This window comes from Lotus japonicus, chromosome 1, assembly GCF_012489685.1.
Source record: "Lotus japonicus ecotype B-129 chromosome 1, LjGifu_v1.2".
Taxonomy (NCBI): domain Eukaryota; kingdom Viridiplantae; phylum Streptophyta; class Magnoliopsida; order Fabales; family Fabaceae; genus Lotus; species Lotus japonicus.
In genome coordinates this window covers 3,480,468-3,552,556 of record NC_080041.1, presented here as the reverse complement: position 1 = coordinate 3,552,556, position 72,089 = coordinate 3,480,468, and the positions used below count along the sequence as shown (strand labels likewise).

Here is a 72,089-nt window from a genome sequence, read left to right as displayed (position 1 = left end):
GACCATTATGGCGGCGACTACGACTCACTCCCTCGCCCTTTGGAGGCCTGCTTTGCAGAGCATTCTAGAGGTATATCCATGTTTGGATTCGTTTCTATTTTCTCATGATTAATTCTCATCGAAGGTACTCATGTAACATTCGATATCATAGAATTAATTTTGGTTTTAGAATCATATGCAAAAAGTTCCAAAGAAACGCTTAATTAGTTAGCTAGAGAACCTAAATTAGATTGTAATCTTCTGGTACTTTGTATCCTGCAAGGGAATTGAACAAGGGTACAGGGGGGTGCTTATTACAATTTTTGCTCTTTTCATTGTACCTACAAGAAAAAAAAATGGAGTGCCCTTTGCCCAAATGTACACATAATGAGGCTGCTTTATCATTTCTTGTACTTCTCCTTCTTCTTTAAATTTTTTTTTTTCATACTCCCTTCTCTCACCACCCGTTCAGATCTTTATTTCTATTATTGGTTTCTAAATTTTGAATGGAGGAGATAGGAGTTCTCTGAAGACCCTTTCTGTGGCCAGAAAAATGGAAATTAATTAACCACTTATCTCTAGGGTCCGTTTGGTGGTCAGGATAGGATATGATATGATATGTGAACAGGATATCAACAGGATAGGATAAGAGCAAGATAGACTCTTATCATATCCTGTGTTTGACGTGCACATGATAATGACAGGATATGATAAGGAAAAATGTATCAGATTTATATTTGAATAAAAAATACATTTAAAATTGATCATTCTATTAAATTTAATTTCTTTACATTTTCATGAATGAGTCTATATTTTAAAATGAATAAAATTAATTTAAATTTTATTAATTAGCCTATTTTATTGTTTTGAAGATAAAATGAATAAAATTAATTTAAATTTTATTAATTAGCCTATTTTATTGTTTTGAAGATACCCTATATTTTAAATAAAATTATGCAGTTAACCAATTGGTTTTCACTTAGTTGTGACACGTGATAATTAACAATAAAAGTTAACTAAATTAAGAATATTATTATTTCAAAAGTAATTTATATTTGAATTATAAATTATTATATAAGTAGATAAGTAGTTTTAAATAATAGGAGGAGGAAAATAAAAAATTAATCTATTACTATTAAAAAATCAATATTTGTAATCAATGTTTTTCACTTAGTTGTGACACGTGATAAACAATAAAAATTAACTAAATTAAAAATATTATTATTTCAAAAATACTTTATATTTAAATTATTATATAAGTAGATAAATAATTTTTAAATAATAGAAGATGAAAATATTAAATTAGTCTATTATTATTAATAAATCAATATTTGTACGTGAGTAGTCTATTTTTACTATTTATGAATAATAATTTTATTTATTTTTTACTTTAGTTAAATTAATATTTTTATATTTATTAATTAATATTATTATAAATTATAAATTATATAATATTAAAATAAATTAATTTGGAGTTAGGATACTGAAAGAAAATATATAACTGGTATATCCTGCTCTATCCTAGCTCCCCTCTAACTTTTACACATGATTGACAGGATAGGATAGAAGACAGGATAGTGTTATCATATCCTGCTGGTGCAACAAACAACAGATAACAACAGGATATGATTATTATCCTGTCCTATCCTATCCTATCCTATCCTATCCTGGTCACCAAACGGGCCCTAAATTGATTTGAGTGGATATTAACTATTTTGGGGTTGGGTTGTTTTGTTGACAACCACCACAATGACAAATTGTTTTATAGGAACAAATATTGATGAAGTCAAATTTCCATAATCAATATATACATAATTTTAATAACAATGTTCATTTCTGATATAATAATTAAATTAATACATAATTTTGATAACAATTTTCCATTTTTATAATGAAGCCAGTATTTGCTATTATACTAATCTTTCTAATGATGATGAGTAAACCTTTATATAATTTTATTCCTAATTTTTTTATGTCCATCAAATATTCAAATGTATATTATATGGTGTTTGACATGTTAGTCCCCAAAATGTGACTATTTTTTATCCTACCAAATTGACATGATCATAGGTTAAATCTAAATCTGTGATCTTTTAGATTATGAGGTCATTTGTCAGGCGTATAAATATTAGGAACACAATGAGGGTTTAACCTCTACTAGTAGCCTCCATTCAACAAACGATCTTCTAAATTATGAGCTAATTTAACAGGCATATAAAATATTAGGAACGCAATATTGGTTTTAACCTCTAATAGTAGCCTCAAAGTTTTTATGTTGTTATTTTTTTTTATCACATCACATATCATATCTCTTACTTTACTCTTATTTTCTTCCTTTATCTCTAAATGGAAGTATGATTTAAAAGTGTGATTTTTTTTTGCACATTACAAGTTTCTCGATGCACATTAGATGTTGTGTTACATATACCAAGATTGGATGTAGATTGGTAGATCTTGCAAAGCAAGTTCACGTACTCAAAAGTATGTATGTTTATTTGTTTGTTTTAGTTATTTTGTTTCATGATGAACTAAATTGGTATTGGTAATATATATATATATGGTTGATTTTTTTAAAATAATATTTTAAATTTAATTTTTATTGGTAGAAAAAATCTCCACCCAAAGAGCTAACCTCACCATATGGATTAACCTATTCAATAAAATTGTGTATTGTGGAGAATATATACCTAGCATTATATTAATAATAAAAAATTAGTAGTCGGTGAATCATGAATTACTTGAGAGCGTTGTGGATGGACATCACATCTCTTCGCATCTCGTATTCAATGACTTCATCACACACCACATAATTCTTCTCCAACCCACAACTATATTTCTCTTAATCTTAGGCAGTACTTCAGTTTCACCAAACTACTACAAACCTGCCTTACCAAATTTGTCCTGGAATGACAATGAGACTATGTATGTGGGGTTACGAAAAATGTATATAGATGTCTCTTTACCAAATTTGTCTTGGAATGGGGCTACGAAAAACAACCGAGCTATAAAGCCGATACAAAAAATGTATATAGTTATGTCTCTTCACTTTTGCTGCATTTGTGATATACGCGGTAGTTCATTTCATTGTATGATATCAATTCAGGAGGAGAAGAGCAAAACATATGAAGTCGGTTTATTATGTTAATTGGATTTTCTATATGTTAATTTTGAGCTACTGTTTCTGTTTGGTTGAATTCTCGGTTATGTTATTGATGGGAATTAAGTGGGCAGTGGAAAAAATTAGAAGCACAAAAATTTGTATTCACTTGTGAGAAGTGAACAACCTTTAAAGAAAATTCAAATAACAGCAGAGACAATAAAAATAAAATAGAGACACAAGAATTTTTAATGTGAAAAAATCTTTTAATGTGAGAAGTAAACAACTACGGACGAATCGCGAAAGAGGGGAGGAAGACAACAGTAGAGAGGTTCAGAAAAATATATTAGGTTTAAATGGCTCAGATTCACTCTTGTTAGAAACAATCATCTTGTTGATTTGAGGACGGGGCAGGTGAGAACCGTTGTATACGATGACGAAGGGTCTAGATTCCTCTCCCAAATGAACAATAAAATTAGAGTTTCTCATTGCTTCAGCTTTATTAAGTGATAGGAAGGTATGAAAAACGGTAGAAAGGGGGGTTTGAATAACGTTTTTAGTATAAAACTTCCACCTTAAAGATTTTGACAAATCTTCCGAGAACTTAAGTGCTAAGGATAGAGATAGAAAAGCACACAAGGATTTTATCCTGGTTCACTTGATAAATCACTCAAGCTACTCCAGTCCACCCGTTAAGGTGATTTCATCCTTCTTAGAATGAAGGCAATCCACTAATCAGGTAAGAGTTACAACTGCACTTGAAACCTACAAGTGACTAACAATTACATTGACTTAGCTCACACTAAGATTCACTCTCTTAGTCTTCTCTAGGATCCGATCAGCCTTGATCTCCTAAAGGAACTAAACAAACTGTTTATCAAAGAATTGTTTACAAGAGATTTGCTTCTAAAAAGCTAATAGTAACTCAATGAATTTCAGATGAAAGAAAACTTAGAAGAATTTAAGATTGTCTTGCGCGTATGTAAATGCTTCTAGTCGTTTCTTTCAGTCTTCAGCCTCTTTATATACTCTAAGGATTAGGGGTTGAGCGTTGCATGGGAAATGCTACCGTTGGAGAGCAGTTCTGGAAAATCCAGCTTCTGCTGTGTCTGAGACTGTTAGGTAGGTCGTCAGGATAGTACATATGCTTTTGTACTTGGATAGCGACGCGACCTTTAAACCTAGGAGACTTCTGATCAGGGGAATGCTTCATATTGGAACTTGTGAAGCCGGTTGATCAGAGTCAGAGGGAAAGCCCAGATCCTCTGACCATTGTTTCTTCTGATTCTGAACTCAGAGGGAAGAACATGGTCTTCAGAGTATCTTGCTTCTGGACATCAGAACTTCACTAATCAGCTTCTGGATCTTCAGAGTCTTCTACACCATCAGAACATCTGAGCCTTCAGTGTTTCTTGGTTATCAGACTTTCTGGATCTTCAGAACTTCTAGTGACTGAGTCCACATCAGAGTTTGTATAACTTCAGAACTTCTGAAGCTTTTCCACTGTTCATACTGAACATGGTGAATGCGAAAGCGTTGCTTGGGTTGCTCTTTATACACAGTGCTTCTGATTTGTGTGAGATTAAGTTGAGGTCAGAGCCTGCAAATAGCACACTCAGAAAAACACGTTAGAGTACCACAATTGTTCATATCAAAAGGTTAACTTGTAATCATCAAAACATAGAGTTGTACTACTAGATCAAACTTTGATCTTACAATCTCCCCCTTTTTGATGATGACAAAACTAAGATTTTTGATGAACAATTCTTAAACATTAAACTGAATTCACTCAGAGTTTAGAGATATAGAATAAGACTTATCCTGATGTGAATAGTTTATCTTGCTCATTCTGAATTCAAGTCACTGCTTGATTCTGAGCTTAGCTCCCCCTGAATCTAATACTTGATGAAAACGTTAGTAAAGTCTAGATTCTGAGCTAAATGATATAAGAGTTCAGAGTGAAAAACTTATGACATAGATGAAAATCGAGTAATCAGAGCGCATAAGTAATCAGAGTCACGGACAGGGTATCAGAGTCTTGGGTATCAGAGTCAACTTATAATCACTTCAGAAGAAGTGAAATGTATTCCTTGTATTTGCCCAGTGACACATCTATGGTCATGAAGGTGGAACTCTTAAATTCTCCAAAAGAAAAAATAAATCACACTAACACATCTACACATCAAAAACTGGGTTTACTCCCCCTTTTTGTCATAAACAAAAAGCTTGGGGTGTGAAAAAACTTAGCTTGAAGTACAAGGTACTCCCCTTAGAGAAGGTCTAAGTATAAAGGAAATGAAAACGATGCAAGAATCAGAGTTAGGCGAAATAAATAGAAGAGTTAATGCAAGAGAAGAACGTTTACCACCGGTCAAGTGAGTAAAGAGAAGGGTCAGTTACCAAGAACTTAACCTCGAGAAACCGTAGGAGCATTAACTTTCAGAGAGAAAGTGAAGCCTATATAAAGCGTTGGAGAGAAAGGTAAGCTTCACACCTCGAACAATTTTCAGTAAAAAAAAATGGCATCATACATCGTAGCACTAGAAGAGCTGAGGAAGAAGGCTTTTGAGGAGGACTTGTTCCTGAACATCAGGCATCCAGAGGGTACAACGACCATCGCGGAGCTGACACGGACACTGCTGGAAGAGGACCTGCGTCCAGAGGTGAAGAGAGACCTGAGGGAGTTTCTTGCCTTCGTGGAGGAGGTGCAAGAACTCAGCCGGCTTGAACTCAAGCTGCTGGAAGAAAGAGAGAGTTTGGAAGAGAAGCTCAAGACCGCAGAAGAGATTCTGGAGAGGGATGAGCTAAAGGACAGGCTCAACAACATCCAGCATGCACTGGAGCGTCTGGAGAAGGATAGGTCAGAGCAGCGCCAGGAGTACAGAAGAATGAGGAGGGATCCTCCATTCTAGACTTTAGGGAAAGAATGTATGATGTAAACATAAAGATACGATGAATAAAAAGATTTTGGCAAACATATGTGACACAAATATATATAGATATGCATAGATAATCACAAACGAACAAAGTAGACTAAGTAAATAAAAAGAAACAGAGTTTAACAAGAATAAAACAACGTTAAAGAAAAAGAAAAACGAAGAGATCCTAAAACTAAGGTTTATCAGTTCGTCGCAGAAGTTCCATCATCATGTGCTTCATTTCAATCAGCATGGATTCATGAATGTCAAGACGCTGTTCCATGATGTCGAGTCTGGATGAGCTTGACTGAGCAGAACCGGAAGGAACATTCTGAGCAGCTTGAGGATCTGGAATGGAAGCAGAAGCAGCAGGAGTAAACACTACTGGTGCAAGTGCTTGGCATCTAAGAGCTTCAGCCTCAAGTCGTTCTGCCTCTAATCGGGCTTGTTCAGCTTGAGCTGCTGCTTGACGTGCAGCTTCTTCTGCTTGAGCTTTCTTTCTCTTGGCTTCTTCAATAGCTTCAAGAAGCTTATGTCTCTGTTCTTGTTCATGAAGAGCCACCCTTCGAGCAAACCTTTGCTTTGCAGCCTCAATGCTCTGACTTCCCTCTGCATGCAGGAGCTGCATCATAATTGGAACTTGAGCCACTAGCCAAGTGCCCAGATTGTTCCACTCATCAGCCACACGTTCAGCATTCTCACTGAGGTCAGTCTGACCGTGCACATTGTGTAGCATCAAAGAAGCTTCATGATAGAAAGTATTGATGCACTCAGAGAGAGATGTGGGTCGGAGGTGAGTGTAAGGAATTATGGAGAGGTTGGGTTCAGGAGAGGCTGGGTGATTGCTGCTGTGAGCTTCAGAGGCACCTTGTGGAGAGCCAATGTTAAACGTTTGAGCATTGGGTTCAGAGGTTCCAAGGTGAGGTTCTGAAGTTTCAACCAGAGGATGGGGTGATCTAACCGAGGATTGGTTAGACACTGATTGTTCGGGTTCAGGTTCTGGTTGAATAGGCTCTTGTTGGTCTGGGGCAGGGTGAGCTTGTTGAGCCAAAGGGTCTGCCTCTTGTAAAGGATTGGCCAAGATAGGTTCATCTGGGTCAACTAGACGTTCAGGTCTAGGGCCAGGATATCTCCTAGGGCTTGGACAAGTGAGGTAATACTCTTCTAAGGTAGACACCTTTTCTTTTCTGACCTCCATGAATTTTCTAATGGATTCAGAGTTATTGGAGGGAGAAGAATCAGCAACATTGGTTGGGAAGGATACAGGTGTAAAGGATGTGGAAGAGTCTGTATCCGTGGGTTTGAGAGCCAGACGTTCTGATGCTCTTGGGACAGAGTGATCAGAGGTTCTGGGCTCAGGTTCTGTGTGGGTAGGCTCTGGTTGTGCATGAATGATGGGTTCAGAAGATAATGGGTTGTACTGAATGGTAATGGGAGAGGTAGGTTCTTCTGACCTAGAGGGTTGGTTCTGAAGCAAATTCCAGAGAGGTGCTTCAGTAGGGGAAGGTTGAAAGAATGAAGATCTTGGGGAATGTGGTGGAGAGGTGGTTTGTGCAGCTGGTTGGGATTCAGGAATAGGAGTGAGGGGATTTGAGGAGTGTTTGAGCATGGCAGATATAGGGAGTGCATCAAATAAATTCAAATCATCATCAGAAGCAAGTGCAGGCTTACTTGAATGTGCTGATGATCTAGTCACTCTGGCAGGAGGTTCAGTCCTTCTAACCACTTCAGCAGCTGGTTCCACCCGAGTAGGCTTCACCACGATTCTGACCTGCTTCTTCTTCTTCTTAGGAGGACCATCCTCATTATCACTATCATCACCATCATCAGGCTTTCTCTTCTTCTTTTTGACCAGAGGGACATCTGATTCCTCAGAAGATTCTTCTAGGATCATCTTCCTCTGAGCTTTCTTCTTGGGAGGAGAAGGAAACTCTGGAGCTGGCGGCAGTCGGCTGAAGAAATCATCGAGATCAATTTCGAATCCTTGAGCCCTTAGGTCTTCAACATAGCACCTAATGGCGTCAGGATTGTCTGCCTGAGTCCACAGAGGGTAGTCATTCAGAGGCATCCTTCTACTTCTGATTTCAGAAGATGTGTCTTCACGAGCAGGGGCGATTTTCTTCTGGACCAAACCCATCTTCTTCAGAGAATTTGCGGTGAAGACATCACTGACGATGGTGGTCAGATCCTCTACACATCCAGCATTGACCAGATCTTGTACCAGGTTGCTTTCAATGAAAAAGTCTGAGAGCAGTCTCCCAAAGGGGATATACTTGATTGCTGACTTGATGGAGGCAGTGGTACGAGACTTCCGGATACACTCCTTCAAGTAGGAGAACAGGAAGTAGGGAAGACAGATCTTCTTCTGGTCTTGGATGAAGAACAACATCACCTTCTGGTTGAAGTTGATGTAGTCTGGAGAACTGCCCTTTGGTCTCTGGTTTATGCAGTGGAGCAAAATTTTGTGCCAGATCCTGAGCTTGGGATGAAGGTCCATCACCTTGTAATTCGTCTTGCCCGGTTTGTAATTGGTGTACAGGGCCTCGTTGATTGTATTCTTGGTGCTGGGTTTCAGCTTCGATTCCGTGAGTTGGAAACGATACCCAAAAGCAGTGTCTGCACCCAGCAAATTCACGAAAGACTTCTCCGTGATGATGATCTTTCTTCCAAGAACGTGAGATACCACCTGAGTATCATCGCAGTCGGCGTGCTTCCAGAATTCCTTGACCAGTCTATCATACACCGGTCCTCGAAGTCTGTTGAAGTAATTTCCCCAACCTTGAACTTGGACTTCAGGACGAAGATCATACCCATTTGTAGCCAGGTTGTCGAGGTCGAATCTCCATTCTGCCAGGACTTGAAGTTCCTCAGGAGCAAATACGCAGTGAACGGCACAGCCCCGTTCTGCAATTGGAACAATCTGCTCTTGAGCTTGACCTTGATCTTGTGTTGGATTCTCAGGGCCCCTTTGACCCGTTGCTAGACCAACTACCATGTGAGGGAACTGGGGTGCATCTGCAGTAGATCTTCTGGTTTGACTCACCATTTTTGAAGCGGTTGAAGGTTTGAGGTAGAAGATGAAGGTTGAAAGATGAAGAGAGATCGAGAGAGAAATCGAGGATAAGCGGTTTTTGAAAAGCAGAGAGAGCGAGAGTAAAAACCGGAAGTGAAAGAGATCGTGTGTGTATAGTGGGTTTTGACAAATAACCGTTGTTGATTCAAAAAGCAATTTAAGATCAACGGTTGAAAATTAAAGATAGATAGTAACAGTAAATACACAAATCACACACAGGAGAGAAGCACATTTACACGCAATCATAACAGACTGTCACACGGGCACAAGGAACTATGCATCAGAGATACTGACACACGTGTTGCTGTCTCAGCTTCAGAGTCAGTACCAGTGGGTACACACACTCTGATTGAGTTACCTTCTGGACTAGACATCTTCTGATCAAGAAGTATCATAGTCAGAGGTTCTGATCCATCTTCACTCTGGACAAAAGTCCATGTTTAGATTTTTCAGAATAAAATTAAATCTATCCTCTGCTAAGGGCTTTGTAAAGATATCTGCCCATTGATGGTCAGTATCAACAAACTTCAGAAGAAGTACGCCCTTCTGTACATAATCTCTAATAAAGTGATACTTTACCTCAATGTGCTTTGCCCTTGAATGCAGGATAGGATTCTTACTCAATGAGATTGCAGCAGTGTTATCACAATAGATTGGGATATTGCTCTCAAGGATCTGATAATCCTCCAGCTGATGTTTCATCCAGAGCATCTGAGTGCTGCATATTGCTGCTGAGATATATTCTGCCTCTGCAGTTGATAGTGCAATGGTTGATTGCCTCTTGCTTGCCCATGAGACTAGATTGCTTCCCAGAAATTGACAATTTCCGGAAGTACTTTTTCTCTCTGTTCTATCTCCAGCATAATCAGCATCACAGTAACCTGAAAGCTTATACTCTGATGTTTTCTTATACATCAAGCCAAGGTTAGTGGTGCCTTTCAGATACCTTAGGATCCTCTTAACAGCAGTTAAGTGGGTTTCCCTTGGATCTGATTGGAAACGAGCACATAAATGAACACTAAATAGAATGTCTGGCCTAGATGCAGTTAAGTATAGAAGTGAACCTATCATGCCACGATAGAGCTTCTGACATACTTTACCACTTTTATCTTCTTTCTCCAGAATGCATGTAGGATGCATTGGAGTCTTGGCCACTGTAGATTCCAGCATATTGAACTTCTTCAGAAGTTCTTTAGTGTACTTGCTCTGATGGATATATGTTCCTTCTTGTGTTTGATCAACTTGTATTCCCAGAAAGTACTTTAGTTCTCCCATCATACTCATCTCAAATTCAGCCTGCATCATCTCAGAAAATTCTTTGCATAGAGATTGATTAGCAGAACCAAATATAATATCATCAACATAAATTTGCACAATTAAGATATCATCTTTATAAGTCTTGCAAAAAAGAGTTGTATCTACTTTACCCCTTACAAACTCATTCTCCAGAAGGAATGAGCTAAGTCTCTCATACCATGCTCTGGGAGCTTGCTTCAGACCGTAGAGTGATTTCTTCAATTTGAACACATGGTCTGGTTTCTTCTCATCTTCAAAACCTGGGGGTTGATGAACATAGACTTCCTCTGAGATATAACCATTTAGGAAGGCACTCTTTACGTCCATCTGATGTAGAACTATGTTGTGATTTACTGAGAAAGAGATCAACAGTCTGATTGCCTCCAGTCTTGCTACTGGAGCAAATGTTTCAGTGTAGTCTATTCCTTCCTGCTGGCTGTAGCCTTGAGCAACCAGCCTTGCCTTGTTTCTGACTACATCTCCTTTCTCATTCAGCTTGTTTCTGAATACCCATTTCGTTCCAATAACATGGACACTCTCAGGCTTCTTCACTAAGCTCCAAACATCGTTCTTGGAAAATTGATTCAATTCTTCTTCCATGGCCAGAATCCAATCCTTGTCCTGAAGAGCTTCATCTATGGACTTGGGTTCAATTAAGGACACCAATCCTTTCAGACTGAGCAAGGTCTCTTCAGAGGGTCTGAAGGCAGATCTGGTTCTGACTGGTTCGTCTTTGTTGCCCAGAATCAATTCCTTAGGGGGTGAGCTGCAGTGATTCTGCTCTTCTTCAGAGTTTGTGAGTTAGAGGGACCAGCTTCTTCCTCTGGTTCATCTTCCTCTGGCTCAACTTCCTCTGGAGCTTTGCCTTTGTCAGAAACATTAATGCTTAAATCTGCAAACTTTTCAACTAGCTTTGACTGGTCAGAGTCAAGCTTATCATCAAATCTAACATGAATAGATTCTTCAATAGTCTTAGCATCAGTATTATAAAATCTAAAACCTTTAGATCTCTCAGAGTAACCGAGTAATAGACACTTAGAAGACTTAGCATCAAATTTATGCAATCTATCCTTAGTATTGAGAACATAACAAACACAGTCAAAAGGATGAAAATAAGAAATGTTGGGCTTTATGTTCTTCCACAATTCATAAGGAGTCTTATTCAGAATTGGTCTCACAGAGATTCTGTTCTGAATGTAACATGCTGTATTTACTGCCTCTGCCCAAAAGTGCTTAGCCATGCCAGTTTCTTGGAGCATGGTTCTAGCCATCTCCTGAAGAGTTCTGTTCTTCCTCTCAACAACACCGTTTTGTTGAGGAGTTCTGGGACAAGAGAAATCATGTGCAATTCCATAGGAATCAAACAGACTCTCAAACTTGTCATTCTCAAACTCTCCACCATGGTCACTTCTGACACGCACAATCCTACAAGCCTTCTCGTTTTGCACTTGAGCAATGAAGGTAGAGAACACAGCATGAGACTCATCCTTGCGGGTTAGAAACTTTACCCATGTCCAGCGGCTATAGTCATCAACGATAACCATCCCATATCTCTTGCCACCTATAGACTCAGTTTTCACTGGTCCAAAAAGGTCGATATGCAGAAGTTCTAACGGCCTTGAGGTTGAGACAACATTCTTTGCCTTGAAAGGGACTTTTTTGAATTTGCCTTTCTGACATGCTTCACAAAGAGCGTCTGAAGCGAACTTCAGATTGGGTAAGCCCCTGACAAGGTTTAGCTTGCTCAGCTGAGAAATCTTTCTCATACTGGCATGCCCTAACCGTCTATGCCATACCCACTGCTCTTCATTAACAGACAGAAGGAACTTCACATTCTGAGCCTCCAACTCAGATAATCTGATCTTATAAATGTTGTTCTTCCTCTTGCTGTTAAACAGAATAGAGCCATCGATTTGACTTACAGCCCGGCAGGACTTTTGATTGAATATAACATCATAACCCTTGTCAGCTAATTGACTTATAGACAATAAGTTATGTGTTAAGCCGTCTACCAATAACACATTATCAATGCATGGACAACTATCTACACAAATAGTACCAGTACCAACAATTTTACCCTTTTCATTTCCTCCAAAGCCAACTTCGCCTCCAGGCTTAAGTTTCAGCTCTCGGAACATACGCCTTTCTCCCGTCATGTGACGCGAGCATCCACTGTCCAGATACCATGATTGGTGTTTCAGTGGAGCTATCAAGGATATCTGCAACATAGATAATCTTGTCCTTAGGTACCCACTTTCTGGGTCCTTTCTTGTTAGTTACCCCAGAGGTTCTGATCACCTTGGGTGTCTCAACATGATATTTAGTCATAGAGAAAGATCCCTTTTTAAGAGGGTTTTTTGCAACTTTAGCAGGTACAGGATCAGGCAATATGGTACCAGAGGGAACAAAGCATTCATACAAGGATTTAGCTTTAGACACAGAGGGCTCATTTCTAATTGGTTTAGAATAGCCGATGCCATGCATTCCATTTCTGCTTACGCCATAGATCATTGAAGCCATTAAGCTTCTATCCACGCTTTTAGCTAGGAATCTTTGAAAAGACTTTTCATACTTAGATTCATTTCTACAATCAGAGACATCACAGGCAACAATTTCTTCTAACTTAGCAATCTGGTTCTTAAGCACAGAGTTAGAATTGATCAAGGCATGATTATCATTTTTCAAATCAGAAATAATTTTCTCATGTTCAGAAGGAGTCTTGGAAACAGCAGATAAGTTCTTTTTCAGCTTCTTATGCTTAGACAATAAGGAGTTATACTTATCCATAATATCAGACAATGCATGTTTCAGTTCAGAGGTAGAGAAAGAAGCGAATACCTCATTTTCATCGTCTGAGTTAGGATTTCCTTCTGATTCTGAGTCAGAGTCAACAACTCTCTTTGACTCTGCTTCCTTGTCTTTGACAATAGCCATGAGTCATTGGACTTCACCATCAGAGTCAACATCCTCTGACTCTGATTCATCAAATGTCACCATCAGACTCTTCTTCGTCTTGAAGTGCTTCTTTGGCTTCTTGTCCTTCTTCAATCTTGGACAGTCACTTTTGTAGTGCCCTGATTCTTTGCACTCAAAGCATGTGACTTCCTTAAGTGAGGACTTCTTCTGACCTGAGGATTCAGACTTTCCTCTTGCCTTTCCAGAGCCTTTGTACTTGCTCTGCCTGTGCTTCCAGATGCGGTTGAGTCTCTTGGAGATCAGAGTCAGCTCATCTTTATCAGAATCTTCTGATGCTTCTTCAGATTCCTCTTCTTCAGCTTGAAGAGCTTTTGACTTCTCAACCTTAGCCTTTTCAGATTTGGATTTCAAGGCTATGGACTTTTTCCTCAGATCTTGCATCTCTGAGCGCTTCAGCTCATGGCATTTCAAAATGCTGATGAGTTCTTCTAAACTCATATTCTCAACGTCTCTCGTGAGCTCTATTGAAGTCACTAAGGGCATCCAACTTTCAGGAAGACACCTGATGACCCTTATGACATGATCTTTTGTTGTGTAGCTCTTGTTGAGAGGTCGTATGCCAGCTACAAGCAACTGAAATCTGGAGAACATTTCTTCAATGGACTCATTTGGCTCCATGATGAAGGATTCATACTTTTTGATCAAAGACAATGCCTTTGATTCTTTGACTTTCTTGTTTCCTTCATGAGACATCTTCAGAGATTCGAAAATGCCTTTCGCAAACTCACGATCTGTAATCTTCTGGTACTCTTCATAGGAAATAGCACTTAGAAGAATTGCTCTTGCTTTGTGATGTTGTGAGTACAGCTTCTTTTGATCTGCAGTCATCTCTGACCTTGGGATCTTCTTGCCATCTGCATCAACTGGACGCTCGTAGCCATCCACAATAATATCCCAGAGATCTGCATCGAAACCCAGAAAGAAACTTTCCAGTCTATCTTTCCAATATTCGAACCTTTGACCGTCGAACATAGGAGGCTTTGCATTGTAACCATCTCTTTGAGTTTCACTGGTGGTGGCAGCCATTGTTTTTCACACCGGCCCGGATCACTGAACACTGTTAGGTGTGGTAATCAGAACTTGCGCTCTGATACCAATTGAATGTATGAAAAACGGTAGAAAGGGGGGGTTTGAATAACGTTTTCAGTATAAAACTTCCACCTTAAAGATTTTGACAAATCTTTCGAGAACTTAAGTGCTTAGGATAAGAGATAGAAAAGCACACAAGGATTTTATCCTGGTTCACTTGATAAATCACTCAAGCTACTCCAGTCCACCCGTTAAGGTGATTTCTTCCTTCTTAGAATGAAGGCAATCCACTAATCAGGTAAGAGTTACAACTGCACTTGAAACTTACAAGTGACTAACAATTACACTGACTTAGCTCACACTAAGATTCACTCTCTTAGTCTTCTCTAGGATCCGATCAGCCTTGATCTCCTAAAGGAACTAAACAAACTGTTTATCAAAGAATTGTTTACAAGAGATTTGCTTCTAAAAAGCTAATAGTAAACTCAATGAATTTCAGATGAAAGAAAACTTAGAAGAATTTAAGATTGTCTTGCGCGTATGTAAATGCTTCTAGCCGTTTCTTTCAGTCTTCAGCCTCTTTATATACTCCAAGGATTAGGGTTGAGCGTTGCATGGGAAATGCTACCGTTGGAGGGCAGTTCTGGAAAATCCAGCTTCTGCTGTGTCTGAGACTGTTAGGTAGGTCGTCAGGATAGTACATATGCTTTTGTACTTGGATAGCGACGCGACCTTTAAACCTAGGAGACTTCTGATCAGGGGAATGCTTCATATTGGAACTTGTGAAGCCGGTTGATCAGAGTCAGAGGGAAAGCCCAGATCCTCTGACCATTGTTTCTTCTGATTCTGAACTCAGAGGGAAGAACATGGTCTTCAGAGTATCTTGCTTCTGGACATCAGAACTTCACTAATCAGCTTCTGGATCTTCAGAGTCTTCTACACCATCAGAACATCTGAGCCTTCAGTGTTTCTTGGTTATCAGACTTTCTGGATCTTCAGAACTTCTAGTGACTGAGTCCACATCAGAGTTTGTATAACTTCAGAACTTCTGAAGCTTTTCCACTGTTCATACTGAACATGGTGAATGCGAAAGCGTTGCTTGGGTTGCTCTTTATACACAGTGCTTCTGATTTGTGTGAGATTAAGTTGAGGTCAGAGCCTGCAAATAGCACACTCAGAAAAACACGTTAGAGTACCACAATTGTTCATATCAAAAGGTTAACTTGTAATCATCAAAACATAGAGTTGTACTACTAGATCAAAACTTTGATCTTACAATAGATGCCTTGGATATGACATTTTTATTAGATACTCTTCAAACATAGCTCAATAATTCAGTGCATGTTTGTATACATGTGGAAAACCATAATGAACTAAAATTACGGTGGACAAAAACAACTTCTATTAGTTTTTGGGGTTGTCCACTATGGTTTTTCACCGTGTATTCAAGCATGCACTTAGAAAGTGATTCTACAAGATGAGTGAAATTAATGTGCATTTTTGGAGTTGTGTAGTTAGATCATTAACCACGTTTGCAGGAAATAAAACAGCTTTATCATCTATCTATATACTTTAGAAAATATGAACGTTGTAAGCCACACCTACCTGATTTGACACTTCAAGAAAAACACTCACCCAACCTCCCTCTTTGCTTGACAAGTGTCACCCTCATATTGGTTTGGACCAAAATATTACAAGTTCATTTTCATTTGAGTTTTGTATGGAGACTCATTATTAAAAGACATTTGAATGCTGATTTTTTTTTAGCCCCTCATTAGTTGCTAACATTAAATTTGCACATTAATGATTGATTAACATTTTGACTATTTCAACTATTTAATTACAAATAACTGATGTTTTTAAAACCAGATCCATGTGTTTAAATAGAATTACCATTTACTAGTGTTTGTTACCCGCGCGTTGCACGGGGAATACATCTATTATATTTGATAGGTCAATTAACATCTTGATCATTAAAAATATAATAAACAACGGATGAAATAGAAGAGTGTGAAATGATGAGCAAAGTGGATAAAAAGTCTTAAATTAAAACCCTTGTTGCATAAATTGAACTTCGTACAATTGAATAACTAATAAAAAAATTGGTTAACCAAATCTCAAATTATGCAAAACATATTAGGGGATGTGGTTTAATGATGGCTAATAAACAATAGCTGATTTAATCTACAATGAAAAAAAGAGAAAAGATTCTTTATGTACGTGATCATGCGAGTTCATTTTTACACAATAAAATAAACTAAGTTTGACCCATATCAACATGAAGTCGTTTCACATTCTTCATGAGCCTAAAGACAATAACACAAATTATAGATATGAAGAATCACCAATAAAGCATTCAGAACACATTTTAATCTTAGAAAAAAAAAAGAATGTACCGCGAAATTTGTTATTGTATTTGATAAATTAATTAATACTTAATGAAGGTACTTTCTTGTTAAAATATATTTCTTCCCGTAGGAGAATTTAACTCCTATAATAATTTGTACAAAAAAATTAGAGTGAACTATATTATTATGTAGTAAAAAATTAACATCAAACTATATTATATTATGTTTTTCTTGTAACAAAAAAAATTCTGATGAAATCTTATTAACATTTATTTTTATGTAGAAGTATTTTCATGTAAAATATTCTTCCTATATATAAAAGCTTTTAGGCTCTTTCTAATACATTTAGATCCAGCTTCTCCTTACTCTCAGGATGCCTGAAAGTCTTTTCTCAAGTCTATCTGGTGGGTAATATCGATGAAGATGATGACACCCACCATACCTTGCTTGCTTCAAGGTCGATCTCTTGTATCCTCCTCCTGCCGAAGACTTTAAGAGTAAACCTTGCCATTCCAACTTTCATCGATCGAGTTTCAGTTGCTTTTTCTGTTGATCCAGGTGAAAAAGCTTACTAAGGCAACCTCTGCTTTTGTCTATCTCCCAATATAAGAAGCATGTTGCTTTGCTCTTATAGTAGTACTATTGGGCGTACTTTAGAACAAATTTCTAGCGAAGGTCTTGACAGTTTGGAACTGAAAGGTTTGGTTCATTAATAATATCTAGTAGTTTCATCATGCTATTTTGCTTTTGAGCTTGTTGTACTTACCGGAGCATTTCTGCGATAAAAAAATTCAGAATAGTAAAGCAGTCGTAGTATGCTCCCTTTACTTGCTCTAGTGCTCAAGTGATAGCTGAGTGCATACTGTTTACATCTGAATTATATATAAAAGACTATTAAAAACAACTACTTAATTCTCCATTACAAAGAATATACATTACATCAGAACCTAATTATTATTTGTCAGTGACATAAGTGTCGAAAATAATAGTATTAATAATGGAAATTTCGAATGGTGTGGATAAGGATTAAAAGTCCAATCTCATAAGAAAGAAAAATCTTCATTTACATCAAAATCTCTCTCAGATTTCTCTACCTCACTATCACCACCGCTTTTCTTATAAGTTATCCACAAACACACTCACAAATTTCACACAGTACCTAACATCATATGCAAATTTTGTTTTCACTGCAATTAGAGTCTGTTCTTTGGCATAAAAAAGCACTTCATAAAGTAAGAAGGTATCACATTTTGAATTTAAATCATTAAAATATTGATTTCTAATTAAAAAATCAAATGAAACTTGCTTCCAAATCAGCAGCAATCCTAGGTGCTATTCCTGATTGTTGTCCAACTTTAACATGAATTAATATGAACTCATGCTAATTCAAATGAAACTTGCTTCCAAATCAGCAGCTTCCAGTCGTATCTGCATTCTAGGTAACAGAAAATCAAGAACGCATGAAGTGAGATTGATAGACATGTTAGAGTAGGATAGACTAAAGACCACCAAACATAATAGCAATATGTGACACATCAATCTAGCTATGATAGTGCAAAGATAACAATCAAATTAGCAGATAGATATGAAAGCCAAAGAATGAATTGAAGCTACTTTTTGGCTATGGCCTTCCAGTGGTTTCCATAACCAATCAGATCTATTTGTAAGGGGAAACTAATCACATGCTACTAAAGAAGATGAATGGAAGAAACCCCCCTAGAAATTTTAGACCCATTACATTTGTTGAACGGCTAAAACAACTCTTTGCTTTATGTAGCACTGTTGTTGAAAGTACAATAGCCAAATCAAAAACATATGCTGATACTAAATCGTAATGTGATAATTACACACTCATGCAAGCAAGACTTCTAATCACACTAAAGTTTGATTAATTGAACCATAGTAGAACAATGATTAATTATAAAATCTAATATTGCCTTTTCGAAAAGTGACTTTTAATATATGTAATGATGATAGATAGATGTAGAATTGATGAACTAAGTCAGTAAAACTATATATGCATCACAGTAGCGCAACACCAAACACACATCTCTATCTCTTATCTGGTGAATATATACATATGCATTAAAGTAGTGCAACACCAAACACACATCTCTATCTCTTATCTGGTGAATATATACATATAATGGACTGAGAAAAACCTCCATGAGTACTGGTCTCACATGTTTCGTGGCTTACTTGAAATGAGAGCAAGATAAAATCTTGAGTCATCAATCATGTTTCATCGTCAGCTAGCTGAGAATCAGAGAGTGTAGTCAGAAACAGGTATGCACCTCATTGCCATTCTGTACCTACGGATAAATTCATGTCAAATGTTTCGAAGGAAGCCCAAGGAAATCAATTTATTGTTAGAACATTGGTTTAGGCGTTTAGCATATTAGAAAGGATAACACCGGTTTTAAAAGTCTAACCTCAATAGTATAGCTTGAGCGAACAAAGATAAGCAGTAAAATCTCATCCATGATATGTAGTTCTGTAGTTGTAACGGCAAGCACCAACAATAATAATTAATTTCCTCGGTGCAAGAAGCAGGCAAAAAGAAAAAATTACCAAATAAAAAAGTTGCAAGGAAAAAAATCTACAACTTCTCCTTTCTCTCCTCTCAATTCTTTCACTCCCTCAATCCACTACACTGACAATGATTAGGTTAATCAAAACATACACAGGTCAATGTTTCACCTCCTATAACATAGGACACAAATTTTAGATGCAAATTAAGAAAAACGAATAAAATAGAATCACATACAAAGGAGAATCAGAAAACATAAAAAACAAATCAAAATATTGCAAAATTTCATATAGAATATAAAATGGACTCACCATCCATGGCTTCCAAAGAATCTCTTTTGGTGAAATATCTATAAAAAAAAACCTGAAGAAAAGAATTTGAAAGTAGCATGGCAAGTGATGAACGAAATTGACCTTGAAGTCAAACATGAGTGAATGAAAGTTAAAGGTAAAGTAAAATAAAATAAAATTGAAAAAAACCATAACATATTATGCAAGCAAAGAAAGAAAATATTTTGAAACCTCCATCTGCAACCTTCCCAATCAGTCCAAGGCAACAAATCGGAGGGATGCGATTGCAAGTCGATGGCAAAGTGGTTCCGTGGAGAGATGAGACGATTTTGTGGGGGTGGTTCCGTTCAGTGGAGAGATGGGATGAGAATTGCATGGAGGAGATGAATTCCATGGAGGAGATGGTGGAGGTAGGCAGGGTTTTAAGAGGGTTTTTGGTGATGGGATGTATTATTGATTTAAATCACTTATCACATATTTTATATTAAGATAAAATCATGAAATAAACAGCATAAATCCTAATCAAATCTAAAATTTAAAATTTAAAAATGTACTAAATAAATATAGGTAAAAACTATCAAAATCTAGCAAATCACAATAAAAACTCATAAAATCCGGAATTAATTAAAAATCCGAAAAATCAATAAAAATACCATAAAAATTAATTAATACTCTAAAAATAAATAATAATATAAATTAAGATAAAATCCAGAAATAAACAACATAAATCATAATCAAATCTAAAATTTAAAAATGTACTAAATAAATATAGTAAAAACTATCAAAATCTAGCAAATCACAATAAAAACTCATAAAATCCGGAATTAATTAAAAATCCGAAAATTCAATAAAAATATCATAAAAATTAATTAATACTCTAAAAATAAATTAAGATAAAATCAAGAAATAAAAAACCTAAATCCTAATCAAATCTAAAATTTAAAAATGTATTTTTTTTTACTAAGGAGAAATAAGGTAAGGAAAAATCAGGGCACATGTGGCAAGTGGGGCCAAGAAGGAGAAAGAACTTACATGTAAAATATTAGGAGAGAATTAATCTGGGAGCGACACGTCACTAACTTGGCATGTGAGAGCGACACGTCATGCTAGAAGTTGTTCTTTTCTAATATATATATATTGATGAGTTGTAGTCAAAATAGAATTACCGACGAAATTAAACGACCATCAATTATCTCTCACAGCAAACCATAATATCCAGTTATCACGGTTTTTCATTACGGTTTTTCATTGCACCGGTGTGTTTATTGATTTGGTTTTTTAGGTACCAAATCTCATAAGAATTAAAGTCAATTATATTGAGAATGAATTGCAGGTACTGATTTTCATGCAAAGATACAGTTTAAAAATAAAAAGAGATATGGTAATATTTTATAGAATGAGATTTTAAAAACAATAAAATAATTAACAACATTTTTAATTTGAACCCATATCTATTCCTATCATGATGAGTTTTTTCTATATATATGGTTAACACGGTTTGGTTGAATTCCTATAATGATGAGTTTTTTCTATATATATGGTTAACACGGTTTTCTATAATTACGTAGCCTTTGTACTATAAAAAACGTAGCCTTTATTTTCTATAATTACGCGTTTCCATAAATAATAATAAGTCATTAATAACGCATTTCCACTGTTTTCCTTAACGTTTCTCTGATGGTCGTTTTTTTAATCAATTACGTAGCAATTGTTTCCTCCATAATTTAATCAATGATCTTGATTAGGATGATTAAAAATAATTAAATGTTGTTACAATAGTCAAATTCCTTCAATATTTTTTAAATGACTTAATTTAATGCCATAATTTAAGCCAAGAACTTTATTTGGAAAATTACAAAGAATTAAGTCTGATTGCAAGGTTTTTTATACGCGTGGGTGAAGTTGGGAAGGAGGAGCTCGGTATCATCTCTCTCTTATGGATCCATCTCTTTTGAAGCCTGAGCTAGACGTGGCTGAAGTTGGGAAGGAGGAGCTCAGCGTCGGAGACAGAACCAAACATGAAATGGGCGGAAGCACGAAACAAAGCTCCACAAACCAAAACCGGAGACGCCGCGGCGGCCGCGCCAGAGCTAGAGTTCGATCCGGTGCAGAATATTCTTGGAGTTGACACATTAGCTAATTGGTCCTTGGAATGATGAAGAATAGACGGATCTCGAGCAAACCATCCTACAATTCAATAATCCAATCAAGATATAAACATTCAAAGAGAAAAGATTAAAAATTGTCTCTGTATACCCAAAAAAGAGAGTAATAAAGGAGTCCCAATTCAATACCCCCAGCACTTAAGCAGTAATTTCTGAATGAGATAACGGGGTGGTAGACCAAGACATTAAACGTAGGTACCACGTCATATTTTATATTGTGGGACTCATTTGAAAAATTACTAACTTGTGCATCTAATTTCTCAATACCCTCCACATAAAACTACTCACAAGGAAAACATGATGCAGAATTCAATTGTTTGAAAATGATTAAAGACATGGAAGGATAGTTCTAAACTAATGAATAAAACATAACGACAAAATCACAATATTTTACCAAGTTCACATCCATATACTTGTGAGTTGAGACTGAAAATTCAGCAAATAGTTTTCATGAGCATAAGATGACTGCACTTTGGAAGTGTCCATTAAGCCTGTTATGGGATCAGAAAGATACAGACAATGCACAACAAGCCATACTGCAACAGTATATGAAAGAGATCACAAAAATAAGCTAGGAGCTGGAATCCTAAAATTTGTGCAACTATCTTAATGTGTAAATCACAACAACCATAGAAACTGATTGTCAGCAAAGTGGAACTCATTACACCCCAAATAAGATTTGCAATTAGGTATAACGAAGAAGACTGTGTATACATTTTTTTTGGTGAGAAATTAAAATACAGGTAAAGACAAATATGTAATATGGATCATATAAACCAGCTTCTAGAAGAATATGAATTCAAAATTTGAATCTTACAGCTGCTTTGGTTGAAGAGGTAGCCTTATGATTTCAAATTATCTTTGCATCGACCCTCCTTCCTCTCAGCAACCAAAAGAAGCAGTTGTGCAATTCATACTAACTAAATTAAAACTCAACATGAATGCCAACACAAACACTTGAGAATTGTCAAATACAACCTGATCTCCCGTGATTAAAATTGATACATATATATGACCATTACAAATGAAATACAGCAAGGGAAATACTATTTCTACGAAACAGCTGCAAATACGTTAAGGGTGTGTTTGGGTGATCAATTTAATTAAGCGTTTATGGCAATAAGAGCTTATGGGATAAGCACTTATTAATAAGTCAATTTGAGAAACTTACTGAAATAAACCGGAAATAAGTTATGGACAAGCAAAAGCTCTTATTCATAAGCTTATATATATGAACACCTTACGAAAATAAACTCAAAACAGCTTATAGGTCTATTACAAAAGTTCTCACAAACACTTGCATAAGCGCTTATGCTATAAGATAAGCTCCAATAAGCTATTCCGGGGCCTTACTTACAGTGAAAATTACTTAAACTGAGCACCAGACCCAAAAAAAAAGGCACAATCTTTCCACTTTCTAGGAATCACTTAGACATAAGAATAATCCTAACTCCCTAAACAAGAAAGAGGCGTCTGATAAATGACAAAAACATGTCAAGGCAATAAATAAATGGACAGATTAGCATTCTTTGAATGAGTGATGGAACATGCAAGTGGTAACCAAGTAAACTCACCAATAGCAAAATCAACAGAGGATACAAGACGGCAACAGAGGATTGGTTGGTGTCCCATAATGCTATTTCTCACCAGAAATCCTGCCATGTCACAGACAATGAGAAAAATGGAATCAGTTGTGAATCAACAATCTAATTGGTTATTCTGTAGAAAGCCTCATAATCACTTCTAAGAATCACTTTAAGAAGAAGCTACAACAATGTAAACTCTGCAACAAACAATCCAAATACATCAAAAACCCAGTAAACAAATCACAAATGGAATTGAAAATGTAAACGAAAACGAAACGAACAAGTCTTTGACGGCGAAGGTTAGAGTAGAGAGCATTTGGGCTTAGTTAAGTGACGGAGGTTGAGGGAAGGGGAGAAGCTCAAAACGCTCCTATTCCGATGAACATCGTTGTCGCGCGGCGGTTCACGACGGACAGAGAGACAGAGAGGGAGTGACGGTGTCGTGCGGCGCAACCAAATGATGTTCACTGGTTTTCTTTTTCTATAATTCATTTATTTTGACATAATTTTTCTTTTGCAAATACTGGCGTTGGGTTGCTACAGTATCTGGCGGTCAGGAACTGCCACAAACTATCAAACCGCCAGAAATTGTTTCCAAATACTGGCGTTTTTTGATACATTTTTTGGCGATAACCAACTGCCATGGTTTCTGTAACAGCTGGCGGTTTATTGTAAGGGTTTCAAACCCCCAAAATATTCGACAAGTACTGGCGGTTAAGTGATACATTTTCTCTGGCGGTAAAGAACCGCAACAAAGGTTAGGGAATTTACTGGCGGTGTAAATCAATAAAACAGTTTTTGGCGCTCTTAAACCGCTACAACCTGTTGCAAATAAAATGATACAAAATGTTCACTGGTAACAGTTTCAACCGCCAGAACATGCTTCTAATTACTGGCCTTGAAGCATTTGCGGCTGCTTAAACCGCCATAATATGGTGTGATGAATTTAGCGACGGAACATTTGAGAGGGATTTCGTCCGTCGCAAACTGTCGTCCATTCTTAAACTTCAGTATCTGTTTGTCAATCTGTGACGAAACTTGAGACAGAACTCCATTCCATCTTCCAGGATTTTGTGACGGATTATTTTCTGTCACAAACAACCCCATGCTTGTTTTTGACATCAGACACAACCCATGCCGGTAAATTCTTTTTAAACTAATATTAAATAAAATGTAGCACTCCCAATTTCTTTTGGACGTATTTAATATTATTTTTCTACCAATGTTGTGAGCCCCACCTAACTGATTTGACACTCCAAGGTAGCGTTTGGTAGACATGTGTGAAGGGGACGGAACGAGACATAAGTGTGAACGGGACAATTTGGTTCCTAAATGATTGCTACAAATGCAATCTTTCATTTTAATTTCATCTAGTTTAGTTTTGGCTTTCGTGTTTATTCAGTTCGAATTGATAATTTCAATGAACCCTAAAATTAATTTTGTGCGTTTTTGAAAACAATATAGGATATATTAGTAATTAACTTTATAGTCCTGTTCTTATGTGTTATGTTTACCAAACACATTGCACAGAACATTTATGTCATGTTACGTTCTGTTCAGTCATGTTCCATTCTGGTACCAAACGCTACCCAAGAATAACTCTCACCCAACCTTTTTGCCTGACAAGTGTCAGCCTCATATTGATTTGGACCAAAATATTACAACCTCATTTTCATTTGAGTTTTGTATGGAAGTCTATTATTTAAAGCCTTTTGAATGATGATTTTAATTTTTTTGAGCCCCTCATTAATTGCTAACATAAAATTTGTACATTAATGATTGATTAAAATTTTGACTATTTCAACTATTTAATTACAAATAACTGATGTTTTTAAAACCAGATTCATGTGTTTAAATAGAATTATCATTTATGAGTTGTAGTCGAAATAGAATTACCGACGGAATTAAACGACCATCAATTTTCTCTCGCAGCAGACCATAAATAAATATCCAGTTATCACGGTTTTTCATTGCACCAGTGTGCTTATTGATTCGGTTTTTTAGGTACCAAATCTCATAAGAATTAAAGTCAATTTTATGTTGAGAATGAATTGCAGGTACTGATTTCCATGCAAAGATACAGTTTAAAAATAAAAAGAGATATGGTAATATTTTATAGAATGAGATTTTAAAAATAATAAAATAATTAACAACATTTTTGATCGTCAAAGTATTGCCTGAACCTTAAATTTGTATCACTTGAGTTGTGAGGTAAAAGAACATGGTTAGTTTGTATTCGGAAATTCGATAAGCTTCCATTGAGAGAAGAAATGCTTCTGAAAACAGCTACTGAAAGTTGTTTTTGCAAAGGGAAAAGTGATTTTTCAGATTATTTTAACACAACCAAAGAGGCTTTTATAAGTACAATCACTATGGATTGAGACCCAGGAACTATGATTATTACAATTTTACAAGTTACAACACAACTTGCTACAACAATTCAACTTAAAAATTATTCAGTTAATCACTTTTTGAGCATGGGAAAGAACTTGATTGTCTTCAATGAGACAACTATCTTATATCAATGAAGCTCATAAAAATCAACTGGGTATACACGTACAAATTGGTGTCTCAGCAGGGTATCATCTGTATTCTTGGAAGTTAACATGACCAGTTGCTTGTGCATGCTCCACGGCCTCCTGAATATATTCACAGAAAAACCAGTACTCAGAATCATAACTAAAAGAAATTACAAGGTGGTAGATAAAGGATCAGGATCCTCTCGTGTTTTACATGATAGTGTCATGTTGAAATTTATTGTCTATCAAGTATGGATCCTCTCTAGTGACATGACCACTGGGGAGAGATATCCGGCATCCAAAATATTTTTTAATATCTAACATATTTTGGATGGTTGAGATATCTCTCTCATGGTTTTGTCACAGGAGAGAATTGAAACTGAGTGTGTATCTCTTTCTTGATCCAGTTAGGTGGGACCCTCTGAATATTTATAAAGACTGATAAACTCAAAGTTTGACATGATAATGTCATCACATGAGAGAGTCCTAATCCGGTGGGTAAGCACAAACACCAGGTACTTAGGAATGACCTTCTGACCAATTACTCCAATTTGGCACACCCCACAGCGCAATGTGAAGTTGGCAGTGTCAGTGAATCTTCGTTTCCTGAGAAAGTGCAGCCATGATGTTAGCATGGGCATATCACAGATTACAGGGATTACTGGAAGCAGAAATACTGGATTAGTAAGAATACTTAGACATTCAAACAGCTAGACACCCATCAGACACCTCATCTTTTCATCTGTCTTCTTATGTTAGGTACCCAGAGAAAGAAAGTGAAAGAAATGACAGTGTTTTATTAAAAAGAACTGAACAAGAAACTAGAGAATGAATTCTCCCCAAAGGATCTCTACTTTAGCTTTCAAACTAATAATTGTACAGAATGGTCCCCCGATCTGATCTCCCTCTATTTATATAGCTAATCCCCTCCAACTACTAATTAACTACTTTAACAACCTCTGAAGTCCCTAACTAAATTTCCCTTCTCTTACATCCTAACATCACATCACATCATATCATATATTATCACATTCATTATTTCTCTCTCTTCTCTTTCTTTCTTACTCTGGGTGTCCGCGGACTTCCACCAATTGTTTTCCATACTGGATAAAGCATGTTCAGTGCATCACTTTGGTTCTAAATTAAGGCATCTAAAACCTTAAATATACAACCCACAATAAAATGAAACCTTATATATGGAACTTCACAATAAAACTGTAATAAAGAGATAAAAGCTGGACGTTTCTGTAATTCACTCTACTAATGTGCTAATCTTCATCAATTTCCACATTTTCAAGCTTCCTTTTTAAGAAAAAGGTTTATAAGAATTGAAAACTACCTATGTTGGTCTTTAATAAAATTTACAGCTAGCCCCTCAACAGGTCCAATGCTTCTGTTATTCTCTACAGCAAATATGGTCTGATCAAACTCCTCAGGAGCTCCCTCAACAGGAGACATCTGAAGCATAAAAGGTGTAATTATCAGGTACCATAAAAAGATGGAAAATAATTATGAACCTTAACTTCTCATTAGTTTCAGGCACAGTGATAATTCACTTTTCAAGCCACAATAAAAACATGTGAAAGAGAATGAATGGATGGGATCAGGATCCTCTCATGTCACATGACATTGCGATATGAAACCTTGGGTTCATTTCTATCTTCATAAATATTCAGATGGTCTATTTAATACATATGGAGAGAGATAGACACAACATTTCAACCTGAAAATGTCATGTGACGTTTTCACATGATAGGATCCAGATCCAGATCCAAATGTATTAGTAATTTTTGGTATATGAAATTTACATACAGCTAATGCATCGTAGTGGAGACCATCATAAATAAGCATCACCCTTTCAGAATAGTTACTTTCCTGTCAAAAGTATTCAGGAAAAAAAGTGGAAAGAAGTTCAGTTATAAGAGGTTGACAAAACTTGAGAGCGTATAGAGTTGTATCATATTCAAAAGAGCTTACCTGACCATACAAATCACATCTTGTGGTCTGGATATCATATGCTGCAATTTCACGTCCATAATAATCTACTAATATTGAAAGTTCAATTGCACCTTCACAGAGGAATGTAGCCTCATTAGCACATCAAACTAATGAAAAACCAAAAGTGCTTTATTGTTAATTTTGCTACCACGACCACGGGATTGTGAACCTTTTGAAACTCCTTTTAAACTCATCAACCACAAAATCTGGACCCAGAAAACTATAAGTGATTTATTGCTAGGAACAAAACAACTGAAGTTTAAGGAACTTTCAATTTTTGCAGAGGATTGTTTGGGTATCCAGAATAGCTCTAAAGTTTCAGGAAAATAACTTATTTAACTTATATATACTTGGTATTATATTTATGTAAGAAAATTGTATTAAAATCCAAGACATCAAATTTGAGTACTTATTTTTAATCAACCTAAATTTGAGCAAGTTTAAACACCTTACAAGGGCCTAAAAAATGAGATATGCACACTTGACGTTGTACATTCATACATTGGCCACATGAGAACAGAAAAGGTAGCAGTTCCAACTTGCAAAGTGAAAAATGATAACTATTTCCCTTAAATGTTTTTTATGATTAAAACAGCCATGATCTGGAAGAGCTCAACTAACCTCCCCACTTCTCTGAATCCAGAATCCAGGTACAATACTCTGCATTTGGCTTTCCAAGGAATGCTTCATTATACTTCTCAGGATCACTTGCTACTGTGGCAGCTATAACCTTTTAGCATGTCAAACATAACAAAATGCCAAGTCAAAATATATGAATAACTATATTGATTGTTAGAAACAACAATCACATGTCTTCACCCAACAACTTAAGCTTTTGAGATAGTTAGTTCATGGATGATATCAAAGCATATCCTATATGTGTTCTGTTACTAGGCCATCCATGATAGGCCACTCATATCAAGTCAATCTGGTCCCGTGGATATTTTATGATTGGCATGAGACCATTCCCATTAAATATCAAGTCTACAACCTCCACGCTCCAGTTGTTGAGCTCTGGGTGTGAAGGATTGAGTTAAGGTCCCACATTGAAGGCAATATATATGCATATACATGGATAGAAAAGTTGCATGCCACTGATAATTTTTAAATGATAGACTATGTAGTTTCATATATGAATAAAAAAAGTACATGATTTCATGATGACACTCTTCTAATTGCAAGTAATTTTATGGACAACATCGAATATTATAGCATAAGGCTTGATGGACAATGTATAGAGATTGTGATGGATTCATTACTTAGTATTGTGATCTACCTTAGAAGGTGCTAAAGTCGTATATCAAGAGTTCATAACCAGAGAAGGTTATAAACATGAGGCAGAGTCTTAAATAATGCTTCAAAGTTCAAAGTATGAGGTTTAGCAAAAGAAAAATGTAATGCAAATGCAATTCATTATGATAAAATGCCTAGAAAGAATTTATGTCCAACAGATGACAGATAAAAGTTCCTATATGTTATTTTTGTTTGTCTCATAAAACTAATTCAAATTGAAAAAAGAAAAGTGCTATCAATCCAAAATACATTCAATTAAGTTGGACATAAGTCCATAATATTTAATACATAGCACAATACACTACATACAAAATACACAATTACTTGGTTTACAAAACAAATAGTCAGAAACAAAGTGGCGGCATGATGAGCACCCTGTTATCTGGTTTTCTATGTAAGAACCAAATTGACACAATATGCATGGAAACGAAACAATCACATAATGTAAGTACTACTATGAATATTCATAGCAAATAAAACACAATTCATAGCATGCTTGGATCAACTTCACTTTTCCAAGAATCAATTCTGAAACCCACTAGCTACTCACACAAGCTTCTTCCCAAAATTGATTCTGGTTCCAAAATCAAATGTAGAAGAATTTCCAAACAAGTATTCAAGAGGATTAGAGTAGACTACCTGTCTCAACTCAGCAGCTTTGTTTTGGTCACGATCCATAACATATCTGAATTGAGTAAACATAACAAAATGGAGAAACAACATTACAAGGGGAATGACTATAACGAGCATCACCAATATCAAATGAGAAAAAGGAGGGAGCTTTAAGCTTTACTTCATTGCTTAAGCCTTAATGCTTACCCAACTGCATTGAAGAGACAACTGTTATCAGAAGGAATAACTCTTCTCACAACAACACCTTCCATGATGCAGATTGAAGATAATACCAACTAGCCTGAAAATCAATCACAAACCTCTAAAACACAGAATTTGTAACAAATTTTCCATAAAAAATAAAAATCATATTTTTTTCTCAATTCTACACCCAACATGCAGTAACCCCATGACCCATTTGAAAAGAAGTTGTAAATCTGCACACAAAATTAACAACTGAAAAGGAAAAAACCCTAGAATTCCTCAATACAATCAATTCTTACTGGATAATTTCCAAGTTCAAAAATTGAAAAACAAAATGGAAACAGAATCCAGCTCCTCCAGCTTCACACAGAGAGAGAGGGATAGAATGAAATAGATAGAGATTAGATCTAATGGGATTGGAATGAAAACAAAGAGCATAAAGAATGTAAGAATACCAAGCAAGCAAGCAAAGCAATGAAGAGATGGATTGGTTGGCGTGAGACATAGATTTGGTATATATTTGATTTGAAGTGGAAATGACATGAGTCACGAAATTGATGACATCCATGAATGAAGAGGTTACCGTTTTGAGATGCTGCCACAATCGTTTTCCTCAAAATCAGACCCACTTTGGTTTTTGGACAATCCACATTGTTCCTAGAACCCGTGTTATCGTAGTCGGACCGGTGATCGACTCGGTCGAGACATTGGGTCAATGAGTCAATGGTTCAACCACTGGGTTATTGGTTTGATTGCTTGACTCGGTTTATATTAAAAAATTATAATAATTTAAAATATAACCTTAGTATATCATATATATAAAATAATATGCATTATTCTTAATAAGAAGCAAAGTGGTGTAGTGACAATTTGGATTAGCTTTCCTCCCTCTAGGTCCTGTGTTCAAGTCCTAGCTATGACAGTTTTTTTAAATAACTCTCAATTGAATATCATTTGACCAAATAATTAACATTGAATGTAAATTAATTACAGTTTGAACATTAAAAACAATTTTGACAAAAAAAAACAGACCGGTCCATTAAAACCGACCGAGTCGCCGGTTTATTCCCTGAATTGGCCGGTTCATACCGGTTGAATTGCATGGCCGATCCATTTAAGGGCTCAGACCGTTCAAGGGTCCGGTTCCCGGTTCAACCGGTCGAACCGGCCGGTCCGCTCCAAGTTTTATAACACTGCCTAGAACATAGGTCGCATATTTCGGCTTTTAATGTAGTATTTTAATCAATTCACATTTGGTTTTTTTAGCTTTGGATGTAGTATATATATTTTATATCGCAAAAGATAAATTTCATCCTCGAGGGATTGATTCTTGAATCTGGCTACCCCAACTCATATAATTTATAACTCTTACCACTTTAGCTATTATTCAGGATGTGAAAATCATATTTGATTACTTGTATTGTATGCATAAGATTTTAAAAAAATTATGAGCTGTAACTATAGGGGTTTTCTAAATAATATAAAAAATAAAATTATTTATAAAAAAAAGTAGTTTAAAAATAATTTTGAGTCTTTTCGGGCTTAGTCTCTCCTTGTAACAAAAAATAAACATTTGAGGGACTAATCCCGGAAAAGACTCAAATTATTTTTAAAATATTTTTTTTGGTAAATAGTTTTTTTTTATATTATTTAGTAAAACCGACAGAAGTTTAATCCGTCACAAATTCCTTGTCAATTACATTGCGACGGAACATAAATCTGTCTGAATATCTTGCGAGAGATTTAAAATACGTCACAATATATTGCGACAGGTTTAAAATCCGTCATTTGAAACTTTTATTTTTGAAAAGTAGCGTCATTTGAAACTTTAAGTCAAGTCAAGTGTTTATCATAAATTTTAATTTTTAAGAGCATAATAGCAACATGAAAGTATATATGGTTTATATACAAAGCTTTCGGGGTGCAAAAACGCACGAACTCGTCGTGATCATGGCGAATCCTTTGCCAGGATCTCGGAGAGGATGACATTTTGCTTAACAAGCGCTGGAGGGCACCACCGGAAAAATGGGTGAAAATCAATACAGATGGGAGCTTTCGTGAGGAAGACACTAGCATGGGTGGTGGAGGTCTCATGCGGGATTTTGCTTGGACCTGGTTAGGTGGCTTCATGTGGCACGGTGTAGGGGGAAGTCCTTTCCTGGCTGAGGCGTCGACGCTTTGGGAAGGCTTGCTGATGGCTTGGTCTATGGGCCATCGACAAGTGTTGTGTGAAGTGGATGCTCAGAACCTAGTCACGCTGCTCCAAGGGGATGATGCTTGGAAATTTAACGTTCATGCACCCTTGCTGGGCGAGATTAAGGAATTGCTCTCTTGTCACTGGAACATTCGGTTGCCCTAGATCTCTAGAGACGAAAATAACTCCGCAGATTGGATCGCTCGCCAAGTCTCGTCCTTACTGGTGTTGGGATTGGTGCTTTTGAATTCCCCAACCCCTGAGCTAGAAGGCTTGTTGTTGAAAGACTCTTTAACAGTTCCTTAGTTTTTGTTGTTCTTTTGCTAATTTTCCAATAAATAAAAAAAAAATATACAAAGCTTTGTCTTTCACATGAAACTAGGAAAATCTGATTGACAAATTAAATAGTCTTTCACAAATGAAAAACATAGTTGTCAAGTGGACTAAATTTTAACTAATTTTGCATATATCCACGCCATTTTTTTTCCACTTACTTTTTTCTATTCTTTTATCTCTCTTCTTTTTTATCACATCACTCATCATATTTTTTACTTTTTTTCTCTTCTATTCATTTATATCTCTCTCAAGGTGGAAGGTGAAACTAGTGGGAATAAATTTAGGACAAGCTTCAACAAAAGAATCTAAATCAGCTTCAAATTTCTTCAATTTCACCACACCCACAGTCATGCTAAACAAATCCCAATCATGCTGTCAATTACTTAAGTCTATACAATTAATTAGTGTATATACTAGAGACACTAACACCAAGAGACTGAACACGATCAGTGTTTATGAACCAAGAAATAATTAGCAAAGAATGATCCTGTCATTTCAGTGTTTACGCCAATTTATCAACCTAGAAGCTTGACTCTTTGGTCTTGGGCTCGCAAAGTTATAATTCTGTTTGAAAGCTGTCAAAAAGCATAGATAAAAAACAAAGGATCTGGTTTAATTGGTGCATCAGCTAGAATATCTCAAGCTGTAACTTATAAGATCCAATCCAAAAATTACCAAACATATATTTTTGGAATATATACATTGGTCATCATGTAAACAACTTCATTTTAATGGGTAGATATGAATGATATATCCTCTGTAAGTGTTTTTTATGAATTTTTCTTCAACTCCATAACTGCTTGTCCTTTGCCTTTGCACATTTCCAAACTTACTCTTCCTAGTTCCTACCACTTTTTTTTTTGATAACAAGAGCTTACAAAACAAAACAAAAGAAAAGAAGAAGAGAGAGTTAAACCCTCATGAACAAGGTCCCCATTTGGTCCTCCCTCAACAACTGCCCAACTCCCTGAATAGGAGCGTCCCAAATCAAAATCTCAGACGTAGATGATGCTCCATGCTTCGCTAAGTAATCTGCCACGGCGTTGCCTTCCCGAAGAATATGTTGACATCGAACCTGCCATTGCCGCGTAATTAAACCCTTAATTTGTCCAATAATAGACCCATACAAGTGGAAAAAGGGATGCTGCTCCTTGATCAACCCCAAAGCCAATAGAGAATCAGAGAACAAATCAATGAACCTGAATCCTCGCTCCCAGCACAAGGACAGCCCACGAAGGATAGCCAATAACTCAGCACACAAGCTATCAGAATCTCCAACATGCCCTGCAAAACCCAGAATCCAATTGCCATCTCCGCCGCGCACAACGCCACCAATACCCGAGGCTCCGGGATTCCCCAACGAGCTCCCATCCGTGTTCAGGGCAAAGAACCCTTCCCGAGGCGGCTGCCAACGGACCCAACGCGCTACTGACGAAGAAGAATCGCGACGATACACATCAGCGATGACTAGCCATAAGTTACGCGCTTCACGCACCACCTTGTGCACCACAAGCGGTTGTGCAGAAAACACATAACGGCAACGCTCCTTCCAAATTATCCATGTCGTGGCCAAGACAACAACCAAACTAAACCCGTCGAACATTCCTACCACTTAATAGCATATAAGTGTGCAAGACAAATGAATTGTTGCATTGCACGCGTATTTAATATAATATTATGTGATAGGAAAGCAATGGCGGAACATAGTTAAGGCAGGGGACCCAAAATAAAAGTTAGCTTATATATACCATATATAAATAATATACTACCATAATTTATACTTATATTCCCAAAAAAAAGATAAAAAAGTTAGCTTATATACCATATATAAATAATATACTACCATAATTTATACTTATATTAATATACTACCAACTCCCATTTAATGTTTCAAAAAAAAAACTCCATTTAACAGTTTCTAATTTTTGTAAACTTCTATCTACTCATCTCTCATGCTTTGCTTCACACGGCTTACTTCTCCTTTGTTACGGTAAGAGCCTAGTAAAAATTAAGACAAAAGATCCACAACATGTTCTTTGTCTGTTCAATATATCTCCTGTTGATTTCAACTTTATCCTATGAATTTTGATGAGCAGGAGAATAAGAGTTTAACATTTTAACTTCAAGATTTCATCATTGATACTCATTAAGAATAAAACTTGTAGAACTTGTCAACTATTCAAGAATTGTGTTCATATTTTCCAACAACGAAAAAAATCAGAAGTTTGTTACTTGATTAGGAGATTACTTTTTCTTATCATGACTCTTCTGGTTTCTATAGCTACACAACATCTGAAAGATCTTTTTCAACAATGAAAATAATCAAGATTAGGTTGAGAAACAAATTTTAAGCTAATTTTCTAGCCGACAACATGATAGTTTACATTCAAAGGAAGGCCACAATAAGTTTTATTTCTAACTCACTTATTGATGATTTCAAGTCACTAAAAAGCGCAAAGTGGAACTTTAATCGAATGTCACTTTCAATATTTACTTCAATATTATGATTAATTTTATGTTAAGATTAAACTTAAATTTTAAATATATAACATATTTAGCCGATGCATTAAAATCTTAATTTTGGCCCTTAATTCCAAATATGATTTTCTAGTTCCGCAACAATAGGAAAGATAAATTTGAAATAGTAAAAAAGAGGTAAAAGGTAAGTATTAAATAGGAGGCATATAAGGTGAAATGAATGTGCAATTGTGAGAGATGAGAGAATTTTTCCTTGGATTAAGATGAACGGTCAGGATTCTATCCTCGTTCATAGTGGACACACCACTCTCTTCCATTTGCGCGTGTTTGTTGATGTCGTTGACCTCTCCCCCACATCCCTATCTTTATGTCTTCTTCAATTCCGTCCTCAACATTCTTCCATGGTCCATGGTGCAGCAAATTTTGTTGGTTCAATGGCTTGCTGTAAAAAGGATTGAGTATCATCATTATCAGATGATTCACTTCAAAACAAAATACTTCTTCGACAAAATTTTGAACGAGCCGGAAACGAGAGGAAAAATGAGACATAGAAATAAATTCATTTCCATTTACTCTATGAGTAAGTCTCTAAAGCTACTCCCAATCTAAACCCTTTACTGTTTTAAAATCCAAAGGCTAATCTTCATCTCTAACTTACCTCAAGTGATTAACAATACAAGACAAGGAGGAGGAACTATACAGTGTCATGCAAACAACTTTGGTTCATTGCATGTAACATTCCGATCTGACGACTGACCTCATGCTAACAACACGAGTCTTTTCAGCGCGCTTTATCCTCACTCACTGTAAGGCCCAAGTTTTAACGCTTTGGATAAGTGAATAAAATAAAAGAGTTATTTGATTAAGATAAATTTGGAAAGGAAAGAGGTTCAGGAAAAGTCCAAGAATGTATCGAAAAACCGAAAGAGTTATAGCACGACTAACATACGCTTAATCCTAGGTCGAAGGTATTAGTGAATAGTTAATTTACGCTTTAGGACACGATGGAAACTAATTCCAAAAATCCTCAGAGAAATGTTAGAACTTCTCTTTTCCGTCCTTAAACAACCATTTCGATGCGAAATCCTGGAAAGTGCGAACGTCAAATTCCAATTCTCGGAAGTTTGCCGAAACGGAATCCCTGATAGTTCGAAAAACCTAAGATCGACAGACGATGAAGACTTTTTCTATCCGGAAACTCAAATGAAGATTCCATCCGCGTTCACCTACTTCTCTCATCATTCCTAATCTTTCTTCAGAAGGAAGTTTTCTCGTCCGACGATCACTGCAAAAAGTAGTTTTTCGGGATAAACCGACTTACACCGACTTATGCCGATTTTGGATCTTTTGGTTTAATTCCAAGAATTCTATTTTGAGTTCTGGAATTCTGTCGCCAGAACCTATCTTAGAATGCGCAGAGGAACGCGCAGGAAAAATCGGAATCGCAAAAAAATCATTTTTCCGTTTTTTCCAAAACCTATAAATAGCTTGAAAAATTAGATTTTTTTACAAAAACCCATTTTCCCCACCCCCCAAAACCGCGAGTTCCTAGAGAGAGAGAGAGATCCGGATCTTCGTCGTTTCTTGCCCGTTTGCTTCACCGTTCGTCACTAATCGAAGACCTCGAGGTAGGTAATCTATACTCTCCTTCGAATCGTCGTTTCTGTCCATTTCTCCTGCGACTTTCTGAGTTCAAAATTTTGAGGTTTTTGAAAAACTGTTCAAATCAGTTGATTTCAGCGTCTAAACTTCTTCCCTGCATGCTCCTGAGCGTGTTCTGCGGATTAGATTTTGTCAAATGTCGACGAAATGCCGCCGGGATCAATTTCTACCCTAAATACCCATTTTTCGGCAAAGTCGCAACCTTTACGCTCTAATCTATCGACTTGGCTTAGTGCTAGTAGGATTTGTCGTCATAAACGTCGTTGTGGACGTCCCCATCCAATTTGTTTTTCAAAAATCCAATTTTGAAATTCTGAGCTAAAAATAATGACCAAACTGCCCCTATATCAGTTTTCGATCCGAAAATTTTTCCGAGCCTAGAACCGTCTTAGTTACGGCTTATGTTAACCTAGGAACCAAGTTTGATCGAAGAAAAATCGACCCTCCCAATTAAGGAAAGTGGCCGAGAGCTATATCAAGGGGGGAGGAGAATCCGATTTTTCGAAAACTTGTCTTAACGCGTTAGATTGTCGTACCAAGGAGGTAGTAGTATACTGTGTAACCCTAGGACTCTTTGATTGCTGAGTTTCTGACTCTTGGTGTTGATTTCTGTGATTTTTGCTTAAGGTTCGTTTGAGGAGATTCCCAGGAATCAAGGAGAAGAGCTTGAAGAACATTTTGAGGAGGAAGCTGGAAGACCCACCGGTGAGGGCTACTCTCTGAATTACTAGATAATGCTTTAGGTGTCGATGAAATTCGACTTGATTTATGTGTTATGCACTTAATTGCTAAATGTCTGAAATGATTTCTGAGGCTTCGGCCGAACTTGTTGAGTACTTGATGCCATGATATTGTGTGCTAAATGATTCACATGCTATGTGCTACATGGTTAACTTAGGATGTGTTGGAATATGCTGTTTATGTCTTTTGGTTGAGCTGTTTCAATGATGCTATTCCACTCGTGCCTATGTTTCTGGAAAGTGAGGATTACGGGCAGGTCATGCCGAATTTTTATGAGATTTTGAGAGAGTTTTAAAAGGACGAACGGAGTTCGGACCTTGTCATGCTCCAATGGATCGAGACCTTCTCAGGGAATTACTTGGGTTTATGGGAACTTTGAAACTCATAGGGAATACGATAAGACTAAAAAGAGCTATTTTTATAAAGAAATTCATAAGATATTAAACAACCTCTAAACCTTTAAATAAAGATAACAATCTCGGATGCAAGCTTTGGATTGAAGTTTAGTTTTGGAAAACGAGAAGTGTCGTCGGATCCAAGTGTTGGGAAGATTTCGAGTTTTGGGTATGTTGATACTCATTCGCTCTGGGAGCAGTTTGTTTAGCCATCCAAGGGATGAGCCGAGAAGCTTCACGGAGGTGTGAGACCTTGTGAATGCGTGATACTCCACTGAGGCGTGAGACCTTGTGGGAAGCATGGATCTTCACTGAGGCGTGAGACCTCGTGAACAGCATGAAACTTCATTGAAGCGTGAGACTTCGTGCAAGTGTGTAAATTCACTGAGGCGTGAGACCTTGTGAAAGCATAAAACTTCACTGAAGCGTGAGACTTTGTGAATGTGTGAGACTCCACAGAAGCGTGAGACTTCGTGAGAGCATTGATGACTCGAAGAGTTGTCGTGAGTGGTTGCACTCTTTTGTTTATGATTAATTGTATTTTGTCGCAGAATCGACATTTACCTTAGGGTATTCTTTTAGAGACTTTAAGTTATCTAGAACACGTGGCGACGTGTCGGGTGAGGTCGGAGACGTTGTTTGGCTAATCACTTGCATTCATGCACTCATTTTGAGGTTAATACACGGCGTGATACCGGACCTCGGTGGATTCCAAAATGGTCATAAGACCCGGATTTCCATATTTAGGACACTACGGTGGTCCTCAGTAGCAGACGGAATGGCAGACCTACGGGTTCACTGCTGATCTGACTACTTTTGTGTGGTGTAAGAGACACGCGAGCAGGAAGGTACCCACCGTGGCTGGTGTTAGGGCCGTCTCGTTGATGTCCATCCTTCTTCCGGAATGCATTTTGTTACCCAGCATTGCATTTCATGCAACATACATGCTAACTTAGTTGCTGAGTGTGATTGGTAACTGTTTATCCTATTTTTGAGGCATGCTACTTGTTTTTATGGCTCTTTATATTTATTGTGATACATGCAACCCTAGGAAGCTATCCCAAAACTTATAAGCCTGAGAGGCGAGTATTTATTATCCTATAATTATATCTGGTTTTATTAATTATATAATTCTTTGGAGTTGACCCTCGCGTCTGCTGTGTGTGTTTGGGCGGACTACGCCATTTGTCAGATGAGTATGGGGGATTGGTTTACCATGGTCAGCCCATCAGGGGGGACCAGGTACGAGATGCTTGACCAAGACGACCCAGGTGCATGGGTGGTCGATCCCGAGGGCCACCGTGCGACCTACACCGGTCGGATCATGGAGGACCGTGTCGATCGATTTGGACGCTTGACGAAGGGAGTAATGAGGAGGCACATAGTGAGCTTCAACCTGCCACCAGGAGTACACTGTGGACCCGGCTTGGGAGTACCTCCACCGCCACCATCTCCTTCAGATGATGAGGACCCTTCTGAGGAGTTGCCAGTAGGTGGGGCTTCGACGGAGTCTAGTCCGTCTACTGCTGCTGCTGTCGTCGCGGATCTCGTTCCGGGCCCCGAGCCCGAGAGTCCAGTGCGGGAGCGCATTAGGGTGGACAGAGAGGGCAGTGTTGAGTACGTCGACCTAGTCGTCCTGGATGCAGATTCGGATGACGACCGCGCTAGCGTGTAGGATCGAGTGCTAGTGTGGGCTCCTCGGGTAGGGATAGTGTAGGAGTAGTGTCGATGCTCTGACCGTCATGCTTCCGTTTTTGGGGACAGGGTAGTTTTCCTACCGGTAGCTTTTGTGTGGTTTCCTATGGAGATCACAGAGAGCTGGTTGGAATTAGGGGGTCTTTTCTTAGGCCGCTGGGCCAACTTGCTCTCAGATTTTGTAGGTTAGTGTTGCGGACACAGTATCTTTATCTTGGACTGTACATATTGCCTTCGGGCTTTACTCTTTTCTGTCACCCGTCACTGGAGGTTACTCGTGACGTGGTAGTATGTAGCGAGGCATGTGTATATAGTTGTATAGTAGTTCCTTTTATCTTTTGTTGGGGAGTTTATTTGCTTTCTGTCTTTAGTTATATTGTCGAAAAAAAATAATTCACGTTTTTCCGCTTAAAGTATTTTCTTTTGGTTACTAAAGTGACGCCACCGAAATCGGGGTGTTACACTCACGCACTTCTCGGGAGAACTACACAGGAGGTCATCCATCTCAATATTGCTCCAAGGCAAACACACTTAACCTTAGAGTTTTTATGAGTTGGGCTCCCGAAAAGAAGATGCATCTTGTTATCATGAGTAGTACCAATCAAATCCTTTATGCCATCCTTTACTGTATAGTCTCATACCTATACAGTCTCGGAATATATACCTCTTGTTTGAGTGCGAGATCGGTTCATTCATGTGACTCTCCGCATAGAAACCTGTCAGGAGCCGCTCCTTGTCCGTGCCTCACTGCACCAGCGATCACTCCTTGCCCTCGTCGGCCCCGGGTGCCTGAAGGAGTTTTTTATTGTTTAATGCATTTTAATTTGTATTCTTATTATTATTATTACAATTATTTAAAAATTCTCCTCAAGTTGTGATTAATAAATTAATTTAAAAATATTTATATTTAATTTAAAGTGATAAATTAAAATCTGAAAAATTAGAAATTAATATAATAAATAATAAAGTAGATGTAGTTTTTTATAAGTTTCTATTTTTATTATTTAATTTATTCAATACAAAGGAACTTTTTTATTCGTTAATGCATTTAATGTAAAAGTTCAAGTCTATTATTATTATTATTATTATTATTATTATTATTATTATTATTATTTAAAAATTCTCCTAATTGAATGTTTTAACACATAAGATGAATACAAACTAATTGAAATCATATTAATTAATTGAGTCAAAACATCCTTAGTAAGAGTTTATTCATGAAAATCCAAAGTTACCAAGTAAGGCAGAGATGATACATGCTCTGATACCAAATGTAAGACTAAATTTATCTAAACATGTCAATTCACAAAGTAATATATTCAGATCACTTAACCGCGGAAGCAAAAATAAGGATCATGTTGCATACCTCCAGCCATTGCGAGAAATTCAGATCAAAGAACTGTTGTCTGCTTTAATTTCCAAACCCTCCCTCACTCAAATTAGATGGTGTTGTTTTCTAAAGAGAGGAGCAAGTTCAATGAACCGCTGTCTACAGAGAGCAAGATAAGTTTTTCTTCATAGAGTTTTCAGTTTATCACAAAACTCACACGTGATTGAAATAAAAGAGGGTGGTTATCATAATTCACTCACAAAGTTAGCGGGCTGAATATAACCATTAAATAGACCATATACAAATTAGTTTTTATCTTAATTGAATAAATAATTGGCTTAAATGCATTTGGTGCCCCTGATGTATTTCAAAAGTGCAAATGATAACCCTACTCTTTTTTTGTAAACGTTTGTACCCCCTTTGTTTTGAGAAAGTACACCGAATGCCCCTCCGTCAAGTTGACGTTAAAATCCAAACGGAGGAGCTGACGTGGATATTATTTTTACTTTTTCCTTTATTTTCTCTAATGCCACGTGGATTTTATCAACTAAAAACAAAAAAAAAAAGAAAAATGACAAAGGCTTCAAGAAATTGGTCTTCTTTCTCAGAACAAAGCTCGCCGGAGAAACGCCGGTGGTGGCGGTGGTGGCGGTCGCCGGAGTGACGGTGGCCGATCGTCAAATTGATTGAGGGGTTTTGAAGCGGATGATGAGGGGAGTTTAGCCATGGTGTTGGTTTCTCCAAAAGGAGAGCGGTTCGCCGGAGATCGAAGGTTGAAGGTGGCGGCTAGGGTTTGGTTTCTCCTGTATTTCTCTGTTGTTTCTCATCATGTTGGTGATGATGGTGCTCGCGGTGGTGCTGGACGTTGGTGGTGTGCTCGTATCTGAACCAGAGGTAAGGAAAAGAGGAAGATGATGGCTTGATGGTGCTGGTTCGTGAGGGAGAAGGTGGTGGTGCTCTGGCTCGCGTGAGGAGGGCGCGGTGGTGGCGGCTGGCACGCGGTGGTGCTGGACGTTGGTGGTGTGCTCGTATCTGAACCAGAGGTAAGGAAAAAAGGAAGATGATGGCTTGATGGTGCTGGTTCGTGAGGGAGAAGGTGGTGGTGCTCTGGCTCGCGTGAGGAGGGCGCGGTGGTGGCGGCTGGCACGCGGTGGTTGCTGGCGTGAGAGGAAGGAGGGAAACATGGTGAGGGTGATGATTCTTGCTGCTGTATCAGAAGAGGAGGAAAATGGGTTTGGAGAAGAAGAGAGAAAGAGAGATGTCGAGTGAGTGAGAAGAGAGAGAGCGTGAATGAGGGTAATATCCACGTCAGCTCCTCCGTTAGGATTTTAACGTCAACCTGACGGAGGGGCATTCGGTGTACTTTCTCAAAACAAGGGGGGTACAAACGTTTACAAAAAAAGAGTAGGGTTATCATTTGCACTTTTGAAATACATCAGGGGCACCAAATGCATTTAAACCTAAATAATTAGAAAACATCTTTAATTGCTTATAAAGAAAATATTTAATTTAAACTTAGGAAAGTTGGCTTTTAATTTTAGAGTTGGACAATAGATAGATATCATTTTTGTACCGGACACATAACGCAATTAAGATGAGTAATATTTTGTTTGTTGTAATAAATGAAGTAAATAAAAGTTGTAAAGTTTTTTAATATTAGTTGAAAATATAAAATAAGTAAATAGTATCTTTTAAGATCTTGTTTGAAATTTCTGTAAAAAAAAAGATATTGTTTGTAATTAACATTAGGACGGTATTTTATTAATTGAAACTAAATCAGTGAAGAATCAATTCTCATTTGAATGAAAGATATGAAAAAGATATAATCATTTTGTAATAAAAATAAAACGGTAACATTTAATTTTGTTGTAAAAATAAAAATAGAAAATACGGGAAGATGAAAGAGTATAAATAGAGACAGATACATACACAGTCAGTGAGGAGTGAGTGTTCTTTAATTTCTCTCTGTTTTCCTTTCCCTTGTTCATCTTCTTGTTCGGTAACTTGAGCTTGTTTCCCTTTCTCTTGTTCTTCTTGTATCTCTGTGCCTGTCTCTCTCTCTCTCTCTCTCTGTGATTCCTTGGCTGTGCGTGAAACAGAGAGGGTTTCTTTTCTTTGCTTTCAAGAATGCAAAGAAACCGTGTTGGGTTTTCTGATATGTTTCTTGTTTTCTGTTTATAGGCATGGGCAACAAACGGGTCTCGCGTTTTCTTCGCCACCACCGTGGGTTGCTTCAAGACACGCGGAAGCGCACCGTTCATGTCACCAACAGTTACGCCGGTTAGTTAGTTACTATCATCAACTTCCAATTTCTCAATTTCAATTTTCCATTCAATCAGTATGTTTGTTAAGTCAATATCAATGCTGTCTTTTAACTTTACTGCAATTGGATGCTATAGCTTTTGTGTAATTGCATACACTGGTGCCTACTTATCTTGTGCAAAGTGCCACAAGCAATGAGAAATCGCTTTAGAAATTTACACTTCTGAATTTATTTATTTTACTTGTTGCAATAACAATTCTGCTTTATGTGGTGGGAGGAGTTAGTATTTGCTTGAAATTTAATTAGTAGGTCTAGGAACTCACAGATGCTTTTATACTGAATTCAGAATGCTACTCAAAAAAGCCCAAAGGTCTTTGTGCACGTGCAATCAGAAATTGCTGCTCATGAAGTTGAGGAAATAGGTATTCTATGGAATGCAAATCCTAAGGTTTTAACGTCTTCTTGCCTAATTGCAGGAGTTGAATACTTGCTTAGAGATGTGAAGGATACAACCATTAGCACCCTCGCAACAGAGGTGCTCTTCTTGATACTTGTTATATTAATATTTCTTCTGTATTTCGCCACGGATGCTTTCTTTTTAGAAGAGAGTATCTTAGATGATTCTTTTCTAACACAACAACAAATGCTGGCAATTTTTTTTATGTAGGTAAGTGCAAAACTCACAGCCTTAAAGGGATTGGATGCAAGGCTTAAAGAGATAAGAAGTTACCTTGACCTTGTCATTGATGGAAAGCTTCCCTTGAACCATGCGATCTTGTATCATCTGCAGGTTGGTTTACATATTCTTTCTTAGTAACCACTGATTGTTTGGATTTTATCAAATGGTCCAGGAATTTAGGTTTAATTATTTTCTGCTTATCCACTTTATCTAGTTTAATTCAAAAATGTTTTTGAAAATCAAATTTGACATTAATGACTTGAAAAGTAAGGACTGAAGTAATGTGATTATTTTACTTGTTTGTTTTCCTTCTGATTCTTCTTCTTCTACCACCCAGTACCTCTATGTCGGTTTCTCTCTGTATGGAGTCGCGTCAAACAGAGTGGGTAGGTTTCTTCGCTTCAAGAATGCAAACTTTCGAAGAAACCGTGTTGGGTTTTCTAATATGTTTCTTGTTTTGTGTTTGCAGGCATGGGTTTGCAGAGATATTATTCGGTTTCGCGAGAAGCATTTGTCTGAGGGAACTAGTGAGGTTGCCACTGAGTGACGACATGTTGCTATTCTTTCTCGTTGGAGGTTGCGTTTATACCCAGTTGTTCTATCATTATAAGGTTAGAGGCCTAGGCACACCCATTGAGTGACTTCGATTTTCTTTATCCTATTTTCTAAATCATTTACAACACTTGATTTGGTTATTAACAATTTATGATTTTGAATTTATTGCTTGTTTTGGTTTCCATAATTCAATGTTAGAAAATCATATTATTGTTTGCTAGCAACCTCATGTGTTTTTTCCATAAAGCTACATGTGAAGGATAATTTAAAAGATATCAGTAAAGATTTGGTTATAAAATTAGAGAGATTTAAATTAATATAGATTGACATGACTAGTTTGGACATGAACAGTTCTAATCCAGTTCTCTTGTTTGCCAAGCAGTACTTTAGTTTGGAATGCAAGTTAGAGGCACTTTTACATACATACACTGTTGAATTAAAAAATACTTCTATTGCTGGCTGTCCTTTGTATATGGCAAACTGTCCATTCAAAGAAACTTATTTCAACCAATGACAAACAACAGAAAAGCTCTGAATGCTGATTTGTTTATTTCTGATTATGACTGTGATTGTTGCTAAAGTATGATGGTTCTCCATATAAATTTTTTATTTTTTTAACTATTCATGATTGATGTATTCAGCTTTAACTTTGCTTTTATTTCCCTCTAACCCCTCTATTGTGATCTGAAGACTACATTTTGGAAAGCACTGAGTAGATTGATCAATTTATAGGTGTTTGCGAAATAGTTGGTTTGTAAGAGAGCTGTACAACAGGAAATGCCATCCATTATGCGAGCTATGCACCACTGGAACATTTCTCAGCTCTGCGCCATTGTCCACCACCTAGTTTGCTTTGTGAGTTCTTTCCTTTTTCTACTCTTAAACTTTACTTTTACATTGGGGACGATATAAAATTTAAGCATTAGGAGGTTAAGTTGTATTAGCATTTTTTTGCATTATAGCATGTCATACTCATCATATCCTTTATCATGTTTTATCTATCTTAGCCCACTTTCTTTTGGAATTTCAATGTTCATACTCTAGGGACCCTATTTGTTTGATATGATTAGCCCTTTCTGAAGAGTGATCAATAGAGAACTGATAATTAGCAAAGAGTTTCCTGATCTCTATTCTCTTTCAAATATAGCTACTAAATGTGAGCTTTGAGCTTAAATAAGGGTCTTGTTACATCATATTATGTTGAAACCCTTTCTTCTTTTGATGAGTGACATTCCACATTGACTGTGCATTCTAGAACTTGGCCTGTAACCATTTTGAGATGACTTCTTCTTGAACGCATGTTTCAGGATGAAAAAGGCACTTTAGGTATTTTTCAGGCCTCAAAATTTGCTGTTAAAGTTACCATTAGTAGTTGCCCAATTTTGAGCCTAATATGAAAATTAATTTCTTTGGTACCCATCTATAGAATGTGAATCTATCTTCTGAATTGAGTCCTTTAGAATATAAATTGAGCAACTTAGGTAGAAAATGATTGCGAAATCAATTCTGATTTGAATGTTAAAGTGTGCAAATTTTTTGAAAAAAGAGAATTAGAAAGGAAAAAAAAATGTTGAAAAGGAAAAATAGAAGAAGCATAAAAGAGCAAAAAAAAAAAAAAAGAAAGAAAAAAAGGAAGAAAAAAGAAGGAATATGAAACAGAAAAGTATGAAGTCATCATTAAACAAAAAAAAAAAAGAAAAAAAAGAAAAAAAAAAAGAAGAAAAAAGAGAAGAAGGAAAAGAAACATGAAACAGAAAAAAGTGCATGAAGTGTCAGTTATTCAGTTGGTCTATGTGTAGATTATTTTGTACACAGTTATTTAGTTACTGAATATACAGAAGTGTCATTTTCTGTTATAGTTAGTTTATCTCTAACTCTAATAGTCATCATTATATTTATTGTGGTTCTCTATGCTTAAGTTGCTCTTTATATGTTCTAAGGGATGCTTGTTGTCATTTAATTTTGTTTAGCCCCTTGATATCCTTCTTCTTTCTCAGAATCTTCCCTGTTGAATTGATTTTCCTTGGCCACATTACAACCCTTGAAAAGACCTTTTGACTTTAACACGCATTCAAAAAAAATTAAGTTGTGGAGATTTGGTTTAGGGCCAAGCCTATGGAAATGTATTTTCTATGTGGAGTGGCTGAGTGAATTGTCTTAACCTGTAAACACTTTGAGGGATTGGGAGAAGTGTACCCCTGTTTGTTAGAGATTTTGATTTCAGGACGCTTGACTCTAATTGGGTAACCTTTTGATCATCTCTGAATTGATTGCTAATCACTTATATTTTTTTGGGTTCCTTTGGTTGACACATTTATTTTCTCTATTTTCCTTGTTGGGCTAAGATACTTGCTTGAGGACAAGAAAATATTTAAGCATGGGAAGATTTGATGTGTGTGCATCTTGCATACTATTTCCATAGTGTTTTGCATATTTTCTTTAGCTAATCCATTCATGTTAATTTTGGTATGCATTTTACTTGTTTCTGTTCAAATGATTTGTTTTTGTTTTATGTTGTGTTTGCAGGTGGGTTTTGGTTAAAGAATTGGGAAGAATTTTGTAGATATTTGGAAAAGAACTTGTGAGCATTTTTTTTCAGGGGTATTAAAGTATGATGGTTCCATATATAAAATATTGTTACAGCAAGCTTCTAGGTTTTCCTTGCGCTTGTCAATTTTTCTCTTTTTGCGGAGAACCCCTGTGATTTTGATTGTCTAATATGTACATTTTATGCATAACAAAAATGGGAGATCTAAGAAAATATAATTATAACTTTTAATCTAATTATTATCGGTGTTTGTTTTGATTTTTGTTTTGAAAGTTTTTTTATTCCTTTAAGGGAACTAAGAAGGTAATAGAAGGAAAAGCAAGGGTGTATTTGTGTGAGGAGCTGAAGAAAGTTAGTGACGGGATTTAATTTTAATTGATGGATTTTCAATCGATTCGATGGTTCATTTCTTTCATCTACTGCTGATCAGTTTTCCAAAGCATAACCATGAGATATTGAGATGTACTTCATATCAGTTTGTTCCGTGTATATTTTCTGGTTTCAGCATGCATGTTTTGTGACAGCCTTTGCATTCTTTCATTTAATTAAACAATTTTTTTTTGTTTTATCTTGTGTTTGTAGGTGAATTTTGGTCCTAGAATTTGGGATAATTGAAGAAATTCTTAAGAAAAGATTACTGGTAGCTTTTGGGAGCAAGTAAGAGAAATTTAGACCAAATCAGAGAGGACGACACTCTAGAAGCAAAACAAGCTCAATAACACACTATTATGCGAGATATGCACGACTGGCACCTTTTTCAGGGTTATTATCCACCACCTAGTTGATTTTGTGAGTTCTTTCCTTTTTCTCCTCGTTAACTTTACTTTTACATTGGGGAGATTGAGTTGCATTATCATTTTTTATTTTGAGTGTTACTTGTTAACATGCGCATATTATTTCATTTTGTTTGCATTTTAGCATGTCATACTCATCATATCCTTTCCCAGGTTTTATCTATCTTAGTCCACTTTCTTTAGGAGTTTTTAATGTTGATACTTTAGGGACCCAATTTGTTTGCTTAATTAACTTAAGTACATATAAACTTGTTTTGAAGCATTTTTTTTTAGAATTGAACTACAAATTCTAAAGCTATTATTTTACCAATGACCTATCAATATAAAACTGCAATATAGCCTTAGATAGCACAACATAAAATGGCCAAGATGTTGATGGGGCTGGGGGTCAAGATAGTTTGGAGCCAAGGTGTGGACTGTGGAGGGTATATGTGAGAAAGAGAAAGAACGAAGGGGAAAAAGAGGAATTGAACACTTGAGTAAGTTAGGAGGGAAGATTATGAGTGTATGGGAAAATCATTCAGGTAGTTTATATACGGTTAGAGCGAGAATTTCAATAGCCTTTGGAACCTCTGTAGAAGCCATAGGCACTGGTTGATTTCTATTTGTTGTTTTGCTTGTCATAGTGAATAAATATTTTCTTTTTCTAGATTCCATATAATTCTTATTGAAAATTGATGAATGTGCATGTTGCATACTAATTCCAACATGCATATTGCCTATTTTAGTTCAAATGATTTGATTTTTTTTTTCTTTCTTGTTGTGTTTGTAGGTGAGTTTTGGTCCTAGACTTGGGAAGAATTGAAGAAACTTGTTAGAAAAGATTGTCGGTAGCTTTTGGAATCAAGTAAGCAAATTTTGTGAGTTCTTTCATTTTTCTCCTATATATCTTTGCTTTAACATTGAGTGCAACGTGACATTTAAGTATCCGATTGGGTTGCATTAACATTTTTTAGTTTTAGTGTTATTTTGTGTGCACGCACATGTTTTCGCATTATGTGTACATTATGCATGTCGTACTCATCATATCCTTTCTCATGATTTATCTATCATTGCCCACATTTTTAGGAAATTTAAGTTTTGATACTTTAGGGACCCGATTTATTTGTTTACTTTATTATATTCATTATCATGATTTATTTTGTTACTCATTGAAAGACGAAGCTGCATCTGAAATGCTCACTCAATGTATCATGAGTCATTTCACTTATTTGTCTCAAGGACTGGGTAGCTACTGCTGACTAATTTTGATATGAAAATTGACTGTAGGCATTCTGATAGGAACAGAGAATTATATTATAGAATAATTATACAAGCGCTGGTTTTCGAGAGCCAGCCTCTCCTAGTTCTGGAATTTTAGAGTCCAGACCTCTCCCACCATAACACACAACTTCTGAATTTCTGAATCTCCCTTCTGTTCAAACCCAACCCCTAATATATAACTACTGCTATCTGATGATAACTGCTACTATCTAATTTAAATTCAAACTATAACAGTTACTAACTGCTCTAATAATCAAACTACCCAACTAATAATTAAATAATAACTTCCTAACTGCAATCTAACTGCTACTGTTCATGCGCACTGTTCATTCACACTGTTCACCCTATCAATTTCCCCCTCCAATCTCACATCACCTATTTATACATATATGATATAACTAATCCCCTCCTAGTAACTAAAACAGCCCTAAGTCAGAGTAACTACCAGGCCCAATCAGGCCCATTGGCCATTAACATTGAACTGTCAGATTACAAGGGTTTCTGTATGGATTACTCTATGATCTGTCAAAGTAGTTAGGAAAAGGGGCAGTCAGTATTATCTGTTAAATATTAGTAGTCAATTCATTCTGCTATTTGGTATTATCTTGTATTTAGAAGTTAGCTTAGGATAAATAGATTTAAATATTAGTTTGATCTGTGAGGAAAAGGGGCAGTCAGTATTATCTGGCCCTTCTTGTTTCCAATAATATTGAAATTCCTTTACCTAAGGTGTGAGCACATCTGTTTTTATCTCTGTTTCTGGTTGGCTCCATTGATTCCTACACCCTGTCACTGGAATATATTTGTGGATGTTATATCCCCATCAGTTTGTTCTCAAGTTTGTGTGCTTGATGTCAGAGACAATATGAACTTATTGTATGCACAGAAATACAAGATTCTTGGAGGTTATTCACAGTATCTTTTTTGTATCAGCAGGTGTAGTTTTCAGGACATGGGCTGCATGGTGTCCTCTGGAGTATTTGAGAAGATTCTGCCTGCCTTCCTGGTCTAAGAATTCCTAAACCTGTTGATTTTGCAGTCACAGGTTGCTTCAAACCCTATTTTTAGCTTAATTTGCTCTGCAAGCAGCGGAGGAAAAATAATTCAAATGTAAAAGAAAATCTGCATATTTCATACTAACTTTCCTGCTTAAAATTTTGGAATATAAAATGTTTAATTTGAACCCAATATTCTTTCTTCAGACTATGTAGACACTTTTTCAATGTTATTAAGATGGCCTCACTTCTATTGCACTGATAATGTGCAGGAGCTCCAATTAGTATGCTGTCAACTTGCTATTGAGCAGGGAAGGTGTTTCAAATTTGATGTGAGCATTTTTGGCCTTTTCTGAGGTGAGGAAGTATGATGGTTCTATATATAAAATATGTTTTTTTAACTATTCATGATTAATGTATTCGTTTTTACTTTGCTTTTATTTCCCTTTAGACTACATTTTGAAAAGCACTGAGTAATTGATCAATTTATAGGGGTTTGCCAAATAGGTATGAGAGTTGTACAATAAGAAATGTCATCAATTATGTAAGCTATGCACCACTGGAACCTTTCTCAGCTCTGCGCCATTATCCACCACCTAGTTTGTTTCGTGAGTTCTTTCCTTTTTCTCCTCTTTAACTTCACTTTTACATTGGGGATGATATAACATTTAAGCATGAGGAGATTAAGTTGTATTAGCATTTTTTATTTAGTGTTATTTGTTTGCATGTACTTTTTTTGCATTGTAGCATGTCATACTCATTATATCCTTTCCTAGGTTTTATCTATCTTAGTCTGCTTTCTTTAGGAAATTTTAATGTTTAATTTACTTAAGTACATGTAAACTTGTTCAAAGAAACTTTTTTAGAATTGAACTACAAATTTTAAACCACAATATAAGCTTTAGATAGCTATAGCACAACATAAAATGGTCCAGATGTGTGATGGGGTTGTGGATTAAGATCAGTTAGTGGACCCAATGCCCAAGGTACGGAGGAGGGTATATGTGAGAACGGGAAAGAATAAAGGGGTAAAAGTGGAATTGATGCATGACTAAGTTAGGAGGGGAATGCTATGAGTGTGGCGGGATCGTTGTGGAAAATCATTCAGGTATCCTGTATTCTGTTAGAGAGCAGAATTCCAGTAGCGATTATTACTTCTGTAGAAGCCATAGGCCATGGTTTTACTTGTTATACTTAGTAGTACCTAAATTTTCTTTCTTTGGATTCCATCAATGTCCTATTGAAAATCGATATTTGTGCATCTTGCATATTATTTCCATAGCACGGTGAATCTTTTCTATAGTGTTATTATGGATTCATGTTAATTTTAATAAGCATTTTACTTGTTTTAGTTCAAATGATTTGTTTTTGTTTTGTGTTGTGTATGTAGGTGAGTCTTGGACTCTTGGTCCAAGAATTTGGAAGAGTTAAAGAAATTAGTTAGAAAAAGTTGCGGGTAGTTTTTGGGCGCAAGTGAGCGATATTTAGACAAATTTGAAAAGACGTCAGCCTAGAAACAGTGCAAGCGCAACAATGCATTATGTTAGGTGACATGAGTGCTTCACAACAAGAAATGTCAACGATTATGCGAGTTATGCAGAACCAACACCTTTCTTAAGGCCATTATACACCACCTAGTTGACTTTGTGAGTTCTTCCCTTTTCTCCTGTTTAACTTTGTTTAACATTGGGAACAAAGTAACATTTAAGCATGAGGATATTGAGATTGAATGCATGAGTAAGTTAGGAAGGCAAGTTATGAGTGTGGGGGGATCATAATGTAGAATCATACTGGGTTATACACGATTAGAGAGAGAATTCCAATCGGAATTGGAACCTCCGTAGATGCCATACGCTCTGGTTGGTTTCTATTTTCTGTTTTGGTTGTTATTGTGATCATACTTAAGTTTTCTTTCTCAAGATTCCATAGATTTCCTATTGAGAATTTATGTGTGTGCATCTTGCATACTATTTCCATAGTATTTTGCAATTTTTCCTTATTGTTATCATTCATGCCTGTTAATTTAGTATGCATTCTAGTTGTTTTAGATCAAATGATTTGTTTTTGTTTTATGTTGTGTTTGTAGGTGAAAATTTGTCCTTTACTTGCGAAGAATTGAAAAAGATTGTTAGTAAAGATTGCCGATAGTTTATGGGAGCAAGCGAGCGAAATTTAGACCAGATCAGAAATCACCACATCCTAGAAACTAAGCAAGCTCAACAATGCACTACATTACATGACAAGAGAGCTTTCAAAACAAGAAATGTCATCCAGTTTGTGACCTATGCACCACTAACCCCTTTCTCAAGGCCATAATCCACCAGCTACTAGATTTTGTGAGGATTTTTTCTTTTTCTTCTCTTGAGTTGCATTAGCATTTTTTACTTAATTAAGTGCAAACTTCTAAAGCTATTATGTTACCATATACCTATCAATTTAAAACTGCAATATAAAGCTGTAGATAGCTCAATATAAAATGGCCCAGATGCCTGATGGGGTTGTGGATCAAAATCAGCTATTGGACCCAATTGAAAAGCATAAGGTGTGGGTGGTATATGTGAGAAAGAGAAAGAACAAAATATCAAAGAGGAATCAGATGCATAAGTAAAGTTATGAGTGTGGAAGGATCGTAGTGAAGAATCATTGAGGTAGTTTTGGGCTCTAGTAAGTTTATATTTGTTTTTTTTCTTGATATAGCGAGTAATACTTAAATTTTCTTTCTCTAGATTACATCGGTGTCCTATTGAGAATTGGTGTGTTTGCATCTTGCATACTATTTCTATAGTATTTTGCACATTTCCTTTACTGTTATCATGCATTCCTGTTAATTTCAGTATGCTTTTTACTTGTTTAGTTCAAATGATTTTTTTCGTTTGTTTCGTGTTGTGACTTTTGGTCCTAGCATTGGGAAGAATTGAAGAAATTTGTTTGAAAAGATTGCCGATAGTTTTTTGGGAGCAAGCGAGCGATTATCAGAATTGACCATAACCTTGAAACAGAGCAAGCTCAACAATGAACTATATTTGATGACATTTGAGCTGCACAACAAGAAATGTCATCCATTATGCGAGCTATGCATCACTAACAACGCCATTATCCACCACCTAGTTGATTTTGTGAGTTTTTTCCTTTTTCTCCTCTTGAACTTTACTTTAACATTTGGGACAATGAAACATTTAAGCATGGGGAGATTGAGTTGCATTAACCTTTTTATTTTTAGAGTTATTTGTTTGCATGCACATATTTTTAAATTATGGTTGCAGTATAGCATGTGGTACTAATCATATTCTTTCTCATGCTTTATCTATTTTAGCCCACTCTCTTTAGGAAATTTTAGTGTTGTTACTTCAGAGACCTAATTTGTTTGCTTGATTTATCAATTACATGCAAACATGTTCTAAAGCTAATTTTTTTACCATTGAACTACCAACTTAAAACTGCAACATAAGAGTTTCATAGTGCAAAATAAAATGTTCCAGATAGACTGGGAGCTGTGGATCATGATCAGTTATTGGAACCAATTGATAGGCCCAAGGTGTTTAGGGTAAATGTGAGAAAGAGTAAGAACAAAGGGGCAAAAGAGGAATTGAATGCATGAGTAAGTTGGATCCGAGTGTGGGTAAATCTTTGTGGAGAATGTTATAAGTGTGGGGAAATAGTTGTGGAGAATGTTCAGGTAGTCTGTATTCCGTTAGAGAGAAAAATTCTAGTAGCCATTGGAACTTCTGTAGAAGCCCGAGGCTGTTGTTGGTTTCTAAATGCTGTTTTGCTTGTTATGGTGAGAAATAGTTAATTTTTTTTCTCTAGATTCTGTAAATGTCCTATTTAGAGTTGATGTGTGTGCATCTTACATAATATAGGCTCTAGTTGGTTTCTATTTGATGATTTACTTGTTGTAGTGAGAAATACTTAAATTTTCTTTCTCTAGAAAATAAGTGAGTGTGCACCTTGCATACTATTTCCTTAGTATTTTGCATCTTTTCTGAAGTGTTATCCTGCATTCCTTTTAATTTTAGCATGCATTGATTTGTTTTTGTTTCGTGTTGTGTTTGTAGGTGAGTTTTGGTCCTAAAATCGGGAAGAATTGAAGAAATATGTTAGAAAAGATTTCCGCTAGCTTTTGGAAATAAGTTAGCGAAATTTAGACCAAATCAGAAAATTCCACAACCTAGAAGTGGAGCAAGCTCAACAATGCACCATATTAGATGACATGATAGCTGCACAACTAACACCTTTCTCAAGGCCATTATCCACCACCAAGTTGATTTTGTGAGTTCTATCCTTTTTCTCCTCTTTAACATTTAAGCATGGGGAGTTCGAGCTGCATTAGTATGTTTTATTTTTAGTGTTATTTGTTTGCATGCACATATTTTTGCATTATGTTTTCATTATAGAATGTTATGCTTATCATATTCATTCTCATGATTTATCTGTCTTAGCCTAATCTCTTTAGGAAATTTTAGGGTTAATACTTCAGGGACCTAATTTGTTTGTTTAATTTAACTTAATTACATACAAACTTATTATTAAGCTATTAGTTTACGATTGACCTATTAATTTAAAACCGTAATATAGATTTAGATAGCACAACATAAAAAGACAAATATGTCTAATGGGGCTGTGGATCAAGATCGGCAAAAGAGGGATTGAATGCATGTGTATGTTAGGAGGGCAGGCTATGTGTTTAGAATGTGAAGAGCAAGTGAGAGAGAGTGAGAGTTTTAGAGAAATGATAACTGTGTATTATTCAACCTAACAGAGAGAGATTACAAATACAGTATTTATAGATACAAATCCAGTATTTATAGATACTAGCAATGGGAGAAGATATTTTCTGGTGCTTTTCCAAATTTTGTAGAATATGTGATAAAGTATATTAAGAGTCATGACTAGGTTAGTGATAGGATGAACAGTGTGCATGAACAGTGCGCATGAACAGTAGCAGTTAGATTGTAGTTAGGAAGTTATTATTTAATTATTAGTTGGGTAGTTTTATTATTAGAGAAGTTAGTAACTGTTATAGTTTGAATTTAAATTAGATAGTAGCAGTTATCAGCAGATAGCAGTAGTTATATATTAGGAGTTGGATCTGAACAAAGGGGATTCAGAAAATTCAGTGGTTGTCTAGGGAGAGGCTGGACTCTCGAAAATTCCAGAATTAGGAGAGACTGGCTCTCTAAAACCAGTGCTTGTATAGTCATTCTATAATATAATTCTGTTCCTATCAGTTAGGATGGCAACGTAGGTGTTTCACACTACTCTCTTCTCAGCTGTTCCTATCAGTTTGTCATCTTCAAAATTCTATCCCTCCCTCCTCTTGTCTCTTTTTAAGTTAAGTTTTGTTGAAATGTCTTTTTCTCAGGTTTCAGACTATGGATTTTTGATGGTCAAGGAAAGCCGTAAAGGGAATTAAATTCTATGTGTCCTATCCCTTTCTATTTATCAACTAATTATGTGTAATGCATTTTCTAATTCTCTTTTATGCTATTTGTGCAGTCACCTTGCTTCTATGACCCATGCAAACGACAACCAGTTTTTGAGACTCTTCATCATGGTTTCATCCACATCTGGTAGTCTTTTACCCAGTTCGAGTTCTTTTGTTTACTTTTTCTTCATGAGTCCATATCGTACATTGTTTGCATTTTAATTTTGAATCTTTATTTTTTGTATTGTAGAGTTGCTATTACATTCCTCCATGCTTTCATGTCCGAAGCAGTAGGAAGTACTTCTACCAGGTTGTGTTAATAATGGTTTTTTTGCAGTGAAGACTCTTCCTTCGTAATTATCACACAGCAACAGTTGAAAGAACTCCGCTTTAAGGTTTGCGTTCTATCATAGCTTTTTGAACCTGTTCCCCTACTTCCTGTATAATTGTAAAGAAATTGTAATTGTCAATTTTTTTCTACTTGAACTACAGAAGGCACTAGATGAGCAATGGCACTAGATGAGCAATGGGGAAATTTACCAACAACGAGGCACACGTTATTTTTGTGGTGTTTTGCCTAATCTGAGGCACATGTGATTTACTTTTTAATCTTTATTATTATGTCCTTCCCTCTCTTCTCTTCGGTTTTTTGCATTTGTAATCTTTATTATTATGTCCTTCCCTCTCTCTGTTGTCTTTCTTGGTCTTGAGGTTTGTTGAAATATCGCTCTCAGGTTTCACATGATTCATCGTCGTAGAGGGAACCGAGGAAGTTGATAGCGGTGATGGTGTCCGAAACAATTTATTATGCTCATGTCAGGGAAATGAGTGTGCTATATGCTAAGGATAAGAAACTTAGGGAGCATTTACATTATAATTAGCACTTGACATTAAACGCTTTTCACTATCTATTACTCACCAGTTTATATTTTTCCACATAGATCTCATTTGCAACTGATGATGTAATCAGCCTTATCCCAGAAGGTTTTATCGGTATGCATCCTTGCCATGTACCTGTTATTTACTAATTTCGTTTACTGCATTTTCTCATTATTCTTTATGCTGTTAGTGCAGTAAATTTGCTTCTAGAATCAATGCAAGAGACCAACAACTTCAGAGGCCATTTACCATGGTTTCTTCCAGGTGTGGTGGTCTTTTAAGTAGTTCGAGTTGTTGTGCATCTTTCAGCATTAGTTGGAGTTGCAATAGATGATGCAATCATCTTCCTCACAGTAAGTTCTTCTAGTATATTGCTATGGTCAATAGATGTTTTGGTTAATTTTTTTGAGTAATTAAAGCATTTTGTATGTAACTTGTGAACCTAGGCGCAACTTACATGCCAAATGCTTTAATTATCTATTAAAACACTGGAGTTTTTTATTCTCGTCTCTGTGTTTTATTTTTGTCGCCCTATGTGGTTATATTTAATTTTGTGTTTGATATTCATTCATACATACTATGAGATGCCAACAAGACATAGTTTCCTTCCACTTTAGATCGAATCTACTATAATGTACTTTTTTGAGGCACATGCAATGAAGTTCTTAAGCGACATTGACCAGGTCATAAAGACAACAAAGGTGCAGCTCGCCACTATCTTTCTTTATTTTAAGCGTTATAATCTTTTTGATCCTATCCCACTGTCTCTTTTAATTTTTGTAGAAAAATATTTCTTTCATGTTGCAGATGTTGGATATTTCTTGGCTTAGTTGGGAATTGGGTCAGGGAAACAAACCACAATCAGGTACGAATTTATACACGCTTCTTCACTATTTGACATAAACCAAAGAAAAGAGCAGGGAAATGAGTGCCCTATATGCTAAGGATGAGAAACTTAGGCATCATTTACTTTATAATTAGCACATCCCATTATATGCCTTTCACTATCTACTACTCACCGGTTTACATTTTCCCAGAGATCTCAGTTGCAACTAGTGATGTAATCCGGCTTATCACAGAAGCTTTTATCGGTATGTAATCCGACTTTATAATCAACACCTCCCATTATACGCCTTTCACTATCTACTACTCACCGGTTTACATTTTTCCAGAGATCTCAGTTGCAACTGATGATATAATCCGGATTATCACAGAAGCTTTTATCGGTATGCATCCTTGCCATGTATCTGTTATTTACTAATTTCGTTTAGTGCATTTTCTCATTATTCTTTATGCTGTTAGTGCAGTAACTTTGCTTCTTGAATCGATGCAAGAGACGAACAACTTAAGATGCCCTTTAGCATGGTTTCTTCCAGTTGTGGTGGTCTTTTAAGTAGTTCGAGTTGTTGTGTCTACTTTTTATTCATGACCTCATATCAAGCTTTATTTTGTTTGCATTTTACTTGAGAATCATCTTTTCTTTACTGTAGTGTTTTAGTAGATAACTCCATATTTTGACACGGCAACAGTTGGAAGAACTCCGCTTTAAGGTTTGCGTTCTATCATAGCTTTTTGAACCTGTTCTCCTACTTCTTGTATAACTGTAAAGAAATTCTAATTGTGAATTTTTTCTTCTTGAACTACAGAAGGCACTAGATGAGCAGTGGGGAAATTGACCAACAACGAGGCACACGATATTGCATGTTGTGTTTTGCCTAATTCTAAGGCACATGTGATTTACATTTTAAGTCCCTTGACTAGTTCAGGAAAACGACGAAGGTGTTCCTCACATCTCTCTTCTCTTCATTTTTTTGCATTTGTAATCTTTATTATTATGTCCTTCCCTCTCTCTGTTGTCTTTCTTGGTCTTGAGGTTTGTTGAAATATCGCTCTCAGGTTTCACACGATTCATCGTCGTAGAGGGAACCGAGGAAGTTGATAGCGGTATAGTTATGATTTAATCTTCTAGAGGATAAGTCTCGATTTGTGCGAAGTGTTAGGGATTTCAGTAAGTGTAAATAGGTTTGAGTGAGGGAAGTTTTGAGGAAGAAGACGGTAAAAATGGATTGTTAGATATTAAGAGGAGGATTATCTTATAAGTTGTTGATAAATTGATGTTGAAGGGGGATAAGATTAGTGAAGGACAAGGAATAAGGACATAAGTCGAGTTTTAATTCGAATAGTGACTAAGTAGAAGTTTGATTTCTTGGTATTTATGTCGCCCGCTGTGGTTATATTTAACTATGTGTTTGACATTCATTCATACATACTATGCGATGCCAACAAGACAGAGTTTCCTTCCACTTTTGGTCGAATCTACTATAATGTACTTTTTTGAAGGACACACGATGAAGTTCGAAAGCGACATTGACCAGGTCATAAAGATAACAAAGGTGCAGCTCGCCACTATCTTTCTTTATTTTAAGCGTTATTATCTTTTTGATCCTATCCCACTGTCTCTTTTAATTTTTGTAGAAAAATATTTCCTTCATGTTGCAGATGTTGGATATTTCTTGCCTTAGTTGGGAATTGAGTCAGTGAAACAAACCACAATCAGGTACGAATTTATACACGCTTCTTCTCTATTTGACATAAACCAAAGAAAAGAGCAGGGAAATGAGTGCCCTATATGCTAAGGATGAGAAACTTAGGCATCATTTACTTTATAATTAGCACTTCCCATTATACGCCTTTCACTATCTACTACTCACCGGTTTACATTTTTCCAGAGATCTCAGTTGCAACTGATGATGTAATCCGGCTTATCACAGAAGCTTTTATCGGTATGCATCCTTGCCATGTATCTGTTATTTACTAATTTCGTTTAGTGCATTTTCTCATTATTCTTTATGCTGTTAGTGCAGTTACTTTGCTTCTTGAATCGATGCAAAAGACGAACAACTTAAGATGCCCTTGACCATGGTTTCTTCAAGTTGTGGTGGTCTTTTAAGTAGTTTGAGTTGTTGTGTGTACTTTTTATCCATGACCTCATATCAAGCTTTATTTTGTTTGCATTTTACTTGAGAATCATCTTTTCTTTATTGTAGTGTTTTAGTAGATAACTCCATATTTTCACACGGCAACAGTTGGAAGAATTCCGCTTTAAGGTTTGCGTTCTATCATAGCTTTTTGAACCTGTTCCCCTACTTCCTGTATTACTGTAAAGAAATTCTAATTGTGAATTTTTTCTTCTTGAACTACAGAAGGCACTACATGAGCAGTGGGGAAATTGACCAACAACGAGGCACACGATATTGCATGTTGTGTTTTGCCTAATTCTGAGGCACATGTGATTTACTTTTTGAGTACCTTGACTAGTTGAGGAAAACGACGAAGGTGTTCCTCACATCTCTCTTCTCTTCATTTTTTTGCATTTGTAATCCTTATAATTATGTCCTTCCCTCTCTCTGTTGTCTTTCTTGGTCTTGAGGTTTGTTGAAATATCGCTCTCAGATTTCACACTATTCATCATCGTAGAGGGAACCGAGGAGCGGGCCTTATCCCAAAAGGTTTTATCGGTATGCATCCTTGCCATGTACCTGTTATTTACTAATTTCGATTAGTGCATTTTCTCATTATTCCTTATGCTGTTACAGCAGTAAATTTGCTTCTAGAATTAATGCAAGAGACCAACAACTTCAGAGGCCCTTTACCATGGTGTCTTCCAGGTGTGGTGGTCTTTTAAGTAGTTCGAGTCGTTGTGCATCTTTCAGCTTTAGTTGGAGTTACAATAGATGATTCAATCAGCTTCCTCACAGTAAGTTCTTCTAGTATATTGCTATGGCCAATAGATGTTTTGGTTAATATTTTTGAGTGATTAAAGCATTTTGTATGTAACTTGTGAACCTAGGCGCAACTTACATGCCAAATGCTTTAATTATCTATTAAAACACTGGAGTTTTTTATTCTCGTCCGTGTTTTACTTATGTCGCCCTATGTGGTTATATTTAATTATGTGTTTGATATTCATTCATACATACTATGCGATGCCAACAAGGCAGAGTTTCCTTCCACTTTTGGTCGAATCTACTATAATGTACTTTTTTGAAGCATGCACGATGAAGTTCTAAAGCGACATTGACCAGGTCATAAAGACAACAAAGGTGCAGCTCGCCACTATCTTTCTTTATTTTAAGCGTTATAATCTTTTTGATCCGATCCCACTGTCTCTTTTAATTTTTGTAGAAAAATATTTCTTTCATGTTGCAGATGTTGGATATTTCTTGGCTTAGTTGGGAATTGGGTCAGGGAAACAAACCACAATCAGGTACGAATTTATACACGCTTCTTCACTATTTGACATAAACCAAAGAAAAGAGCAGGGAAATGAGTGCCCTATATGCTAAGGATGAGAAACTTAGGCATCATTTACTTTATAATTAGCACATCCCATTATACGCCTTTCACTATCTACTACTCACCGGTTTACATTTTCCCAGAGATCTCAGTTGCAACTAGTGATGTAATCCGGCTTATCACAGAAGCTTTTATCGGTATGCATCCTTGTCATGTATCTGTTATTTACTAATTTCGTTTAGTGCATTTTCTCATTATTCTTTATGCTGTTAGTGCAGTAACTTTGCTTCTTGAATCGATGCAAGAGACGAACAACTTGAGATGCCCTTTACCATGGTTTCTTCCAGTTGTGGTGGTCTTTTAAGTAGTTCGAGTTGTTGTGTCTACTTTTTATTCATGACCTCATATCAAGCTTTATTTTGTTTGCATTTTACTTGAGAATCATCTTTTCTTTACTGTAGTGTTTTAGTAGATAACTTTTCACACGGCAACAGTTGGAAGAACTCCGCTTTAAGGTTTGCGTTCTATCATAGCTTTTTGAACATGTTCTCCTACTTCTTGTATAACTGTAAAGAAATTCTAATTGTGAATTTTTTCTTCTTGAACTACAGAAGGCACTAGATGAGCAGTGGGGAAATTGACCAACAACGAGGCACACGATATTGCATGTTGTGTTTTGCCTAATTCTATGGCACATGTGATTTACTTTTTAAGTACCTTGACTAGTTCAGGAAAACGACGAAGGTGTTCCTCACATCTCTCTTCTCTTCATTTTTTTGCATTTGTAATCTTTATTATTATGTCCTTCCCTCTCTCTGTTGTCTTTCTTGGTCTTGAGGTTTGTTCCAATATCGCTCTCAGGTTACACACGATTCATCGTCGTAGAGGGAACCGAGGAAGTTGATAGCGGTGATGGTGTCCGAAACAATTTATTATGCTCATGTCAGGGAAATGAGTGTGCTATGCTAAGGATAAGAAGCTTAGGCAGCATTTACATTATAATTAGCACTTGACATTATATGCTTTTCACTATCTACTACTCACCGGTTTACATTTTTCCACATAAATCTCATTTGCAACTGATGATGTAATGGGCCTTATCCCAGAAAGTTTTATCGGTATGCATCCTTGCCATGTGCCTGTTATTTACTAATTTCGTTTAGTGCATTTTCTCATTATTCCGTATGCTGTTACTGCAGTAACCTTGCTTCTAGAATCAATGCAAGAGACCAACAACTTCAGAGGCCCTTTACCATAGTTTCTTCTAGGTGTGGTGGTCTTTTAAGTAGTTCGAGTCGTTGTGCATCTTTCAGCATTCGTTGGAGTTGCAATAGATGATTCAATCAGCTTCCTCACAGTAAGTTCTTCTAGTATTTTGCTATGGTCAATAGATGTTTTGGTTAAAGTTTTTGAGTAATTAAAGCATTTTGTATGTAACTTGTGAACCTAGGCGCAACTTACATGCCAAATGCTTTAATTATCTATTAAAACACTGGAGTTTTTTATTCTCGTCTCTGTGTTTTATTTTTGTCGCCCGCTGCGGTTATATTTAACTATGTGTTTGATATTCATTCATACATACTATGCGATGCCAACAAGACAGAGTTTCCTTCCACTTTTGGTCGAATCTACTATAATGTACTTTTTTGAAGCACACACGATGAAGTTCGAAAGCGACATTGACCAGGTCATAATGATAACAAAGGTGCAGCTCGCCACTATCTTTCTTTATTTTAAGCGTTATTATCTTTTTGATCCTATCCCACTGTCTCTTTTAATTTTTGTAGAAAAATATTTCCTTCATGTTGCAGATGTTGGATATTTCTTGCCTTAGTTGGGAATTGAGTCAGTGAAACAAACCACAATCAGGTACGAATTTATACACGCTTCTTCTCTATTTGACATAAACCAAAGAAAAGAGCAGGGAAATGAGTGCCCTATATGCTAAGGATGAGAAACTTAGGCATCATTTACTTTATAATTAGCACTTCCCATTATACGCCTTTCACTATCTACTACTCACCGGTTTACATTTTTCCAGAGATCTCAGTTGCAACTGATGATGTAATCCGGCTTATCACAGAAGCTTTTATCGGTATGCATCCTTGCCATGTATCTGTTATTTACTAATTTCGTTTAGTGCATTTTCTCATTATTCTTTATGCTGTTAGTGCAGTTACTTTGCTTCTTGAATCGATGCAAAAGACGAACAACTTAAGATGCCCTTGACCATGGTTTCTTCAAGTTGTGGTGGTCTTTTAAGTAGTTTGAGTTGTTGTGTGTACTTTTTATCCATGACCTCATATCAAGCTTTATTTTGTTTGCATTTTACTTGAGAATCATCTTTTCTTTACTGTAGTGTTTTAGTAGATAACTTTTCACACGGCAACAGTTGGAAGAACTCCGCTTTAAGGTTTGCGTTCTATCATAGCTTTTTGAACATGTTCTCCTACTTCTTGTATAACTGTAAAGAAATTCTAATTGTGAATTTTTTCTTCTTGAACTACAGAAGGCACTAGATGAGCAGTGGGGAAATTGACCAACAACGAGGCACACGATATTGCATGTTGTGTTTTGCCTAATTCTATGGCACATGTGATTTACTTTTTAAGTACCTTGACTAGTTCAGGAAAACGACGAAGGTGTTCCTCACATCTCTCTTCTCTTCATTTTTTTGCATTTGTAATCTTTATTATTATGTCCTTCCCTCTCTCTGTTGTCTTTCTTGGTCTTGAGGTTTGTTCCAATATCGCTCTCAGGTTACACACGATTCATCGTCGTAGAGGGAACCGAGGAAGTTGATAGCGGTGATGGTGTCCGAAACAATTTATTATGCTCATGTCAGGGAAATGAGTGTGCTATGCTAAGGATAAGAAGCTTAGGCAGCATTTACATTATAATTAGCACTTGACATTATATGCTTTTCACTATCTACTACTCACCGGTTTACATTTTTCCACATAAATCTCATTTGCAACTGATGATGTAATGGGCCTTATCCCAGAAAGTTTTATCGGTATGCATCCTTGCCATGTGCCTGTTATTTACTAATTTCGTTTAGTGCATTTTCTCATTATTCCGTATGCTGTTACTGCAGTAACCTTGCTTCTAGAATCAATGCAAGAGACCAACAACTTCAGAGGCCCTTTACCATAGTTTCTTCTAGGTGTGGTGGTCTTTTAAGTAGTTCGAGTCGTTGTGCATCTTTCAGCATTCGTTGGAGTTGCAATAGATGATTCAATCAGCTTCCTCACAGTAAGTTCTTCTAGTATTTTGCTATGGTCAATAGATGTTTTGGTTAAAGTTTTTGAGTAATTAAAGCATTTTGTATGTAACTTGTGAACCTAGGCGCAACTTACATGCCAAATGCTTTAATTATCTATTAAAACACTGGAGTTTTTTATTCTCGTCTCTGTGTTTTATTTTTGTCGCCCGCTGCGGTTATATTTAACTATGTGTTTGATATTCATTCATACATACTATGCGATGCCAACAAGACAGAGTTTCCTTCCACTTTTGGTCGAATCTACTATAATGTACTTTTTTGAAGCACACACGATGAAGTTCGAAAGCGACATTGACCAGGTCATAATGATAACAAAGGTGCAGCTCGCCACTATCTTTCTTTATTTTAAGCGTTATTATCTTTTTGATCCTATCCCACTGTCTCTTTTAATTTTTGTAGAAAAATATTTCCTTCATGTTGCAGATGTTGGATATTTCTTGCCTTAGTTGGGAATTGAGTCAGTGAAACAAACCACAATCAGGTACGAATTTATATACGCTTCTTCTCTATTTGACATAAACCAAAGAAAAGAGCAGGGAAATGAGTGCCCTATATGCTAAGGATGAGAAACTTAGGCATCATTTACTTTATAATTAGCACTTCCCATTATACGCCTTTCACTATCTACTACTCACCGGTTTACATTTTTCCAGAGATCTCTGTTGCAACTGATGATGTAACCCGGCTTATCACAGAAGCTTTTATCGGTATGCATCCTTGCCATGTATTTGTTATTTACTAATTTCGTTTAGTGCATTTTCTCATTATTCTTTTTGCTGTTAGTGCAGTAACTTTGCTTCTTGAATCGATGCAAGAGACGAACAACTTAAGATGCCCTTGACCATGGTTTCTTCAAGTTGTGGTGGTCTTTTAAGTAGTTCGAGTTGTTGTGTCTACTTTTTATCCATGACCTCATATCAATCTTTATTTTGTTTGCATTTTACTTGAGAATCATCTTTTCTTTACTGTAGTGTTTTAGTAGATAACTTCATATTTTCACACGGCAACAGTTGGAAGAACTCCGCTTTAAGGTTTGCGTTCTATCATAGCTTTTTGAACCTGTTCCCCTACTTCCTGTATAACTGTAAAGAAATTCTAATTGTGAATTTTTTCTTCTTGAACTACAGAAGGCACTACATGAGCAGTGGGGAAATTGACCAACAACGAGGCACACGATATTGCATGTTGTGTTTTGCCTAATTCTGAGGCACATGTGATTTACTTTTTAATTACCTTGACTAGTTCAGGAAAACAACGAAGGTGTTCCTCACATCTCTCTTCTCTTCATTTTTTTGCATTTGTAACTTTTATTATTATGTCCTTCCCTCTCTCTGTTGTCTTTCTTGGTCTTGAGGTTTGTTGATATATCGCTCTCAGGTTTCACACGATTCATCGTCGTAGAGGGAACCGAGGAAGTTGATAGCGGTGATGGTGTCCGAAACAATTTATTATGCTCATGTCAGGGAAATGAGTGTGCTATGCTAAGGATAAGACACTTAGGCAGCATTTACATTATAATTAGTACTTGACATTATACGCTTTTCACTATCTACTACTCACCGGTTTACATTTTTCCACATAGATCTCATTTGCAACTGATGATGTCATGGGCCTTATCCCCGAAGGTTTTATCGGTATGTATCCTTGCCATGTGCCTGTTATTTACTAATTTCGTTTAAGGCATTTTCTCATTATTCTTTATGCTGTTACTGCAGTAAATTTGCTTCTAGAATCAATGCAAGAGACCAACAACTTCAGACGCCCTTTACCATGTTTTCTTCCAGGTGTGGTGGTCTTTTAAGTAGTTCGAGTCGTTGTGCATCTTTCAGCATTCGTTGGAGTTGCAATAGATGATTCAATCAGCTTCCTCAGAGTAAGTTCTTCTAGTATATTGCTTTGGCCATTAGATGTTTTGGTTAATATTTTGAAGTAATTAAAGCATTTTGTATGTAACTTGTGAACCTAGGCACAACTTACGTGCCAAATGCTTTAATTATCTATTAAAACACTGGAGTTTTTTATTCTTGTCTCTGTGTTTTATTTATGTCGCCCGCTGTGGTTATATTTAACTATGTGTTTGATATTCATTCATACATACTATGCGATGCCAACAAGACAGAGTTTCCTTCCACTTTTGGTCGAATCTACTATAATGTACTTTTTGGAAGCACCCACGATGAAGTTCTTTAGCGACATTGACCAGGTCATAAAGAGAACAAAGGTGCAGCTCGCCACTATGTTTCTTTATTTTAAGCGTTATAATCTTTTTGATCCTACCCAACTGTCTCTTTTAATTTTTGTAGAAAAATATTTCTTTCATGATGCAGATGTTGGATATTTCTTGGCTTAGTTGGGAATTGAGTCAGTGAAACAAACCACAATCAGGTACGAATTTATACACGCTTCTTCTTCATTTGACATAAACCAAAGAAAAGAGCAGGGAAATGAGTGCCCTATATGCTAAGGATGAGAAACTTAGGCATCATTTACTTTATAATTAGCACTTCCTTTTAGACGCCTTTCACTATCTACTACTCACCGGTTTACATTTTTCCAGAGATGTCAGCTGCAACTGATGATGTAATCCGACTTATCACAGAAGCTTTTATCGGTATGTAATCCGACTTTATAATTAGCACTTCCCATTATACGCCTTTCACTATCTACTACTCACCGGTTTACATTTTTCCTGACATCTCAGTTGCAACTGATGATGTAATCCGGCTTATCTCAGAAGCTTTTATCGGTATGCATCCTTGCCATGTATATGTTATTTACTAATTTCATTTAGTGTCTATTTCTCATTATTCTTTATGCTGTTTGTGCAGTAACTTTGCTTTCTTGAATCAATGCAAGAGACGAACAACTTAAGAGGCCCTTTACCATGGTTTCTTCCAGTTGTGGTGGTCTTTTAAGTAGTTTGAGTTGTTGTGTCTAGTTTTTATTCATGACCTCATATCAAGCTTTATTTTGTTTGCATTTTACTTGAGAATCATCTTTTCTTTACTGTAGTGTTTTAGTAGATAACTCCATATTTTCACACGGCAACAGTTGGAAGAACTCCGCTTTAAGGTTTGCGTTCTATCATAGCTTTTTGAACCTGTTCACCTACTTCCTGTATAACTGTAAAGAAATTCTAATTGTGAATTTTTTCTTCTTGAACTACAGAAGGCACTAGATGAGCAGTGGGGCAATTGACCAACAACGAGGCACACGATATTTTTGTGGTGTTTTGCCTAATTCTGAGGCACATGTGATTTACATTTTAAGTACCTTGACTAGTTCAGGAAAACGACGAAGGTGTTCCTCACATCTCTCTTCTCTTCATTTTTTTTGCATTTGTAATTTTTATTATTATGTCCTTCCCTCTCTCTGTTGTCTTTCTTGGTCTTGAGGTTTGTTGAAATATCGCTCTCAGGTTTCCCACGATTCATCGTCGTAGAGGGAACCGAGGAAGTTGATAGCGGTGATGGTGTCCGAAACAATTTATTATGCTCATGTCAGGGAAATGAGTGTGCTATGCTAAGGATAAGAAGCTTAGGCAGCATTTACATTATAATTAGCACTTGACATTATATGCTTTTCACTATCTACTACTCACCGGCTTACATTTTTCCACATACATCTCATTTGCAACTGATGATGTAATGGGCCTTATCCCAGAAGGTTTTATCGGTATGTATCCTTGCCATGTGCCTGTTATTTACTAATTTCGTTTAGTGCATTTTCTCATTATTCCTTATGCTGTTACTGCAGTAAATTTGCTTCTAGAATCAATGCAAGAGACCTACAACTTCAGACGCCCTTTACCATGTTTTCTTCCAGGTGTGGTGGTCTTTTAAGTAGTTCGAGTCGTTGTGCATCTTTCAGCATTAGTTGGAGTTGCAATAGATGATTCAATCAGCTTCCTCACAGTAAGTTCTTCTAGTATATTGCTATGGCCAATAGATGTTTTGGTTAATATTTTTGAGTAATTAAAGCATTTTGTATGTAACTTGTGAACCTAGGCGCAACTTACATGCCAAATGCTTTAATTATCTATTAAAACATTGGAGTTTTTTATTCTCATCTCTGTGTTTTATTTATGTCGCCCGCTGAGGTTATATTTAATTATGTGTTTGATATTCATTCATACATACTATGCGATGCCAACAAGACACAGTTTCCTTCCACTTTTGGTCGAATCTACTATAATGTACTTTTTTGAGGCACACGCGATGAAGTTCTTAAGCGACATTGACCAGGTCATAAGACAACAAAGGGGCAGCTCGCCACTATCTTTCTTTATTTTAAGCGTTATTATCTTTTTGATCCTATCCCACTGTCTGTTTTAATTTTTGTAGAAAAATATTTTTTTCATGATGCAGACGCTGGATATTTCTTGGCTTAGTTGGGAATTGAGTCAGTGAAACAAACCACAATCAGGTACAAATTTATCCACGCTTCTTCTCTATTTGATATAAACCAAAGAAAAGAGTAAGGGAGTGCCCTATATGCTAAGGATGAGAAACTTAGGCATCATTTACTTTATAATTAGCACTTCACATTATACGCCTTACTAACTATTGCACACCGGTTTACCTACTTCCTCATAGATCTCATTTGCAACTGATGATGTAATCCGGCTTATCACAGAAGGTTTTATCGATATGTATCCTAGTCATGTACCTGTTATCTACTTATTACGTTAAGTGCATTCAATCATTATCCTGTATGTTGTTAGTGTAGTAAATTTTCTTGTAGAATCAATGCAAGAGACGAACAACTTAAGAGTCCCCTTTACCATGGTTTCTTCTAGTTGTTGTGGTCTTTTAAGTAGTTCGAGTTGTTGTGTCTACTTTTTATTCATGACCTCATATCAAGCTTTTATTTTTTTTGCATTTTACTTGAGAATCATCTTTTCTTTACTGTAGTGTTTTAGTAGATAACTCCATATTTTCACACGGCAACAGTTGGAAGAACTCCGCTTTAAGGTTTGCGTTCTATCATAGCTTTTTGCGTTCTATCATAGCTTTTCGAACCTGTTCCCCTATCATGTTTTCTTTACTGTAGTATTTTATTAGATAACTCCATATCTTTGCACCATAACAGTTGGAAGAACTCTGCATTAAGATTTGCGTTCTTTCTTAGTTTTTTAGTAGTTCCCCTGTTTCCTGTATGATTGTAAAGAAATTGTTTTCTACTTGAACTAGAGAAGGCACAAGATCAGGAATGGGACTAGATATTTTCTGGTGCTTTTCCAAATTTTGTAGAGTATGTGATAAAATATATTAAGAGTCATGACTAGGTTAAGATGGCGACAGAGGTGTTTCGCACTACTATCTTCTCAGCTCATTAAAGCATTAGTCATCTTCCAAATTCTATCCCTCCCTCCTCTTGTCTCTTTTTAACTTAAAGTTTGTTGAAATGTCTTTTACTCAGGTTTCAGACAATGGATTTGTGCAGTCACCTTGCTTCTATGACCAATGCAAACGACAACCAGTTTTTGAGACCCTTCATCATGGTTTCATCCAGATGTGGTAGTCTTTTACCCAGTACGAGTTCTTTTGTTTTCTTTTTCTTCATGAGTCCATATCGTACATTGTTTGCATTTTAATTTTGAATCTTTATTTTTTGTATTGTAGAGTTGCTACATTCCTCCATGCTTTCATGTCCGAAGCAGTAGGAAGTACTCTTCTACCAGGTTGTGTTAATTATGGTTTTTTTTTGCAGTGAAGACTCTTCCTTCGTAATTATAATAAAATAGCAATTGTACTTTTTTATGCTAGAACTAGTGGGGGCTTAAGACCAACAAGGAGGCACGTGTGATTTACTTTTTAAGTACCTTGACTAGTTTGATAAAACGAAGCAGGTGATCCTCACCACTCTCAGGAAGACCATCGAAAATGGCTTCCAGATGCTCGTGGTGACTGACAGGATCGCCGATTGAAATCAAAGCATTGACAATGGTCTTGATACGCTGGAGTTATTCACTGAAAGTCTTCGAACCTTTGTTGATGGCTCGCAACTCAGTGCGAAGCTGCATCGACTGCGCATGGAAGAACTCAAGAATTTGCTGCCAAACTTCCCATGACTGCTTGCAATTGACCACAGTAGGAAGAACAGAGTCGGAAAGTGATGAAAGAAACCAAGTAAACAACGCTTAATCTTGCTGACTCCAATCAGTGTAAGCAGGATTCTCAGACGCACTCACTCGATCTTCTTCTGAGAGAAAACGAGGAGGAATCTCTGGATCAAACAAGAAACTCTGCAATCGATGAGAACGAACAACGCCTTCAACGATTTGGCGCCAGGAACGAAAGTTTGTATCATCGAGTTTGATCAAGATTTTGTGTGCTAAGCTATTGGAAACACTGTTTTGTGCTCCTGAATTTGCTGAATTTGCTGGAATTTCAGCCATGGCGGAAGAAAAGGAAGAAATCAAGGACCTAGAAGAAGAAGAAATCAAGGACCTAACCGTGCTCTTGATACCATGTTGAGAACCTAAACTGATTGTGAAAATTGAACTGAAAATATTATCCATTCAAAGGTGAAGATTACAAGAGTGAATCTCAGTATTTATACAGTGAGTGTAGCAAGCTAACTGAACTAACTATAGTTGACGGTTAGGCTAACCATAGTTAGCAACTAACCGTAACTGACTTATAACAAACTCAACAGACTAACAAACTTAACCAGCTTGTAACTAACAGATACAATGTATTCAACAAAGCATAATTGCTTTATACTCTAATAATCTTCCTTCGTAATTATAAGAAAATAGTAATTGTACTTTTTTATGCTAGAACTAGTGGGGGCACAAGACCAATATGGAGGCACATGTGATTTACTTTTTAAGTACCTTGACTAGTTTGAGAAAACGAAGCAGGTGGTCCTCATCCCTCTCTTCTCTTTGTTTTTCAGCATTAGTAATCTTCATTATTATATCTTTCCATCTCTCTCTTGTCGGTCTTGGTCTTGAGGTTTGTTGAAATATCGCTCTCAGGTTTCACACAGTGACGATTCTTCGTCATAGAGAGAAACGTGGAAGTTGATAGCAATGATGGGTTCCGAAACAAGTTATCATGGTAATGTCTTTGACTTGAAGAAAAGAGGAAACATGGAAGTGAGTGTCTTTTATACTCGTCATAACCAGGTAACAAATTATTGACATTCTACTTAGGATTTGACGTTATTTTGCCTTTACTTTCTATAGCTTGTTGGTGTGCTTCCTTTAGCAATAATTGGATTTTCGATAGATGATGCACTCGGCCTAGTCACAGTAAGTTATTCTGGTATATAGCTATGGTCAATAGGTATTTTGGTTAATTGTTTTGAGTAATTAAAGCATTTTGTATGTAACTGGTGAACCTAGGCGCAACTTACACGCAAAATGCTTTAGTTATCTATTAAAACACTGGAGTTTTTACTTGTGATTGTGTTTTGTTTATGATTTTTCATTCATGTCGCCCTCTGTGGTTATATTCCAATATGTATTTGATATTCATTCATATATAATACGAGATGCCAACAAGACAGAAAGACCTTCCATTTCCGGTTGAATCCACTATTATGTACTAGTTTGAGGAGCACGCGATGAAGTTCTGAAGAGACATTGACCAGATCATAAAGACAACAAAGGTGCAGCTCGCCACAATCTTTCTTAATTTTAAGCGTCGGTGTCTTTTTAATTCTATCCCACTGTCTCACTTAATTTTTGTTGAATTTTTTTTTCATGATGCAGACGTTAAAAATCATGACTAGGTTAGGATGGCGACGGAGGTGTTTCGCACTACTCTCTTCTCACCTGTTTAAAGCATTTGTGTTGGGTACTTGGAGTTAGTTGGTTAGTTAAGAGTTAGCCTATAATTAAGGGAGTGTGAAGAGGGTTTAGGTATCTTTTGGATCATTTAGGAAATTGGGACTTGGAAGAGAGTAGAGCCTTTCCAATGCCCTACAACTTTGTGCATCCTCTCTAATTCCTATTTGGGAATTAGGGTTCATATTCCATAATATCACAATTTCCACCTTCTTCTTGGCTAGCTTCCTCTCTAATTCCTCACGTCTCTTTTTAACTTATGGTTTGTTGAAATATCTTTTTCTCATGTTTCAAACAATGGATATTTGATGGTCAAGGAGGAAGTTGAGGAAAGCAATGAAGGGATTTAAATTATGTGTCTTATCCTTAGTTCTAAGTGCAATGTAAATAATGCAACATGGGACAAATTAACCAATGCATTTTAGCAAGATCGTTATATTGAAAAGAATAGAAGATGGCATGTAATTAACCTTCGTTGTCTTCTCGAACTGGTCAAATAACTTCAAAACCTTTGTAAACACATCTGCAAGTTGATCACTTGTTCTAACATAAGAAGTGGATATA

At 36.5% G+C, this 72,089-nt stretch overlaps 1 protein-coding gene and 1 long non-coding RNA gene across 55 annotated transcripts; one reads left to right on the top strand and one right to left on the bottom strand.

The window, feature by feature from the left end:
- Window positions 1-25,577: 25,577 nt before the first annotated feature.
- LOC130733116 (OVARIAN TUMOR DOMAIN-containing deubiquitinating enzyme 2) lies at window positions 25,578-30,580 on the bottom strand. Of its 5 annotated transcripts, none has more exons than XM_057585193.1 (9): window positions 30,497-30,580; window positions 29,917-30,010; window positions 29,737-29,782; window positions 28,426-28,534; window positions 27,784-27,875; window positions 27,619-27,681; window positions 27,146-27,264; window positions 26,337-26,412; window positions 25,578-25,926 (listed from the first exon to the last, which is right to left on the bottom strand). In XM_057585193.1, exons 2-9 carry the CDS (start codon window positions 29,979-29,981, stop codon window positions 25,870-25,872), a joined length of 627 nt encoding a protein of 208 aa, XP_057441176.1. In that variant the 5' UTR covers window positions 29,982-30,010; window positions 30,497-30,580; the 3' UTR covers window positions 25,578-25,869. The 5 variants fall into 5 exon arrangements, with proteins under 5 accessions (XP_057441176.1, XP_057441175.1, XP_057441177.1 ...); XM_057585192.1 differs by having other exon boundaries at window positions 30,369-30,509; XM_057585194.1 differs by lacking the exon at window positions 30,497-30,580 and adding an exon at window positions 30,213-30,361 and having other exon boundaries at window positions 26,282-26,412.
- A 12,104-nt stretch (window positions 30,581-42,684) lies between these two features.
- Window positions 42,685-71,748, top strand: LOC130733112 (uncharacterized). Of its 50 annotated transcripts, none has more exons than XR_009017333.1 (65): window positions 42,685-42,743; window positions 42,926-43,024; window positions 43,484-43,542; window positions 43,675-43,797; window positions 44,024-44,072; window positions 44,156-44,297; window positions 44,974-46,822; window positions 47,372-47,578; window positions 48,356-48,430; window positions 49,780-49,891; window positions 50,114-50,198; window positions 50,334-51,487; window positions 51,928-52,957; window positions 53,897-54,110; window positions 55,204-55,411; window positions 55,517-55,661; window positions 55,759-56,259; window positions 56,341-56,498; window positions 56,763-56,846; window positions 56,953-57,010; window positions 57,183-57,236; window positions 57,318-57,371; window positions 57,453-57,695; window positions 57,792-58,538; window positions 58,645-58,702; window positions 58,875-58,928; window positions 59,010-59,110; window positions 59,193-59,252; window positions 59,349-59,481; window positions 59,599-59,663; window positions 59,742-60,248; window positions 60,355-60,412; window positions 60,585-60,638; window positions 60,720-60,956; window positions 61,053-61,185; window positions 61,303-61,559; window positions 61,641-61,798; window positions 62,045-62,146; window positions 62,253-62,310; window positions 62,483-62,536; window positions 62,618-62,854; window positions 62,951-63,083; window positions 63,201-63,457; window positions 63,539-63,696; window positions 63,943-64,044; window positions 64,151-64,208; window positions 64,381-64,434; window positions 64,516-64,758; window positions 64,855-64,987; window positions 65,105-65,361; window positions 65,443-65,948; window positions 66,055-66,112; window positions 66,285-66,338; window positions 66,429-66,473; window positions 66,556-66,799; window positions 66,896-67,027; window positions 67,146-67,402; window positions 67,484-67,971; window positions 68,095-68,152; window positions 68,641-68,700; window positions 69,149-69,246; window positions 69,352-70,595; window positions 70,713-70,832; window positions 70,923-71,347; window positions 71,451-71,748. It is a non-coding gene; the product is annotated as an uncharacterized LOC130733112 (long non-coding RNA). The 50 variants fall into 50 exon arrangements; XR_009017335.1 differs by having other exon boundaries at window positions 50,334-52,177; window positions 52,744-52,957; XR_009017336.1 differs by having other exon boundaries at window positions 50,334-52,489; window positions 52,744-52,957.
- Window positions 71,749-72,089: the final 341 nt, after the last annotated feature.

What these genes read in the sequence shown, in the direction of transcription:
- LOC130733116 (XM_057585193.1), bottom strand. Translation starts at nt 29,981, where the DNA reads ATGGAAGGTGTTGTTGTGAGAAGAGTTATTCCTTCTGATAACAGTTGT. An exon ending in TGTCTCTTCAATGCAGTTGG is followed by an intron (nt 29,783 to 29,916) that starts GTAAGCATTAAG and finishes TACTCAATTCAG; the next exon opens with ATATGTTATGGATCGTGACC. An exon ending in AAGCTGCTGAGTTGAGACAG is followed by an intron (nt 28,535 to 29,736) that starts GTAGTCTACTCT and finishes ACATGCTAAAAG; the next exon opens with GTTATAGCTGCCACAGTAGC.